The sequence below is a fragment of the Physella acuta genome, unplaced genomic scaffold (genome assembly GCF_028476545.2).
Source record: "Physella acuta isolate Inbredline_101_S28 unplaced genomic scaffold, ASM2847654v3 ptg001251l, whole genome shotgun sequence".
In the NCBI taxonomy this organism is placed as follows: domain Eukaryota; kingdom Metazoa; phylum Mollusca; class Gastropoda; family Physidae; genus Physella; species Physella acuta.
In genome coordinates this window covers 299,660-371,748 of record NW_026732767.1, presented here as the reverse complement: position 1 = coordinate 371,748, position 72,089 = coordinate 299,660, and the positions used below count along the sequence as shown (strand labels likewise).

General features: G+C 36.2%; 1 protein-coding gene across 1 annotated transcript; it reads left to right on the top strand.

The window, feature by feature from the left end:
• Positions 1–15,988: 15,988 nt before the first annotated feature.
• Positions 15,989–52,051, top strand: LOC131957637 (glutamate receptor 2-like). Its single transcript, XM_059322371.1, has 18 exons — positions 15,989–16,148; positions 20,958–21,137; positions 22,551–22,673; positions 26,876–27,046; positions 28,058–28,254; positions 31,303–31,359; positions 35,953–36,201; positions 37,371–37,478; positions 38,343–38,474; positions 38,909–39,106; positions 39,618–39,752; positions 40,624–40,743; positions 41,632–41,790; positions 47,752–47,854; positions 48,563–48,753; positions 49,469–49,572; positions 50,223–50,308; positions 51,231–52,051. Exons 1-18 carry the CDS (start codon positions 16,004–16,006, stop codon positions 51,440–51,442), a joined length of 2,670 nt encoding a protein of 889 aa, XP_059178354.1. The 5' UTR covers positions 15,989–16,003; the 3' UTR covers positions 51,443–52,051.
• Positions 52,052–72,089: the final 20,038 nt, after the last annotated feature.

Below are 72,089 nucleotides of genomic sequence, written 5' to 3'. Positions count from 1 at the left end.
CCTGAGTCCACCCAACTCTGATGGGTACCTAACTCATGTTAAGGAAAGTAAAGGCGGCTGGGCATAGTGCTGACCACACTATCTCTTCATATGCCGAGGTCACAGAAACAAGTGAACTCTACTTCACTTGCCCCATAGACCGTCAGGTTTGAAAGGGAAACTTTATATATTTGATTACATGAGATTTAAAGTATCCAAATTTTCCAAAGTAAGACCGATGGCTACATAATACGTCCTTTCATAACTTTGTCTTTTAAGAATTCATTGCTTGACCTAAAACTCCAAGAAATACCAAAACAACGATGCCTTACAAGTAACCTACTCTACCTACCTTTCTATCCCATCTTTGTTCAACATAAACTGGAAAAAAGATTGCATTTTGTTTTAAGGTGCAGGTACTTAAAAACGGATTTCTTCTCTTTCATCCTCAACGTAATTTCTCCCACCCTGCCCTGCATAAAATATAATTTGAATCTTAATGTGGCGTGACTTAACCAACACCAGCCTCTGCATATCTCCTCACCCTAGGTTGTGGCAGGTAATGTTGACGTCTTGAGACGCAGTAAGTCTTCTACAGCAACTTGATTGTATTAATTTAGTAGGTTTTTTGTTTTAGGATAATGTAACAGAGGTAAAAAAATCAATAATGTTGAGCTTGCTTTGGACTGAAGTAGGATTGTCTATAATAATATTAAATCTTGTTTCTATTATGGCTAATAAAGTATGGATTTCATTAATGGTTCGGAACATCTTTGTTAAATGTTAATGCATGTTTGTAATAGGGCTTAGGAAGTATCGTTTTCATTAATAATTTGAGGGATATTTATTTTGGGGCAGTAAATTTGGGAATGGCAAACTATCTAGAGGTCAAATTGAGTTGTTTTTAGTCTTAAAAAATTTATTACATAGGATTTAAAGTACACATGTTTCCCAAAGTAAAATCAATGGCTATTTAATACGTCATTTCCTTTTAAATATAAATGCTTCTTTGTATTTAGGGCTAATGAAATTTGGTTTTCGTGAAAAATTTGAGGTATATATGTTTAGGTTCTAATAAAATAGTTCACGTTTTGGCTAATTAAACAGGATGAAAGATAACGTCTGATGGTATGTAGCCAGTTTAATATTTAAACATCTGTATGTAGCTGAACATACGAGAGAGTTTTTTTTTAGATGCATGCATTAAAATAATTTTTAAATGTTATGTTTTTTCCTCTATTCGCTCAATGCATTATTTTGTCTAGCCTTTCCCTCCTCTCAACAACGTGAAAGCTAATGCTAAGTTTAGGCTTAGGTTCAGACCAGGGCTACAGCTAAAAACAGTGTTTAGGCTAGGATTTGGGATAGGGCCAGGGATAAGTGTTACATAGTCTACACAACTGTTTAGGAGCTAAACGATGCACTTAATTTTTGAAGGAAAAACTTAAAAATGTGTGTATTAGTTTATGAGTAAACAACAAATTATATTTATAGAACACCAATATGGTTTAAAAAAAATATGTATTTCAAAAGTATCCGTTTATTCAATGTTTATTATTTTGAATTTATTTCCAATATATTTACTGCGACCGACGCTCTTTAAAAATATTATTCCAAAGGAAAATGTGTATAGATCTACATAAAATATTTACACCAGTGTAATTGAAAAGATTTAAACCGGAAGTCAGGTTATTCAACTCTATTTTTAAAGACCGGTTATTTAATTTATAGAATATGTTACTTTATTTAAAACTGAATCGACTCATTTCATTAATTTATTTAATATAATAAGTAAAAGTAAGTAAAGTTTCCCTTTCAACCCTGACGGTCTATGGGGCAAGTGAAGTTGAGTTTACTTGTTTCTGTGACCTCGGCATATGAAGAGATAGTGTGGTCAGCACTATGCCCAGCCGCCTTTACTTTCCCTAACGTGAGTTGGGTACCCATGAGAGTTGGGTGGACTCAGGGACGGTCTACTGACTTGAACCTGGATTCGAACTCGAGACTTACGGGTTAGCAGTCCAGCTCTCTACCGCTTGATCACTCCGTCGCCTTATTTATTTAAAAAAACACGTTAAATGAAGCACATATTTTGTCAATCGTATTTTTCGTCAGGCTCTTTCGCACTTTTGTGATTTCTGTTCAAGAACGGCATTTTACCCTTATATTTATAGTCCAGACGCCAATGATAATACTGGAACTGGGTTATAAATAAAAACATTTAATGTTTTTACTCCTTAAAGAACAACACTGATACCACTATATATATATATATATATATATATATATATATATCTCCCCCGTGTTAAAGTGTACAAAAAAGTAATAAAACGAAAAATTTATTGTATTTACAAGTTTGATTTTTTTTTTTTAAACTTGGTTTCCATTCTCCGATTTTCTTTGAAATGACGGCTGACGACATGTTTACATCGCCCTTACAGCCAGCAAGTGTGAGCGCTCTGAGACTCACGCGTAGGTAAATTTTTAAATCACGCTCCAACCTGTGCACTTTACTCGGCTGACAAGTCTGGAGTGAGTACCGCACGTGGGTCGCGTCTTACGACATAGAGCTCACGGCTATAGCTGTGTGTCTGTGTGTCTGTGTGTGTGTATTAATATGTTTGATTCTTTTTATGTGTGTCTGTGTGTGTCACTATGTTTGTTTCTGTGTGTCTGTGTGTCTGTGTGTATGTGTGTCTATGTGTCTATGTGTCTGTGTGTCTGTGTGTCTGTGTGTCTGTATCAATATGTTTGTTTCTTTGCATGTGTGTCTGTGTCTGTCACTATGTTTGTTTCTGTGTTTTTGTGTGTCCGTGTACCTGTGTACCTGTGTATATGTGTGTCTGTGTGTCTGTGTGTCGGTATGTGTGAATCTGTATGCATATGGGTGTGATTGTCGGTCTGTCTATCTGTCATTGTGTGGGTCTTTCTGCGTGTGTCTGTGAGTGTATCTGTGTCTGTGTGTTGGTATGTTTGTTTCTTTGTGTGTTTGTTTGTGTGTTTGTCGGTTTGTCTGTGTCATTGTGTGATGATTATTTCTGTTTGCGCCTATGTAGGCCTATCAGTGTGTGTCGATCTGTCTGTATATGCGTCTATGTGTGTTTGTATGTGTGGGTCTGTTCGTGTGTGATTTGTTTGTTTGTCTTTGTGTGAGTGTGAGTGTGTGTGTCTATGTGTGTGTCGGTGTGCCTCTAGGAGTGAGTGTTTAACTGTTTAAAGTTTCTGTCTGTGTGTCTGTCTGTGTGCCTGTCTGCTTGCCTGTTTACACTTTTTTTTTACTCTGGGTATTTTTGGGGTGGAGGTAAATAATGGTGTTAACGATGGTAGTCGAACATGCAGCGAATGTGTCATGCTAACCTAAAAGTTCCTAGTTCAAGTAATTGCAAGGTCACGATAATGTTACCAAATCGATCTGATGGTTGATCTGATGGTTAAGGATTGTTCCTGACTCACGATAACCTTATGTGTAATAATATGACAAAACCCGTGTATTCGTGAAATACCAAAAAAACCATACACGATTAAGTTAAGTCGAAGAACCCTTGCCCGTTTTGAAACCGTGTAGATGATGGCCCGTTGTTCCTGAAATTATTTAGGTGATGGCCCTTTACTTTCCAAAACGTTATGATAATCCCCCTTGCCCTTAAACTCGTGTAGATTATGGCCCCTTGTTCAAGAAACGGTTAATATGCTGGCCCTTTGCTAGTTTTGAAAACGTTTTGATGATTCCCCTTCGCTCCTAACATCGTTTATATGATGGCTCCGTTGCTCTTGACATCGTTTAATGATGGCCCCGTTGCTCTTGACATCGTTTATATGATGGCCCCTTGTTCCTGAAAGCGTGTAGATGATGACCCTTTGCTCCTAAAATCGTTGAGCCGATTGCTCCTTTGTTTATCTTGATTCTGTGATTGCCCGTTGTGATAATGACCCTTGCCCTTGAAATCGTTAAGATACTAACCCCCATGATAATGACCCTTGCCAGTGAAATCGTTAAGATACTAACCCCCATGATAATGACCCTTGCCCTTGAAATCGTTAAGATACTAACCCCCATGATAATGACCCTTGCCCTTGAAATCGTTAAGATACTAACCCCCATGATAATGACCCTTGCCCTTGAAATCGTTAAGATACTAACCCCCATGATAATGACCCTTGCCCATGAAATCATTAAGATACTAACCCCCATGATAATGACCCTTGCCCATGAAATCATTAAGATACTAACCCCCATGATAATGACCCTTGCCCATGAAATCATTAAGATACTAACCCCCATGATAATGACCCTTGCCCATGAAATCATTAAGATACTAACCCCCATGATAATGACCCTTGCCCATGAAATCATTAAGATACTAACCCCCATGATAATGACCCTTGCCCATGAAATCGTTAAGATACTAACCCCATGCTCCTGGAATCGTGTAAATGAAGGCCCCTTGATATTGAAAAATGTATACTTTAACCAGTAACGTCCCCTTTCTGCCGTCCCCCCCCCCCCCCCCCCCCCCGCCCCCTACCGGAATTTTTTTACAAATGCCTCCTCAATAGAAATATTTCTGAAAGAAGCACTTTACATCTGAAAAAGTTCACAAAGTGCAGAAGCAACCACAGTTTGATGTAGACAATCGAGTACTTTCAGCTCAGCTGTCTTCATATTTCCCTCTAAATTCAGTTCGGCGCTTCATTTGGGCGTTACCGACAAATACAAATCTTTCCGATAATCTGAGAACGTTATTGTTTACATATTTCTCCATAACGTATTTCCCCTTAATTTTTTCTTGACTGTACTCCACATTGGCGCAACATTGAGCAACTAGATATCAAAGATGAGATGTTTGTTTGTACGTCTTATATCCTCTGGTGTAGCAAAACTACGCCCCGCATTAGCTGTGGTGTGTGTTTACACGTGCGCTAATAGCGGGCAGACGATCGCACGACGCGTGCAGGTAAGTGTGAGTACTGCAGAGTTCCGGAAACCCCGGATACGTTGAGCATGGTGTTGAAATGGATGTATTTTTAAAAAAAAAAAGGTGTGAGGTTAATTCATTATGGCATGTGTGTGTGTGGATAGTGCGTAGTTGTAGGGTGGATAACGTAAGCTGTATGGAGAAATGTAGGGATATGGCTGGATGTGGATGAAATATGGATATGGCATAGCTGGGATATGGCTGGGTTATGACTAGAGTGTGGGTTGGATATTGTTGGAAAATGGAATAATAATTACTGAGGTATAGCTAAAAAGTGTTTAAGATATGCATGTAGTTTAGCTTGGAAACGACCAGATGCGTAGCGAGGGGGGGGGGGGGTGGGGGCGGACCGCACCGGGTGACACCATTTAGGGAGGTGACACCAAGGCAAAAAATAGCAAAATATATAGAGAAAAAATTGAGGGGGGTGCAAATCGAAAATTTGAAAGTTTGTCCCCGGGAAGGGTCGCTGCGCCTCTGGGGGGGGGGTGACACCATTAAGTGCCGCACCGGGTGACACCCGACCTCGCTACGCCACTGGAAACGATTATAGAATAAGTAGGTATAGCAGATCTGTAGACTTTCTAGATTTGTTGTAAGATACCTTTTTTATGGGCGTCTCAGTATTCATCAGTGTTCTATAGGTAGTAGTCATCACTAAGAAGACGATTTGAAAATAGCATTAAGAACCTTACGGTTCAAGAAGCAGGTGAAGTAGAATTCACCAGTTTCAGTGACTTCTGCATATAAATGGATTAACTGGTCAACACTATGCCCAGCCACCTTTACTTTTCCTAACTTGAGTCAGGTACCCATCACAGCTGGACTGACTCAATAGAGTTCTTCGAACTCGAACCCGGGGTTTGAACTATAACCTTTTCTGGTTCAGTCGAACGCTCTACCATTTGACCACGCGAAGACTTTTAATATATTTTATAACTAACACCCTGAAGCTGACCAACCCGCTTCTCCTCACACTTTCCAACCACACAACCCGTTCTTCTTCAACCCCTGCGTCACTTTACAAACCGCATAGCAATACAACACAACTATTCTAAACGTTAGTCCCAAACCTTTACATTTCGGTTACTTCCATGTCGTAGAGAAGCAGAAGAATGTTGTGTATGACGTCAGCACTAGACTTTCAGAATGGTGGAGATACCGGAAGTTGTTAAAACCATGTCAGACACAATTCGTCACATTTCGTTTCGCACAATTTAGAAGGTACATTTTTTACGACTTCCTGTTCTTAAGAGAAAACTGTCTATTATTCATTCACATGCGTGTTACTATTTATGTTTATACACCTACACAGATATATATATATATATATATATATATATATATATATATATATATATATATATATATATATATATATATATATATATATATATATATATATATATATATATATATACATATATATATATATATATATATATATATATATAATTACACACACATAGAAGGACAGGTTTGAAAAAAAATAGGTTTAAATGGCACCTGTAGGTTGTAAAACGTCAAAATTGTCAAAATGTAGATAAAAATGTTCACGATTACAATACTTCCTTTATATTCCGTATCCGTTAAAGTAAAGATGTGTAAAACGGTGAAAGCTGTCAAATTATAATTTTTGTGCATGATTACAATACTTTCTCTATACTCTGTATATGAGAAAGTAAAAACAGCAATTATTCTTAAATTTAACGATACACTTGCCAAACTTTAACAAACTCGAGTGGCGCAGTTAGGATTTATGTTCTCTGTTTTATTTTCTACTGATTTAACAAGAAGTAGTTTATCTAAAAATAGAACTCACAACTACCGCGGAAAACATTTTAGCGGATTTAGTGTTTGGATGTTCTTAAAACTATTCTATCAACGTTAAGTTAACTAATGAGATGCTAATGCTTCTACATCATTTTTTTTTTCTCAGGTAGGTCTGCTTTTTTTGTACAACATAACTTGGGAAGAACTTACCTTACAATTTACTACACCCATAATGTTAATGCGTCCTTGGGAGTTACGTTAGAAAAAAAAAACGGGGATAAAATTTCAGGAAATGGCGTAGTCGTTAAACAAATACGTGTACAGGGAGGTAAAATATTCACAGATGACTTTTCGAGATAGCACTGCCCTACGGTAGACGGTGCAGCTTTTTATCGTGAGCTGGGGCGGCCTGAGACAGGTGTTTGGGTTGTTAGGGTGTTAGATTAATGTCGTGGTGCTGATGTTTAGAGATTGTTGCCTGTCGTTTGTTAATTTAGTCATAGGACGCTAGGTCAGTAAAGTTCGATGGGAAACATGATAAAATAATGTATACCCTAATCTGTATATACTTACACGCTATATATATGTAGGTATATATGTACATATATCTATATATGTATATATATATATATATACATATATATATAAATAAATATATATAACTATATATATATATATATATATATATATATATATATATATATATATATATAACTATATATATATATATAAAATTAGTTTTGTATTTTCATTGTTACTGTACACATGTCAATTTTGTGATTTCACCTCCTGTGATGTGAGACGGAAAGTCAAATGGTAGAGCGTTAGGCTTCTAGTCCGATTGTATCGAATTTGGACTTGTGATAGTTGGACGTCCCTGAGTCAATCCAGCTCTAAAGGGTACCTGACTTACGTTGGGGAACTTAAGGGCGGCCTGGCATAGTACTGAACACACCATCCTTTTGAGTGTCTTTGTTAAGAAACACATAAACTCTACTTCATCTACCCAATGGCTCTTTATATCTAAAGAGTAATCTTTACCTTCTCTCGTAAGCAAAACATAATGATATTTCGTCCTGTCATTAAAGATGAAACAAACATGTCTATTAGTATTAAGAACAAAAGTCATTTCACTATACGTGATAAGTAATAAAGTTTATTTAGTCCTACTGAAATAGGAGAAACAAAAAGGTCATTTCGTCCAACTTTAAAATTAAATCTACTAGTCATTTCATCCCGTACGGTGTACGGAGGGTCTTGAGTAAACGTCTATATGATAAGAACTAATGTCTGACTTGTGCACTGGTTCACTGCGTACAGTTCTGTTAGCGTTATCGTAAATTAGGCAATAAAAAACACACTCATAATATAAACATTTCTAGAACTGTAAACATCAATTTAGCATTCACGAACTGACTTAATTTTTTTTTTCATTTTATTAGAGAATCATGTTTTAATTTGCTCTTGAAACTTGAATGCGTCGATGCCTCTACAGACATCGTTTACTTAGAGGTGGCTGTCTCACAAAGAACTTATTAGTCTTATTTTTAGTTAGAGGTGGCTGTCTCACAAAGAACTTATTAGTCTTATTTTTAGTTAGAGAAAGTTGTCTCACAATGAACTTATTAGTCTTATTTTTAGTTAGAGGTGGCTGTCTCACAAAGAACTTATTAGTCTTATTTTTAGTTAGAGAAAGTTGTCTCACAATGAACTTATTAGTCTTATTTTTAGTTAGAGAAAGTTGTCTCACAATGAACTTATTAGTCTTATTTTTAGTTAGAGAAAGTTGTCTCACAATGAACTTATTAGTCTTATTTTAGAGAAAGTTGTCTCCCATTGAACTTGTTAGTGTTATCTTTAGTTAGAGAAAGTTGTCGGCCTTTGAACTTCTTCGTCTTATCTTTAGAGGGTTGTAAAGTCTTCCTTGAGGGATGTGTGCTACTAGAATAGATAGGCTCATAGCAGTAGAGTCACAATTTGGGGGCGGGAATTGCAGTTCGCACCATGGACGTACTGACAGCAGATCGAAAAGGCGTAAAAATTACTATCCAAAGTATGTTGTATTTATATTCTATTAAACGAATAACATGGTAGAGAGAAGAGGCGTGGCACTGAAAAAAAATGTTCAAATCAGTATAGGGGGGGGGGGGGGGGCACCATCATTTAACGCAGACGGTGACAGTTTATTTGTGTAGTGTTAATTTCTCTTAAGTTTTCATAAAGCGCTATATTGCTAAACTGAAAGTCTCGAGTTCGAATCAAGGTTCAAATCAATTGAACGTCCCTGAGTATAAATATAAATTACGTCGGTGAGTATAGTGCTGACCACACTATTCATTCATATGCCGAGGTCACAGAAACAGGTGAACTCTACTTGCTCTGCCACATGGACCGTCATGTTCTAAAGTCAAATGTCACTCGGTTGATAAAGGTTTAAATACGACGTAGGTAACTAAAATGAGGTCATGATATAAAACACTGTATAGATTTTTCAGACTCCGGTTAAAGACATGAATCAGAGCTAACCTTTGCGTGTGTAACTTAAAATGGCTAACTGTAACCGTATACTATACAATTAACCAGAGAACGTTCGTTTGATGGCGTCCCCAGGGATAGGTCATTAAATGGACATGTCTGTTGTGGTGGTGATTGGGGTGGGGGCTGTGAGGACGGTGGGGGGGGGGGGGGGAGGCACATGTTCCTGGTCTGTTAGTAATGAAAATTACACATTGTCTGAGATAATTAAGACATTGATATTGTCTAGACATGCAATGACCCAAGGATGTATTGAGTAACATTAATTCCTGCTATTTTTTTCTTTTGTCTCCCTTTTCTTTAAGTTTGTTGTTTATCCTTTACCATGTAGCTTATACATGTTTTGTTGATTGTGTTTTTATTTCATTTTAGGAGCTCAATTTCTTTTTATAGGTTTTTTAAATCTTTTTTTTAATATATGTAACGTATTAGTTTTCTTCCGGAAACTTATACTTTTGAAAATACTAACATTTAGACATTTTTATTTTTTTATTTTTGTGTAATGAATAAGACAATATCCAGGTAAAGTTAATTTTATTTTTGGTTAGATGTAATTGACAGGCTTAACTTAGTTGTTTTTTAATGTAAATATTCTCAAAAAGTAGAAATTGCATGTACACAAAAAATACGTCTTATATTATCCTTATTATTTTTTCCATAACACACCACCCTTCACCTATTCCGTCCGTTACCCCCCCCCCCCCCCCCCCCCATCCAACAATTGCAAGCTATAGGAAAAATGGATAAACCGTAAAGATAAAATCAGGAGAAAACAAAACTGTTGATCTACATGTCTACAGCTGACGTCACAAACGTCATATTTGATCTACCTAACTACAGCTGACGTCACAAACGTCATATTTGATCTACCTAACTACAGCTGACGTCACAAACGTCATATTTGATCTACCTAACTACAGTTGACGTCACATACGTCTAACTTGATCTACCTAACTACAGTTGACGTCACATACGTCTAACTTGATCTACCTAACTACAGCTGACGTCACAAACGTCATATTTGATCTACCTAACTACAGTTGACGTCACATACGTCTAACTTGATCTACCTAACTACCGTTGACGTCACATACGTCTAACTTGATCTACCTAACTACAGTTGACGTCACATACGTCTAACTTGATCTACCTAACTACAGTTGACGTCACATACGTCTAACTTGATCTACCTGTCTACAGTTGACGTCACATACGTCTAACTTGATCTACCTGTCTACAGCTGACGTCACAAACGTCATATTTGATCTACCTAACTACAGTTGACGTCACATACGTCTAACTTGATCTACCTAACTACCGTTGACGTCACATACGTCTAACTTGATCTACCTAACTACAGTTGACGTCACATACGTCTAACTTGATCTACCTAACTACAGTTGACGTCACATACGTCTAACTTGATCTACCTAACTACCGTTGACGTCACATACGTCTAACTTGATCTACCTAACTACAGTTGACGTCACATACGTCTAACTTGATCTACCTAACTACAGTTGACGTCACATACGTCTAACTTGATCTACCTAACTACAGTTGACGTCACATACGTCTAACTTGATCTACCTAACTACCGTTGACGTCACATACGTCTAACTTGATCTACCTGTCTACAGTTGACGTCACATACGTCTAACTTGATCTACCTAACTACAGTTGACGTCACATACGTCTAACTTGATCTACCTGTCTACAGTTGACGTCACATACGTCTAACTTGATCTACCTGTCTACAGCTGACGTCACAAACGTCATATTTGATCTACCTAACTACAGTTGACGTCACATACGTCTAACTTGATCTACCTAACTACCGTTGACGTCACATACGTCTAACTTGATCTACCTAACTACAGTTGACGTCACATACGTCTAACTTGATCTACCTAACTACAGTTGACGTCACATACGTCTAACTTGATCTACCTAACTACCGTTGACGTCACATACGTCTAACTTGATCTACCTAACTACAGTTGACGTCACATACGTCTAACTTGATCTACCTAACTACAGTTGACGTCACATACGTCTAACTTGATCTACCTAACTACAGTTGACGTCACATACGTCTAACTTGATCTACCTAACTACCGTTGACGTCACATACGTCTAACTTGATCTACCTGTCTACAGTTGACGTCACATACGTCTAACTTGATCTACCTAACTACAGTTGACGTCACATACGTCTAACTTGATCTACCTAACTACCGTTGACGTCACATACGTCTAACTTGATCTACCTGTCTACAGTTGACGTCACATACGTCTAACTTGATCTACCTAACTACAGTTGACGTCACATACGTCTAACTTGATCTACCTAACTACAGTTGACGTCACATACGTCTAACTTGATCTCCCTAACTACAGTTGACGTCACATACGTCTAACTTGATCTACCTAACTACAGTTGACGTCACATACGTCTAACTTGATCTACCTAACTACAGTTGACGTCACATACGTCTAACTTGATCAACCTGTCTACAGTTGACGTCACATACGTCTAACTTGATCTACCTGTCTACAGTTGACGTCACATACGTCTAACTTGATCTACCTGTCTACAGTTGACGTCACATACGTCTAACTTGATCTACCTGTCTACAGTTGACGTCACATACGTCTAACTTGATCTACCTGTCTACAGTTGACGTCACATACGTCTAACTTGATCTACCTGTCTACAGTTGACGTCGCATACGTCTAACTTGATCTACCTGTCAACAAATAAGAGGCATATTGGCAGGTTCTACATCTAGTAAATTATGAATTATTTTCTTACACTTAAGCTTCACTCACTGTTTTCTTAGTTATCTTACCATGTATATCTCACTGCTACTATCTCACTCATATCTCACTATTGCTATCTCATGGTTACTACCTTACCGTTATCTCAATATGTACATCTCACTGCTGATACTTCACTCATATCTCACTTTCGCTATCTCACCGTTACTATCTAACCGTTATCTCCCCCATGTGTATCTCACTGCTGCTATCTCATAATTATCTCACTATTGTTACCTCACTTTTTCTATCTTACGGTTATCAAACCTGTGTAATCTCATTGCGGTGCCTCATCGCTTTCTCTCCATTGTTACCTCATCGCGCCTATTTCATAATTATCTCACCCTTGTAATCTTGCAGCTACTACATTACAGCTATCTCACCATATTTACCTCACAGTTTCCACTTCATATTCACCTCAATATTGCTATCTAAAAGTGTGTATATCACAATTGTCTCATTATTTATATCTTAACGCTGTTGCCTTATAGTTATCTCACCATTGCTATCTCACGTTTACAACCTTACATTTATCTCACCTCTCTGTTGCTATCTCACACATCTCACTATCGCTATCTCATTGCTACTTTCATACAGTTATCTTATTATTTTTAGCTCACCAGTACTAACTTACCAATATACCTCACCATTGTTATCTCCCCATTTGCTACCTTACGGTTATCTAACCGTGTACATCTAATTGTAGCTAACTAAACCTCACCAATGTTATCTCACCGTAATTTCCAAATTTAATCTCTCAAGTTCTGGATCATAAAATTAAATGCAGTCCTACTGAGGTCACGTAACAGCAAATTATGAAGGTCTACAAATTACCATTTTAAACTGAGTAAAGTCATAATAACATTTACAATGTAGATAAGATTTGAACATGAACTTTTCTATCATATCAACCACTCCCAACCACTCTCAACCACATCAACATAAATCTAGACGATGTAACTATGACTACCGTATAAAGTATACTCTTGTTTCGTTTTTTTTCTATATGCATCTGATTGTAAACATACTAAAGCGAACCTGTGGAGACATATTTTGTCTGCCTGTCAGAAAGATTTATCAAACGATGAACAGATATTGTATTAGAGAACTACGTAGGATGTTCGTGTTTACAAATAACTTGTCGAAAGGTAGAAAGAATGTGCGGCTATCTCTTTGTGGGTGGTGTTGTTGGTCGTATTGTTCAAGTTTTGTTTTGTTCGTCGGTGTTAACAAAAATGATTTAGTAAGAAAAAAATATGGTTGCTTTGTTTCTTTCAGTTGTATTAGTTTTCAAACTCAAAATCACACACACACACGCGCATACACACACACATATATATATGTATGAATATATATATATATATATATATATATATATATATATATATATATATATATATATATATATATATATATATATATATATGTTTATATATACATATATATTTATATATACATTCATATATGACGTGGGCCAAACTTTGAGGAATCGCCCAAAACCAAGTACAAGAGAGAGGTGAGGTCACTATACTTCATAAGGGGTGCACAGGAATGATAATATCTAGATTTAAATGTATATATATATATATATATATATATATATATATATATATATATATATATATATATATATATATATATATATATATATATATATACATACATATATGTATATGTGCGTTTAATATATATATATATATATATATATATATATATATATATATATATATATATATATATATATATATATATATATTATATACATACATATATATGTATATATATATATATATATATATATATATATATTATATACATACATATATATATATATATATATATATATATATATATATATATATATATATATATATATATATATACATATTTGTGTGTGTTTATGTCTATGTGTGTGTGTGTATGTCTGTGTGTGTGTGTGCGTGTGTCTAATGATTCAATAAATCCCAGAATTCCACATTTCTCAGCGTCTAGGATTGCTCAGCGTAAACCAAAACATTACTTTAAAATAATTGACAGGAAAATTTAATAAACCCTTCATGCGTGGGTGAGTGGTATCTCGGTCAAGGCCGTGCACACCTCGGCTCAACAATCGAAAGGTAGCTCTCTCTATCTTTCTCTCTCACTCTCTTTACTTCTCTCTCTCTACGCTCTCTCTTCTCTTTCTCTTTCTACTCCCTCATAATCTCTCCACTCTCTCTCTACTCTCTCTCTCTACTCTCTGCTCTCTACCCTCACTCTCTCTACACTCTCACTTTACTCTCGCACTCTCTCCACTCTCTCTCTACTCCCTCTCTCTACTTTCTCTCTCTCTACTCTCACACTCTCTCTACTCTCTCTCTCTCTACTCTCTCTCTACTCACTCTCTCTACTCTCTCTCTCTACTCTCTCACACTCTCTCCACTCTCTCTCTACTCTGTCCTTTTTCACTCTCCTCTCTCACTCTCTCTACTCTCTCTCCACTATACTCGCTCACACACTCTATCTACTCTCATTACTCTCACACTCTCTCTACTCTCTCTCTCTTATCTCTCACTCTACTCTCTACTCTCTCACACTCTCTCTACTCTCTCTCTACTTTCTCTCTCTACTCTCTCTACTCTCTCTCTCTACTCTCTCTCTCTACTCTCTCTCTCTCTCTACTCTCTCCACTCTCTCTCTACTCTGTCCTTTTTCACTCTCCTCTCTCAATCTCTCTACTCTCTCTCCTGTATACTCGCTCACACTCTCTTTCTCTACTCCCTCTCCCTCTCTCCCTCCTGTCTCTCTCTACTCTCCCACTCTCTCTACTCACGATACTTGATGGTTGCAGTTGTGTAAGGTAAGTTCACGTGATAAAGCATCACGTGATTATATCCTTACATCAATACTATGTTAAGTGGGACGGCTAATTGTTACAAGTGCAAGAATATGTCGCGGCAGAAACTCAAATGTTTGAAGTGAGAAAGAAATGTTGGCATTAGGCAACACTCTATATATATATACATTTATATATATATATATATATATATATATATATATATATATATATATATATATATAACAATATATCTCAAATGTTTGAAGTGAGAAAGAAATGTTGGCATTAGGCAATATATATATATATATATATATATATATATATATATATATATATATATATATATATATATATAACAATATATTATATTTACGTTAGGATTATTTATGGACTGCATTTGATATAGGTTTTTAATTGATCAACATTAAAACAAGAAAGCATTCAGAACTACCAATGCATTAACAAATGCTTGTTTTTTTTTTCCTTTTATTTCAGATTTTACAAGTTTATGACAGTTTCGTTTCAACGGCTGATTTTATTCAAGGAATATTTTCTTAAATAAACATAAGCAATTCAAGATAAAAACATATTTCCACATAGAAATGTGAATACCATCGTAAATACTTATTTACCATTTATGTTGACTGGATTCAAGTGATTGGTTATCTGTAATAAGTGGTAACTTATGTTACAAAGTGATGACCCTCAAGAGTTATATGATGGTGATTTATAACATCAAGTAGTGACCATTGTGTTTAACCAAGTAGGATAGTAGAGTGTGGTGACTTAACTGATCAATAGGAAACTTTGATTCTCAGATATTCTCGATGGTTTTTTTCAACTTCTATTAAAACCTGTCCTGGATTACCAAATGATGACTTTTGTCTATATCATATGACACATATTGTTACTAATAAAATAAATAGAACTCTAAGAATGTGATTATCAACTCGTGAATTCGATTATCAAAAGGTGATTTCTATTTACAAGAGCTAACTTCTAAACTGCTAATGACGTATAAACATAACGTGTTGAATTCCAATATCGATTGGTGATTTTAAATAATCGATTATCTGAACCGAGGTGAGCTAGTCTACCCCCCATGCTGTACTGCAGATCACTCAAGTGTGGAGATATGCTGGTGGTCTGGCTGCTGTTGTTGTTGGTGTCTTGGAGGAGGGTGATGGCGCAGTCGGCAGAAGGCTGCAGTAAGACGAAGGGCGGGATCAAGTACAAGCTGATTATAGGTGGGTAAACTTGATTATAGGTGGGTAAAGTTGATTATAGGAGAGTAAAATTGATTATACGTAACGTAACTGGATTATATGTGAGTAAAGTTGATTATAGGTGGGTAAAGTTGATCGTAGCAGAGTAAATGTGATTATTGGTGAGTAAAATTGATTATAGGAGAGTAAAAATTGATTATAGGTTGGTAAAATTGATTATAGGTGAGTAAAATTGATTATTCGTAAATTGATTATTGGTGAATAAAGTTGATTATATGTGAGTAAAGTTGATTATAGGTGAGCTAATTTGATAATATATTAGCAGAGTTGGTTATTCGTAACTTGACTATATGTGAGTTAATTAAATTATAGGTGAGTGAATTTGATTGTAGGTAAATAAAGTTGATTGTATGAGAGAAAAATTGATTAAATGTGAGTAAAATTTATTATTATGTAACGTTGGTTATAAGAGAATAAACTGGATTAATGGTGGGTTAGAGTGATAAATTATTTGCGAATAAAGTTAACTAATGGCTAGTTGAATACATATGAATACACGTTAGAGCAAAATATTATACTTGACTGCTTCTGATTATAGAAGAGTGAAAAAGATTATTTCACGAGTATAAGTAACTTACAACTGAGTGCAATGGGTCATACGAGTGGTAAGAAGGCCAATACTCTTATTATAAGCTTGAACTTACTATTAATAATAGACCTAGTGTAGGTCCATTGTTTATAAATAGGCTTCTATAATCCCTTTGTAATGTCGCATGATATGGAATGGTTTTGATGTTTTTCTTGAAGAGGTTGCGCGATGTTCTTTTGGATATCTACAACATAACTTTATTTCTATAAGCAGCGTATAAATATGTGATGAGGTGTTACTCTATAGTTAATTAATTAGCATGTAGAATGTATAAATGAGGGGTTACGTACTAATTACCCACAGTTATTGACTACGGTTGATTACAGTTAATAGTAACTTTATAGGCTACACACAAGACAATTCGTCATATAAAAACATGAACTATCTAACAGACGCTTTGGGTAAATGAAATGAAATATATTTCTGTACGGTGTGCAGTTTTAGACATGAGAATCCCAAATGCACCAGTGGAATTTAGCACGATTACTAGATGTAAAAAAAATCGATGAGAAATTACGCACTCACACGGGGCAAAAACCTGCAATTTCGTCAGATATTTTTTTTATTTAGATGTGATAAGGGTGTATTGCACTGAAACAGTTATCAGTGGGAGGGATTGATGATTCGCTGTGTTCGCACGCTCATACTTTGGCATCTGTATATATATATATATATATATATATATATATATATATATATATATATATATATATAATGTTTTTATTTTTCAATCACAGTATATTTGTTTGTCGATTTTCTTGCATCTTCATGCCCGACAGAAATTTTAATTTAATGTACGTTTTATCATGATATTGAAATAGCATAACATACGAAAGCGATGTATTATCTAGACGGAACTGTACAAAAATAAAAGGTGGTCAAAGTATTTTTTCATCCATTTTTTCATCCCCTCCCCTTTTTAGTACCATCTACCATCAACCCCACAACAGTCTTTTCATCTTAAGAGACGATCTCTTACATGACGTCACAGCCATATCTCTATATCATTTACCACCCCCCCCCCCCTCTACACACACACACACTCACACACTCCCAACCCCTTTTAAAAAAACGACAAAATAGGTTAGACATAAGTCAACAAGTTTTTTTATTTTAAATATGGACTGATGAAATAACACGACGACGACAGGCTTTCCTTAATCCGCTCTCATCACACTTTTTCACAAAAAAATGAAAGCTCGCCCCCCCCTCTCTCTTCCATCCACAATGTTTATGACGCCATTTCTGGCTAAAACCCCAAGCTAATCTAATTGGTTGAGCAAATACTTTCACTTTTCTAAACAAATCAATATATAATTATGAAATTCAGTCCAACAAATATATGAATATTTGTGTCAGAACTTTAAGGGGGGGGGGGGCTAATTAAGCTGAGTTTGTTGTTGTTCAGTTTAAAATTTTACTTGATATTTAAAAAGAAATTGTTAAACCTTTATTTCTAAATTTGTAAAATAGATAACTATTGTATACACATAAAACAATAAAACACTTGTGATCTTGTCAACTATCCATCACTTTCTATTATCCAAAGTTATCATTTATCCTAAACTAAACCCACAATTACTTACAATTAACATCTAAAACTAGCCATCACTTTCTATTATCCATCACTTATCATTTATCCTAAACTCCGACCCACAATTACTCACACTCAACCTACTATTTCGTCTACCTGTCACACACTATATATCATCTCTTCAGTGTTTGAAAACTCCCGACTAATTTTTTGTTTTTGTTTTATATCTTTTAAACACACAAAAATTATTATCGCGCATGCACGTGCGAACATTAACGCTCATCAGCTCACCTATGTTTCTCACCCCCCCCCCCCCCCCAGCCAATAAAACGAATTGTTTCCCTTTAAATTTGTAATTACCTCCCCTTGAACTTAAAAAAATCGTAATTACCTCCCTTTACTATCTTTCACACATCACACCAGCCCTGTTCCAAATTCTATTTTTAGCCCAGCACACATACATTTTCGCGTTCCATTCTGTCCGAGGTTTCTAGTTTAGTAAACAAAGCCGTGACGTCAGTCGGTGGTTTCAGAGTTTTGTTTTATTTAAATTTTTTTATGTCCCCAAATATTTGTACGTAATTAATTGGTGCTGTACTTGAAGGGAAAAAAATGTGTGTACTTTCTTATAATTAATTGCTCAATTGAGTATAAACTGTACAATCAAGGCTACCATGTGCTAGGTTGTATTTTTTTTTAAATTACCATCTTTTGTGCCGGTAAAAGGACATATATATATATATATATATATATATATATATATATATATATATATATATATATATATATATATATATATGTATATCAGGGGTGGAACTACAGTGCCGCCAGACTACAATGCAGGGCGGCCCACTCCATTTAGGGGCCCATAGCCGACCATATTACATTTTTTATAGTTAAAAAAAAATTTCTTGCATTTTTTTATTTGACGGTAATAGCTTTTGTAAATAACAAACACATCCACAACAGTAGTGATGTTATACAGTAGCTAACACATGCTGTTGCGTAAAAAAATATTTGCCTTAGCTGTAGTGTGAATATAGGCAAACGTTCAAAACACTTCCATGACTTATTTCCCTTTTTTAAATGGTTAATTATGTGAGCTCTTTTTTCTAGTTCCGCCACAGATATATATATATATATATATATATATATATATATATATATATATATATATATATATATATATAGATATATATATATATACTGAATCGTTCGGGTTAGCAGTCTAGTGCTCTACCACTAGATCCACATCATCCCACTGCGTTGAGTTTTTTACAATTTAAGTATTGGACATCGGTCATATTTGAACTACAACATGATTACAAACCCACACACAAACAAACAAACATACAGACGACAACCTATATTAACACTCAGTACAAGCTTAAAATAAAAACACTTAAAGCAAATCAAACTTTTTAATGCAGTAAATTTTGGAACACCAGAATCGTTGGGCATGGAAGTCTAGACAACTTGTTAGCGTGAAATGACAGTAGAGATATTAATCAGACAGCACGTTTTTTTTTACTCATGTTATTTAAAAATCTTGCATTAGAGAGAGATATAAAATATCTAGGTGAATCAGAATGTGTGGGTGTAGGTGTGTGGGTTAGTTGGTGTGTATTTAGGTGTAAGGTGTGTAGGCGAGAAGGTGTGTTAGAAGGTGTGTATTTAGGTGTAAGGTTTTAGGGCGAGAGCGTGTGTTAGAAGGTGTTTATTTGGGTGTAATGAGTGTAGGCGAAAGAGTATGTAAGCGATGTATTTTATTTGCCCGAAAATATATCAATGTAGTTGAAACGAACTTAATGTATACCAAACATGTGACAAGCCACTGAGGCTGAACTAAAATGTTACTTTACAAATAATGTCACTGTGAATGTAACGTTTATTCTAATGTTAATGTTTTTTTAGTTTTTATTATTAGAAATGGTGTAGCCACATAACAGACGAACAAAAGTAAAATCACATATTTCCAAACATGTGCTGAGTGCGCCTCATGAAAACACACTACAATATCACATTTCTTCCACAGGTCTGTTTGGTGCCCCTCCCCCCCCCATGAAAATATCCTAAAGAAAATCACATCTCCCCACAGGTTATATAACCACACTAATAATTCACCTCTCCCCCATCCAGGTCTGCTGAGTGCCCCCCCCCCATAAAACCACACTAAAAATTCAACTCTCCCCCACAGGTCTGTTGAGTGCCCACCCCCCACATAAAACCACACTAAACAAATCACCTCTCCCTCACAAGTCTTATGACTGCCCCCCCCCCACATAAAACCACACTGAAAAATTCACATCTCCCCCACAGGTCAACTGAGTGCCCCCCCACCCCCCCCCCACATAAAACCACACTAAAAAATTCACCTCTCCCTCACATGTCTTATGAGTGCCCCCCACATAAAACCACACTAAAAAATTCACATCTCCCCTCCAGGTCAACTGAGTTCCCTCCCCCCACCCGTTCCCCACATAAAACCACACTAAAAAATTCACATCTCCCCCACAGGCCAACTGAGTGCCCCCCCCCCCCCACATAAAACCACACTAAAAAAAATTCACATCTCCCCCACAGGCCAACTGAGTGCCCCCCCCCCCCACATAAAACCACACTAAAAAAATTCTCATCTCCCCCACAGGTCAACTGAGTGCCACTACTAGCGAGTTCGAGGATCAGGCATCTCTCCAGGCGGAGATGACGCGCGAGAGTCTGGTGGATAGATGTTTCCAGAACACTCAGTACGTCTTCTTCGCTGTCAACGGGGTGCTCAACATATCCACTAAAGGCTGGACGGGCATAGAACACGGGATCTTTACACGTGAGTTAGGATATATCGGATATTGGGATATTGGGATGTGTGGCGTTTTGGGATTTTGGGATATTGGGATGTGTGGTGTTTTGGGATTTGGGGATATTGGGATTTGTGGCATTTAGGATTTTAGGATTTTGGGATATTAGGATGTATGGCGTTTTGAGATTTTGGGATATTGGAGAGTGTGGCCTTTTGAGATTTGGGGATATTGGGATATGTGTGGAGTTTTGGGATTTGGGGATATTGGGATGGGTGGCGTTTGGGATTTTGGGATATTCGGATGTGTGTGGCGTTTGGGATTAGGGGATATTGGGATGTGAGGCGTTTTGGGATTTGGAGATATTGGGGATATTGGGATTTGTGGCGTTTTGGGATATTGGGATGTGTGGCGTTTTGGGATTTTGGGATTTTGGGATGTGTGGCGTTTTGGAATTTGGGGATATTGGAATGTGAGTGGCGTTTTGGGACATTGGGGTATAGGTGATTTTTGAGATCATTCGTTAAATCAAGGAGTGAAATTGTCAATAGGTTTGAAAAGATGGTTCCTAATGATTGTTGCCAGAAAGCATATTTTTCAACCAAAAGTGAATATTTTATGACATGTGTGAAATAAGTACAAAATTATTTCCGGTTTTATTAAGATTAGAAATATTCAAACAAATAATTACTAGTAATTATATTACTAGGAATATAATAGTAATTTAGCGAACACTTTTATTTTTAATTTGGATCAATAGAGTCAGGGTGTTGTGGTGAAGTGGGATGTTATATTATTTAATATAAAAACAAAACTAGGCTATTCACCATTGTTGTGTTTTTTATCGTGTAAAACAATTGTTGTGACTTTCATTGTTTTACTCTCCCTGGCCATTCCTGTTGACTTCAAGGCGAGGCTGAGTTCGGTTTAAAAAAAAATTAATTGATAAAATAATTCAAAACGGCTTTTCAACTGTTTTTATTAACTCAAAAATATAAAAATGAGTGTAATCAATGATTTCCAAATGGCTTATTTTAAAAAAAAAATGTAACTATAATTTTATCGCTTGCCATATTTTTTAAAGATTTTTTTTTTAATTTACTATGACTACATAGTCTATTGAAGCCTATTTTACCTTGAAGTTGTTTTTACGAAACAAACAAAATTAACTAAAGCAAAGTAACGCTGTCTATGTGTTACTGCAAGGGAGGCTACTGTGCAGTTCTCTCGACCATGCCTTGCCTCCCTTTCCCGTCACAACACCTATAAACAAATCATGCATCAAATAATTCCTGTGTTCAAATCCTCTACAGACCCAACCAAAACACGATTGATATTGACTTGAGTTTTTTCCCCTGAATGCCAATGCGTTCGCCCATGACAATAATGAGGGAATATTTACTCGGATGTTTCAGCTCCATGATGATTTTTTTTTCTCACAGAGCTAAACAAAGATGGCGTCGATGATAACTCCCTTCCTAATATCATCATCGGTCCGTTCTACACGAACCTGGCTATGATGTTGCAGCGAATGGGAATTCCCTATTTGGTTACATCCAATAAAGGTAATGCTCGGTGCTCTTATTTTGGCAAATAGTTTGTGGGTTTTATGAGTAGTTAGTAATGGTTTGTAATAGTAATAGTGTGTAGCTATACTAGGACAGTAATAGTAGTTGTCTTTCGACAGGGATAGTAGTAGCAGCAGTGGCGTAGCGAGGTCGGGTGTCACTTAATGGTGTCACCCCCCCCCCCCCCAGAGGCGTAGCGACCCTTCCCGGGGACAAACTTTCATTTTTCGATTTGCACCCCCCCCCCTCAAACTTTACATCTGCACCCCCCTCACACTTTCGATTTGCACCCCCCCCCCCCTTAAACTTTCGATTTGCACCCCCCCCCCCCCCCTCAAATTATTTTTCTCTATATATTTTGCTATTTTTTGCCTTGGTGTCACCCCACTAAATTGTGTCACCCGGTTTGGTCCGCACCCCCCCGCCCCCACCCCCTCGCTACGCCTCTGAGTAGTTGTCTTTCGACAGGGATAGTAGTAGTAGCTAGCCTGTCTATCCACATGGATAGTTGAAGAAGGTAGCCTGCAATTCTATGAAGATAGTATTAGTACCTAGCCTTTCCACGGAGATAGTAGTATAAGCTAGCTTGAATTGCTACAGGGATAGTAGTAGTAGCTAGCCTATTCTATTGGGTATAGTATTAGCAGTTAGCAGTGTTTCTTCGAGACTTTTTTCTCCTTGGGGGGGGGGGGGGGGGGGACCTGAAATTTTCGTGAGGGGGGGGGGAGCGACTAAAATTTCCGATGAGCGGACACTGTTAAAAGGATATAATTTCTATATAAATTCATTTTAAAACTAATTATAATCAAAAACTAAAAATATTTTGGTCTGTAATTACACTTATTTTTACCTCATGATTGAATGTTGATCACAAATTTTTGCATACAAGAGCAAAATGTGTAGTATACTCTCTATAACCTGCTTTACAAAAACCTACGCAAGATTAAAGATGCCATAACTAATTTATCAAAGAGTTTAAGCAAATCTGTACCAAGTAACCTGCATAGTTTTTAGCTCTATTTGGTTTTTAAATAATTGCCAATTTTATTTCAATTAAATATCTTTTTATTCTTTCAATCAACGTTCTAATTAACCTAATTAATTAAATCTGTGGAAAAGCTTAATTGATATAAATCAGGGAAAAAATGCAGTTAAATTTAACGTGAACTTTGTTGTTTGTTAAAAACCAATTTATCAAAGACGAGCCTCTCCGTTTCTGAAGTAAACCATGATGTAAAAAAAAAACCATCCAGTGATTAGAGCATAACTTTATTAATGTTATCATTCTGCTTTCATCGGGAGATTCCTGTTGCAGAGAGGGAGGTAACTCTCACCACTGAGCAAAGCATTTCTTGAATACCTTACCTGTCTTAGATGGGTTATCATTATAAAACATCAAGCTGTTCAACGATTTTTAACATCATCGACCTTTATCTGCCCCCCCCCCCCACTACACACAAATTTCTGCTTTTCGTCACAAAAAGTCAGACCCCCCCTCCCTCCCCATTAAACTGACGGCACATTAAACAGATTACTAATTTTTTTTTTTAAAAGCAGCGATTACCTTTCTAAATTTAAAGTTTGATTAGCGTTATGGATATTGATATATTCGTGATACAAACCGTGACAAAAAAAGCACAATTTAAAATTTAGATTTAATGCTAAAGGATGACATCACATTTTGTAGACCATTCACCTGCCTCCCGCACCTAGGTCCAACAAAACCCTACCCCTAGGATTTGACGTTCTTCAGGAAAGACCGCTACTCATGTATTGTATATTGGCACGTGCCTATATGTATGTATGTATATATATATATATATATATATATATATATATATATATATATATATATATATATATATATATATATATATATATATATATATAAACACACAAGTATATGTTTGTGTGTATAAAAATGTGTTTATGTAAGTGTATATACATGTATATATATATATATATATATATATATATATATATATATATATATATATATATATATATATATATATATATATATATGTGTGTGTGTGTGTGTGTGTGTTTATATATATGTGTGTATATAATATGCAATCTATATAGATATATACCACTATATGTTTATATATATATATATATATATATATATATATATATATATATATATATATATATATATATAAATATATATATAAAGAGATAGATGCGAGGGAAGAGGCGTTAGAGAAACGACTAACTTAAAGAGTGAGGGTCACATTGACCTTCCATTTCCAAGTGAAGCAGACAGACAGCAAGTTGGCGTGAAATGACGTCATAACAAGTTTTATTTGTAGGGGGGGGGCGGAGCTAGAGTCTTTATTTACAGGTAGAGATAGGAACACTTGAGGGGGGGGGGGGGGAGTTGAAATAAAGAAAAATGTCTTATGTTGATATTAGAAATACAGGCTTAAGTCAATGCCACAGGTTTATTTTTCTTTAAAATCCCACAACTTCCAACACCTATGTGTGTCTACTTCATAAAGCCATAGACAAAAATCTAACACGATTTTTTTTTTATTTACTAGTTTTATAAAAGTATAGACGTTATACAATTGTCCCAGATATTTGTTCCCGATATTGACATGTTTCCATACATTTGTCTCATAGATTTACATGTTCCCATACATTTGTCCCAAACATTAACAAATTCACATACATTTGTCCCATAGATTGACATTTTCCCATACATGTGTCCCTAACATTGACATATTCACATACATTTGTCCCACAGATTGACTTGTTCCAAGACATTTGTCCCCAATATTGACATGTTCCCTTACATGTGTCTCAGACATGTTAACATACATTTGTCTCACACATGTTTTCATACATTTGTCTCAGACATGTTTCCCTACATTTGTCCCCAATATTGGCATGTTTCTATACATTTGTCTCAGACATTTTCCCATAGATTTACATGTTCCCATACATTCGTCCCAAACATTAACAAATTCACATACATTTGTCACAGACATGTTCCCATACCTTTGGCCCCCAACACTGACATGTTCCCATAGATTTGTCCTCAACGTTAATATGTTTCCAAACATTTGTCTCAGACATGTTCGCACACATTTATCCCCAAAATTGACGTATTCCCATACATTTGTCTCAGGCATGTTCCCATACATTTGTCCCCAATATTAATATGTTTCCAAACATTTGTCCCACACATTGAGATGTTCCCATACATTTGTCCCCAATACTGGCATGTTTCCAGACATTTGTCCCCAACACTGAAATGTTCCCATACATTTGTCCCCAACATTGACATGTTCTATACATTTGTCTCAGAAATGTTCCCATACATTTATCTCAGACATGTTCCATACATTCGTCCCCAACACTGACATGTTCCATACATTTGTCCCCCAACACTGACATGTTCCCATACATTTGTCTCAGACATGTTCCCATACATTTGTCTCAGACATGTTCCCATACATTTGTCCCCAACATTGACATGTTCCCATACATTTGTCTCATACATGTTCCCATACATTTGTCTCAGACATGTTCCCATACATTTGTCCCCAACATTGACATGTTCCCATACATTTGTCCCCAACATTGACATGTTCCCATACATTTGTCTCAGACATGTTCCCATACATTTGTCTCAGACATGTTCCCATACATTTGTCTCAGACATGTTCCCATACATTTGTCTCAGACATGTTCCCATACATTTGTCTCAGGCATGTTCCCATTCATTTGTCTCCGGCATGTTCCCATATATTTGTCCCCAACACTGACATGTTCCCATTCATTTGTCTCAGACATGTTCCCATACATTTGTCCCCAACATTGACATGTTCCCATACATTTGTCTCAGACATGTTCCCATACATTTGTCTCAGACATGTTCCCATACATTTGTCTCAGACATGTTCCCATACATTTGTCTCAGACATGTTCCCATACATTTGTCTCAGGCATGTTCCCATTCATTTGTCTCCGGCATGTTCCCATATATTTGTCCCCAACACTGACATGTTCCCATACATTTGTCTCAGACATGTTCCCATACATTTGTCTCAGACATGTTCCCATACATTTGTCCTCAACATAGACATGTTCCCATACATTTGTCTCAGGCATGTTCCCATTCATTTGTCTCAGGCATGTTCCCATATATTTGTCCCCAACACTGACATGTTCCCATACATTTGTCCCAGGTTTTGAGTGGATTGACATGAGCCGTGTCCAGGACAGAATCAAGTGGAAGACTGTGGTGGAGATTCGACCCCCGGCCCAGGCCATGAACCTAGCTGTGGTGGATTTCTTTTTGCACCGGAAGTGGATGAGCGCCATCATGGTTATGCCGGAGAGTGCCGCAGACAATCAAGGTAACCTTGACCCAAATGGCCTAACCTTGACCTTGTTTTTTTTTACAGGAAAATACCTCTGTCAACAAGTGCCACTCTATATTAACACCTACAATTAAAAGATAAACGCTAATTTAGAAAACGAGTATGTATGTAATTCAATGTCTTTGCTGCACCTATCTTATTTTTACTTGCTTCATTAATGACGTCCAACTCTTTACTGTGCATGAGGCAAGTGAAGTAGAGTTTACCTGTTTCTGTGAAATTGGTATATGAGGGGATAGTGTGGTCTACTATGTCCAGCCGCCATTAGCTGGGTAGATTCAGTGGCATTCTACTGACTTAAACCCGGATTCGAACTCGAGACTTTTGGATTAGCATTCAACCGCAATACGGTCACGCCATCCTATTTAACTTCACGACATCACCCTCCATTCTAGACCACACCCCCTCCAAGTAGTAACACACAACCTCTCAAATTAATCCTCGACCGTTATAATTCGTTACGTCATCTACCACCTTACACCAGACTACTCTTCCTATCAAGTAAGTCCTACGCAGCCTCCCATTCCGCTTCCTCCATTACAATATGACCCCAGCCTCCTCCCTACACCCCACTAACCCCCTCCTCCCTACACGTCCCCACCTCCCTACACCCCACTAACCCCCTCCTCCCTACACGTCCCCACCTCCCTACACCCCACTAACCCCCTCCTCCCTAAACCTCCCCACCTGCCCTCCTCCCTACACCTCCCCACCTCCCTACACCCCACTAACCCCCTCCTCCCTAAACCTCCCTACACCTCCCCACCTCCCTACACCCCACTAGCCCCCTCCTCCCTAAACCTCCCCACCTCCCTACACCCCACTAACCCCCTCCTCCCTAAACCTCCCCTCCTCCCTACACCCCACTAACCCCCTCCTCCCTAAACCTCCCCACCTCCCCACCTCCCTACACCCCACTAACCCCCTCCTCCCTACACCTCCCCACCTTCCTTCACCCCAATAACCCCTCCTCCCAATCCTCCCCAGAATGCCAGAACCTAGCCGGACAGATGCTCAACCGTGGCCTCTCCCTCATCCCCTTCACCGTCAACCCCCGGGGGAGGAACTACAACGCCTCCGTGGTGGAGCTCCTGAGGAACGCCCGTCTCTCCCGCCAGACCCGGATCATCGTCTGCAGCCCACGTGACTCCCGTGATCACCTGATCGAGAGCGTGCTGTATCGGGTGAGGAAATGTTACGCTTGAGTGGAATCAGTTGCAGTCTTGTCGTTTTGTGCTTACTCTTTCTTGCTCTATGTCAACATTCTTACACATTTTATCCCTCTTTATCTGAATCTCTTTCTTTCTGATTCTCAATTTCCCATCTCTGTCTCTCTCTGTCTCTCTCTCTCTCTCTCTTTCGCTCTCTCTCTATCTCACTTTCTAACGCAACCCCTGTCTCTGTCACATAATTTGCCTTTCTCAGAGGCTTAGCGAGGGCGGGGCGGGGGTGCGGACCGCACCTGGTGACTCCCCACATAGCCACGCCAATGGCCTTTCTGTTTCCATCACTCTTTCTAATTTTATCTCAGCACACTTACATATATATATATATATATATATATATATATATATATATATATATATATATATATATGTCTTTCTCTCTCTCTCTATATATATATATATATATATATATATAAATATATCTTTCGTTCCTTCCCTCTAAATATCGTTTTACCCCATTTCTCTCTTACTCTATATCCCTCTCTCTCTCTATATATATATATATATATATGTATATCTTTCTCTCTCCCTTTCTTCTAATCACTTTACCATCTCCATCTGCTGAACGATTTTTGTCTATCCAAGTCTCTGACGTCACACAATATTTTTATGTCTTCACGTAAAATTCCTCTTGTATAGATAATTTACTACAGAAACTTTGCTGGATGTAATACGTAATGCACAGCTTGAATTAATATAATTAGGGAATGCTTGAATGATTTTAGGCTTCCATTAATAACGTGTGGGGGGGGGGGGGGGGGTTCTGGCGTTTGTTGGGAACGGGTGAAGGTGGGGGTGGTTGCTTGAGGTATGTATAGTTCTGTAAGCTTTGTTTCCTTAAACCACAGAGGAAACATTTTGTTCAAATTAAGGAGAAGGCATGGGGAATGGAACATGTAACGTCTTTAGAAGGAATGGAAAATATTGGTCTGACCTATTATCATATAAGTTATATATACACACATACATGCACACACTGATTATGTATATATGTATTTTATATATGTATATAAATAAATAAATATATATATATATATACATAAATATATGTTTAAATATTTATATATACATGTTTATATACATATACATACATATATACATATATATATATATATATATATATATATATATATATATATATATATATATATATATATATATATATATATATATATATATATATATTTATATATATTTATATATATATATATATATATATATATATATATATATATATATATATATATATATATATATATATATATATATATATATATATATATATATATATATATATATATATATATATATATATATATATATATATAATGATTAAACCGGCTACCTGGCGAGTCGTCATATATGGACCACCCCCTTTATTACAATAGTAGTACAGGTCTAGTTCATCTAGCCTTGACCTTAGCTTGGATAACGTTGTTTACGGTATGCTGACATGCGCAGTAGCCTGCATTTTCTCCAGGTTGTTGAAACAATGATGTGAGTTCACACGTGATCAAAGAGATATACAACAACAATGTACAGCCTTTATGTTGTCTAAGCTAATGTCATTTGATGGACTAGGAAGGCAGATTGCCTTGATATCTTAGTTGTATAAATAAGCTGAGGTATTTGGTGGAATAAGAAAATATACAACCTTTATATCTTAGTTGTATAAATAAGCTCAGGTATTTTGTGTACCTGAATCACTAGTCAGTTAATTAGTTCATTTTTACGTACTTTATAGTTGATATTATTTACCTACTGATTACAGTTATGAATGCAAACATTAAAAACACTTATATTAATTGTTTTTAATTGACTTTACAGTTATAAACATATTTTACTTTTATTTTCACAACCATTCTGTTTGTTAAAGAAATAATATGAAAACTTTCATACTTACATTATTAGCTAATTGCATAAATGATAAAAGAGCATGCATGATTGTGTTCTCGTTAACGTACATTTATAAGTGTTATTATTTTCAACTGAAAGTGTTTGTAAGTGGTAGTTTACGCAGACCTAACACCACAAAAACAGATACGTATTTGTATAGCTGTAAATATTGTTCAAACACCACATTCAATCAATGTGTGTGTATGTTGCTGTTTATGTTAGCAGAGAACCACATTAAAATTAATCTTCATGTATGCAGCTGTTTATATTTTTTCAACACTATATTAGATAACCTGTATGCGTGGCTGTTTATGTTTTCACACAACATCACGTAACTTGTATGTGTGTGGCTGTTTATGTTTTCACACTACATAACGTAACTTGTATGTGTGTGGCTGTTTATGTTTTCACACCACATAACGTAACTTGTATGTGTGTGGCTGTTTATGTTTTAACACCACATAATGTAACTTGTATGTGTGTGGCTGTTTATGTTTTCACACCACATAATGTAACTTGTATGTGTGTTGCTGTTTATGTTTTCACACCACATAATGTAACTTGTATGTGTGTGGCTGTTTGTGTTTTCACACTACATAACGTAACTTGTATGTGTGTGGCTGTTTATGTTTTCACACCACATAACGTAACTTGTATGTGTGTGGCTGTTTATGTTTTAACACCACATAATGTAACTTGTATGTGTGTGGCTGTTTGTTTTCACACCACATAATGTAACTTGTATGTGTGTTGCTGTTTATGTTTTCACACCACATAATGTAACTTGTATGTGTGTGGCTGTTTGTGTTTTAACACCACATAACGTAACTGGTATGTGTGTGGCTGTTTATGTTTTCACACAACATAACGTAACTTGTATGTGTGTGGCTGTTTATGTTTTCACACCACATAACGTAACGTAACTTGTATGTATGTGGCTGTTTATGTTTTCACACAACATAACTTGTATGTATGTGGCTGTTTATGTTTTCACACCACATAACGTAACTTGTATGCATGTGGCTGTTTATGTTTTCACACAACATAACTTGTATGTATGTGGCTGTTTATGTTTTCACACCACATAACGTGTATGTGTGTAATCTCCAGGCTCGTCTGCTAGACATCTTACAGAACAAAGATTTCTCCTTCATCTTCGTCGACCCGGTAAGTTGTGAAACACGTCTTGAGTACGTCACAAAAATTACTTGTGTATCTCACCAGTATATGTCTTGTCTTTGTCCTTTAAAAAAAATATTTCATGTCCTCCCCCCCAGCAACTCTATAAATCTTTCATCCCAAATGTGTACATCGCCCCTAGAATTTACATATATATAAATTTTGTCCTAATCCTCCCACCTGTATAAATTTTGTCTTAATCCTCCAACCTGTATAAATTTTGTCCGAATCCTCCCACCTGTATAAATTTTGTCCTAATCCTCCCACCTGTATAAATTTTGTCTTAATCCTCCCACCTGTATAAATTTTGTCCTAATCCTCCCACCTGTATAAATTTTGTCCTAATCCTCCCACCTGTATAAATTTTGTCCTAATTCTCCCACGTGTATAAATTTTGTCCCAATCCTTCCACCTGTATAAATTTTGTCATCTCTATCCTTCTCCCCCGGTCCTACCAGCTGTATCCAGCTGTATAAATCTTGTTTTACCCCCTGTATAAAAATTGAGATATCACCTGTACTCCTCTCCCCCAGTCCTTACACCTGTATGAATCTTGTCATCTCACCTGTATAAATCTTGTCTTCTCACCTGAATAAATCTTGTCATCTCACTTGTATGAATCTTGTCACCTCACGTGTATAAATCGTGTCCTCCCACCTGTATAAATCTTGTCATCTCACTTGTATAAATCTTGTCACCTCACCTGTATAAATCTTGTCCTCCCACCTGTATAAATCTTGTCATCTCACCTGTATAAATCGTGTCCTCCCACCTGTATAAATTATGTCATGTCACCTGTACACCTGTATAAATCTTGTAATCTCACCTGTATAAATCTTGTCATCTCACCTGTACACCTGTATAAATCTTGTCACCTAACCTGTATAAATCTTGTCATCTCACCTGTATAAATCTTGTCACCTCACCTGTATACCTTCTACCCCCAGTCCTCCCACCTGTATAAATCTTGTCATCTCACCTGTATAAATCTTGTCCTCTCAACTGTATACCTTCTACCCCCAGTCCTCCCACCTATATAAATCTTGTCACCTCACCTGTATAAATCTTGTCACCTCACCTGTATAAATCTTGTCCTCCCACCTGTATAAATCTTGTCCTCCCACCTGTATAAATCTTGTCATCTCACCTGTATAAATCTTGTCCTCTCAACTGTATACCTTCTACCCCCAGTCCTCCCACCTATATAAATCTTGTCACCTCACCTGTATAAATCTTGTCACCTCACCTGTATAAATCTTGTCCTCCCACCTGTATAAATCTTGTCATCTCACCTGTATAAATCTTGTCACCTCACCTGTATAAATCTTGTCCTCCCACCTGTATAAATCTTGTCCTCCCACCTGTATAAATCTTGTCATCTCACCTGTATAAATCTTGTCCTCTCAACTGTATACCTTCTACCCCCAGTCCTCCCACCTATATAAATCTTGTCACCTCACCTGTATAAATCTTGTCACCTCACCTGTATAAATCTTGTCCTCCCACCTATAGAAATCTTGTCATCTCACCTGTATAAATCTTGTCATCTCACCTGTATAAATCTTGTCACCTCACCTGTATAAATCTTGTCATCCCACCTGTATAAATCTTGTCACCTCACCTGTACACCTGTATAAATCTTGTCCTCCCACCTATATAAATCTTGTCATCTCACCTGTACACCTGTATAAATCTTGTCATCTCACCTGTATAAATCTTGTCATCTCACCTGTACACCTGTATAAATCTTGTAATCTCACCTGTATAAATCTTGTCATCTCACCTGTATAAATCTTGTCATCTCACCTGTATAAATCTTGTCATCTCACCTGTATACCTTCTCCCCCTAGTCCTCCCACCTGTATAAATCTTGTCACCTAACCTGTATAAATCTTGTCATCTTACCTGTATAAATCTTGTCATCTCACCTGTATACCTTCTCCCCCTAGTCCTCCCACCTGTATAAATCTTGTCACCTCACCTGTATAAATCTTGTCACCTAACCTGTATAAATCTTGTCATCTCACCTGTATAAATCTTTTCATCTCACCTGTATACCTTCTCCCCCTAGTCCTCCCACCTGTATAAATCTTGTCAACTCACCTGTATAAATATTGTCATCTCACCTGTATAAATCTTGTCATTTCACCTGTATAAATCTTGTAATCTCACCTGTATACCTTCTCCCCCTAGTCCTCCCACCTGTATAAATCTTGTCACCTAACCTGTATAACTCATGTCATCTCACCTGTATAAATATTGTCATCTCACCTGTACACCTGTATAAATCTTGTCATCTCACCTGTATAAATCTTGTCACCTCACCTGTACACCTGTATAAATCTTGTCATCTCACCTGTATAAATCTTGTCACCTCACCTGTACACCTGTATAAATCTTGTCACCTCACCTGTATAAATATTGTCATCTCACCTGTACACCTGTATAAATCTTGTCACCTCACCTGTATAAATCTTGTCACCTCACATGTACACCTGTATAAATCTTGTCACCTCACCTGTATAAATATTGTCATCTCACCTGTACACCTGTATAAATCTTGTCACCTCACCTGTATAAATCTTGTCACCTCACATGTACACCTGTATAAATCTTGTCATCTCACCTGTATAAATCTTGTCACCTCACCTGTACATCTGTATAAATCTTGTCCTCCCACCTATATAAAACTTGTCATCTCACCTGTACACCTGTATAAATCTTGTCATCTCACCTGTATAAATCTTGTCATCTCACCTGTATAAATCTTGTAATCTCACCTGTATAAATCTTGTCCTCCCACCTGTATACATCTTGTCCTCTCACCTGTATAAATCTTGTCATCTCACCTGTATAAATATTGTCATCTCACCTGTACACCTGTATAAATCTTGTCATCTCACCTGTATAAATCTTGTCACCTCACCTGTATAAATCTTGTCATCCAACCTGTATAAATCTTGTCACCTCACCTGTACACCTGTATAAATCTTGTCCTCCCACCTATATAAATCTTGTCATCTCACCTGTACACCTGTATAAATCTTGTCATCTCACCTGTATAAATCTTGTCATCTCACCTGTACACCTGTATAAATCTTGTAATCTCACCTGTATAAATCTTGTCATCTCACCTGTATAAATCTTGTCATCTCACCTGTATAAATCTTGTCATCTCACCTGTATACCTTCTCCCCCTAGTCCTCCCACCTGTATAAATCTTGTCACCTAACCTGTATAAATCTTGTCATCTTACCTGTATAAATCTTGTCATCTCACCTGTATACCTTCTCCCCCTAGTCCTCCCACCTGTATAAATCTTGTCAACTCACCTGTATAAATATTGTCATCTCACCTGTACACCTGTATAAATCTTGTATTCCCACCTGTATAAATCTTGTCATCCCACCTATATAAATCTTGTCACCTCACCTGTATAAATCTTGTCACCTAACCTGTATAAATCTTGTCATCTCACCTGTATAAATCTTTTCATCTCACCTGTATACCTTCTCCCCCTAGTCCTCCCACCTGTATAAATCTTGTCAACTCACCTGTATAAATATTGTCATCTCACCTGTATAAATCTTGTCATTTCACCTGTATAAATCTTGTAATCTCACCTGTATACCTTCTCCCCCTAGTCCTCCCACCTGTATAAATCTTGTCACCTAACCTGTATAACTCATGTCATCTCACCTGTATAAATATTGTCATCTCACCTGTACACCTGTATAAATCTTGTCATCTCACCTGTATAAATCTTGTCACCTCACCTGTATAAATCTTGTCCTCCCACCTGTATAAATCTTGTCATCTCACCTGTATAAATCTTGTCATCTCACCTGTATAAATCTTGTCATCTCACCTGTATGAACCTTGTCATCTCACCTGTATAAATCTTGTCATCTCACCTGTACACCTGTATAAATCTTGTCATCTCACCTGTATAAATCTTGTCACCTCACCTGTATAAATATTGTCATCTCACCTGTACACCTGTATAAATCTTGTCATCTTACCTGTATAAATCTTGTCACCTCACCTGTACACCTGTATAAATCTTGTCATCTCACCTGTATAAATCTTGTCACCTCACCTGTACACCTGTATAAATCTTGTCCTCCCACCTATATAAAACTTGTCATCTCACCTGTACACCTGTATAAATCTTGTCATCTCACCTGTATAAATCTTGTCCTCTCACCTGTATAAATCTTGTCACCTCACCTGTATAAATCTTGTCCTCCCACCTATATAAAACTTGTCATCTCACCTGTACACCTGTATAAATCTTGTCATCTCACCTGTATAAATCTTGTATTCCCACCTGTATAAATCTTGTCCTCTCACCTGTATAAATCTTGCCATCTTACCTGTATAAATCTTGTCCTCCCACCTGTATAAATCTTGTCCTCTCACCTGTATAAATCTTGTCCTCCCACCTGTATACATCTTGTCCTCTCACCTGTATAAATCTTGTCCTCTCACTTGTATAAATCTTGTCCTCCCACCTGTATAAATCTTGTCACCTCACTTGTATAAATCTTGTCAACTCACCTGTATACCTTCTCCCCCCAGTCGTCCCACCTGAAGCCATTCTCTGGTGCCAGTGAGATGTACCGCCTAGGCCTGTTCTCTGCACGCTGTGAGCTACTAGCGTTCCGCTACATCAAGCCCAACGCTGACGGCTTCAACGGTGACGAGGATAAGGCCGCTGCCCGGGACGCGGCCCGCATTACGTCATACGCTCTGGAACATTACCTCAGGGATCAAATGATCGTCAGCAACGATTTTGATCCGAAAAGATTTCTAAAAGCTCTTAAATCTGTGCGTTAATTTTTTTTTAATTGCTACAAATTATCAAGATTAATACAATTGATTTTTTTTTCTTTTACTTATCTTTATTATTATTCAACTAATACAAATTATCAAGATTAATACAATCGATTTTTTTTCTTTTACTTATCTTTATTATTAATCAACTAATACAAATTATCAAGATATAGCCAACACTTTTCTTTTCTGATCATTATTATCAATTAACATTAACGTTAGGCATCTATTAATTAACATTAACGTTACGCATCTATATATCTGTTAAAAATGTGGTCTATAACATAAATATACATAAATAATGATCAATTATCATAAATAAACCCTACAAAAATTAATGGGTGTTCCCGTCCCCCCCCCCCCCCCCCCAGTGGTTCTTAACCTTTTTTGAGGTGCCGAACCCACCAGTTTTAAATGCGTGTTCACCAAACCCTTCTTAATAGTTTTATGGTCCAAACTGACAAATTCCGATCGTAAATCATTTATAAGTCGGGTGTGTCTTGACCTCCGTCTAACCCCTGAGATTGAATCTTCCTGGGGTTCGATCGAACAGGTTAACCACTGGACTATGCATTGCACATTAGCTGTATTGTAAATACAGCTAATATTCCTCTATGTTGCACATTAGCTGTATTGTAAACAGTGGCGTAGGCAGGGGGGGGTTAGGGGGGGTCATAACCCCCCCCATAGACCCCTCGGTATATATAAAAAGTATGAGGGGGGGTGCAAATCGAAAGTTTGAGGGGGGGGGGGTGCAAATCGAAAGTTTGAGGGGGGGGGGGTGCAAATCAAAAGTTTGAGGGGGGGGGGGTGCAAATCGAAAGTTTGAGGGGGGGGTGCAAATCGAAAGTTTGAGGGGGGGGTGCAAATCGAAAGTTTGAGGGGGGAAGTGCAAATCGAAAGTTTGTCCCCGGGTAAAAATTGGAACCCCCCCCCTTGAGACGATCCTGGCTACGCCACTGATTGTAAACACCACTCTATGTTGTATATTAGCTGTATTGTAAACACCACTCTATGTTGCAGATTAGCTGTATTGTAAACACCACTCTATGTTGCAGATTAGCTGTATTGTAAACACCACTCTATGTTGCAGATTAGCTGTATTGTAAATATCACTCTATGTTGTAGATTAGCTGTATTGTAAACACCACTCTATGTTGCAGATTAAAACGATTGGTCGAACAGGTAACATAGAGTTCGACCAGAATGGTCAAAGAGTCAACTACACCTTAGCTCTGTACAACCATGGAGGAGAGATAATGAACAAAGAGGTGGGTTTTGTGTACTTTAAATGGTGGGTAGTGGTAGAGGTGGGTTTTTGCTTTATTTGTAGAGTAAAAGAAGGCTAATGGTAGAGGTGGTTATTTGTTTTATTCGTAGAGTAGCCTAAATGGTGGATAATGGTAGAGGTGGGTTTTTGTTTTATTTGTTGGGTAAGAGTTGGGTTTTTTGTTCTATTTGAAGGGTAGCCTAAATGGTGGGTAATGGTAGAGGTAGTTTTTTTTTTATTGAAAGTGTCTATAGGTATATTATTTGTCGTATATAAAAGTGTTATGGGGCGAGATGAATTTTCTTTGTAAATAATTCTGTTTATTTAAAGTTATTTTTTTATGTTTTTTTGTAAACTTAGAATGTTGGTGACCAACGAAAAAATAAATTGGAAAAAGATTTAATTTAATTTCTTGTTTTGCAAATTGCAGCTGTTTTTTTAATAGTCGATTTAACAGTATAGTATCTATACAATTATTAATTACCATTTTTTAATCAACATTTGATTCCACTTTTATTCTTAAACACGAGGTTGGGCAAAAATACTGCCAACTGCAAAACATAATGATTTATACGAAATTAGCTATTTCAAAATTCATTTAACTTTTCATCGTCATTTCGGTTTTAAATATTAATAAGTTGTTGTGTGTTAAAACACCAATTATTTTGTTTATTTAACGCAGTAATTAGTGGGCTAATAATATAACACTGTCCTGCATTCAAACGCTTCTTTCAATAAGGCGTTATTATTTGGCACTCATCTTTCTCTATATATGTTGAACACACACAGATTGTATTACAATAGTATTTATATTTTTAAACTATATTGTGTACGTATTAATACCCTACTATCAAACACCAATTAGATCGCCAAGTGGAATCCACACAAGTCAACACCTGAAGCGAGGCTTACACTGACAGGTGAAGTAGAGTCAAACAACGGGACTCAGCAACATATTGGTATCTTTCCTGATTTGGTTCGCATCGTTGTGGTTGAGGTAGGTGGATGTATATATATATATATATATATATATATATATATATATATATATATATATATATATATATATATATATAGGTTTTAGGAAATTAGTTTATGCGGCAAACATTTCGTACAATAATTATTTAGGTCTATAAACATTACTAAATATAATAAACAAAACCGTATGACACTCAATAAAAAATGTTCAAATCAATTTAAGTATTTTGTCTGAGATATTTTGTCTGAGATATTTTGTCTGAGATATTTTGTCTGAGATATTTTGTCTGAGATCACGTGTTTTTTTCCGTGAGATAGTTTGTCTTTGAGATATATTTACATATATATATATATATATATATATATATATATATATATATATATATATATATATATATATATATATAATACATGTATTTCTATATTTAAACCTGACCTTCACCACCAATGTAGGAGTATCCGTTCGTGGTCAAGCGAGACAATCCACTGGACGATGACCTCTATGAAGGGTTCACCATTGACCTGATCAAGAAACTAGCTCAGGAGCTAAAGTTTCAGTATGAGATCTACCGTAGTCCTGGCAACGTCTACGGCGCGTACAGCTCAGCCCGGGGCACCTGGGATGGTATGGTCAACGAGGTCATGCAAGGGGTAGGTCAAGGTCATTTGTTGGATTTTTTTTTACACTTTGCTGCCTAGTAAGATGTGCATTTTTTGTTCATAATAGTTAAATTTGTGTTGTTTAATTAATTTGCAAATCTTGTTTTAGCTTTACGTTCATTGGCGAGTTTATGTTTGGTCTCTTTTTGTTAATTGGCAAGGTTCTTCTCTGTCGTTTTGTTGAATTTCTGCATTGTCGTTTAGATATATGTGAAATTTCTGCTTCGTCGTTTTGTTAAATGTCTCATTTCTGTTCTGTCGTTTTGTAAAATCTTTGCCCCCTTTTTTTGTCAAATTTCTGCAGCTTCGTTTTTATAAATGTCAAGTATCTACTGTGTTGTTTTGTCAAATTTCTGTTTCATGGTTTTGTTAAATGTCGAATTTGTTCTCTGTTGTTTTGTTAATGTCAATTTCTGCATTGTCGGTTTGTCGAATTTCTGCGACGTCGATTTGTCAAACGTCCAATTCCTGTGAGTTTCAACATCTGCACCACTTTCTCCAGAACGCGACTCTGGCGTGTGGTGCCATCTCCATCACCTCCACGCGCGAGTCTGCCATAGACTTCAGCCTGGGTGTGCTTAGCACAGGTGTCAACCTGCTGGTCAAGAGGCCGGACGAAAGCTTTACCATTTTTCAGGTAGGTTTGCGTTAAAGATTCCTGTCTGTTTTCGGGAATTTCCTTTGGGTGTTTTAAAGTATACAGCTGCTAAATTGATCTTTCGGAAATTGCCAAAGCTGTTATAGTTGTCATTGCGTTCTGCTGTAACGATTTCAGAAGCAATTATTATTATTAGATTGTGAATTCAATACGGCATAGTTTTATTTGAATTACACAATTCTAAGGCAACCATATTTAACTATTTTAATGCCACAGTTATGTCATATCCTCATCTTATCCCATCTAATTTAATTACCTTAACTGCCATAGTTTATGACGTCATACTCTCGTATCTAATTACACTAATTAACTGCCACAGTTTATGACGTTATTCTCCCGTCTCTAATTACACTAATTACCTACCAAAGTTTATGATGTCAAACTCTCGTCTTAAATTACACTCATTAACTGCCACAATTTATGACGTCATTCTCCCGTCTCTAATTACACTAATTAACTGCCACAGTTTATGATGACAAACTCTCGTCTTTAATTACACTAATTAACTGCCACAGTTTATGACGTCATTCTCCTGTCTCTAATTACACTAATTAACTGCCACAGTTTATGACGCCATACTCTCGTCTCTAATTACACTAATTAACTGCCACAGTTTATGATGTCATACCCGTCTCTAATTACACTAATTAACTGCCACAGTTTATGACGTCATACCCATCTCTAATTACACTAATTAACTACCACAGTTTATGACGTCATACTCTCATCTCTAATTACACGAATTAACTGCCACAGTTTATGACGTCATACTCTCGTCTAATTACACTAATTAACTGCCACAGTTTATGACGTCATACCCGTCTCTAATTACACTAATTAACTGCCACAGTTTATGATGCCGTTTTCCCTGGAACTCTGGATGGCGATAGTGGGCGCCTCGGCCCTTGTGACTATAGTTTTTTACTGCATGGACTACTGCAGTGTTGAAGACAGACGTTTCACCTTTAAGGTAAGCTTTGGGATCTATCGGGGTTCTCCTAAAGTACTTGTGGTAATCTGTACGGTAATCTGGGGAGATTCCTTCGTCCTGTTAACAATAGGAGGGGACGGAGTGGTCTAGCGGTATAGAGCTGGACTGCTAACCAGTAAGTTTCGAGTTCGAATCCGGGTTCAAGTCAGTAGACCCTTCCTTGAGTCCACCTAACTCTGATGGGTAACTCGCGATAGGGAAAGTAAAGGCGGCTGGGCATAGTGCTGACCACACTATCTCTTCATATGCCGAGGTCACAGAAACAGGTGAATTCTTCTTCGCTTGCCCTATAGACCATCAGGTTTGAAAAGAGACTAAAAGTAAAAAATAAGTTATCAATAGGACTATTAAAGATACGCCTTAAGAAAGGTTATCAGTAATAGAACAGTATGATAAAAGTAAAGTAGTAAAGTGCCCATTCCCAACATGACGGTCTATTGGGAAAGTGAATTACGGTTCACCTGTTTCTGTGACCTCGTCATTTGAAGAGATAGTATGGTAAGCACTATTCCCAGCCGTCTTTACTCTCCCTTACGTGAGTTAGGTACCCATCAACTGAACTCAGGATCGGTCTACTAACTTGATCCCCAATTCGAACTCAAGACTAACAGGTTAGCATTCTAGCACTCTGCCGCTAGGCCACTCCGTCCCTTAGACAGTATCATAACTTTCATGTAAGATCAGTGTTCTGTTTTACCAAAGACTTAGACTAGCTTTAACATTACTCTTAACCTAAGTCCTAATCTTAACTGTAAAAAGCAATCGTAACCTGGACCTTAATCACTGACAGCGATATTGGCAAAACAGAAACTGGATATAATACGAACAAATTAAATATACGTCACATTTTTTTATAAAATTTCGCAGGAGACCATCTGGTTCACTATTGGCACTCTTCTAAAACGAGGCTCGGATTTCGCACCGGTGCCAGTGTCTCAGAGAATTCTAACGGCTGGTTTCCTGTTCTTTGTCCTGATCACTGTGTCCACCTATACAGCCAACATGGCTGCCTTCTTGACCATTAAGGTAATTTTTTTTGTTTACTCATAGGTAACTAATGTGTTGTGGTAACCTTCATTGTTAAGAGACCGTTACCCCGACCATTAAGGGAATTTATTTTACCTTCAATTACCCTTATCATAGCTAACATTACCGTTATTTTGACCGTTTAGATAATTCCTTGTGTCTACCGTCATTGTTAACTAACGTTTTGTGTTTACTATCATAATTCATTATATCGCCATCTCGTCCATTTATGATAAATCCTAATCCTCATAACAAACACTACAGCAATCTCGACCTTTTAGGTAATTCCTTGTGTCTACCTTTATAGCTATCTAGCTTATTGTGTCCACTTTGGGAAAACATTGGTAAGGGATAGAGTTCGAGCTGACATATGATTAGCAAGATATATATATGTGTCTATTTAGTTTACTACCAGTAAAATAAAATCCAATAATTGTGGAGGTATCTGATAGCAGTATAAGCACCCCCTCCCCCCCCCCCCCCCTCTCCCATCCCCGATTGTGGATTCTACCGTTTCCTTTAACTCTAGAAGTCAATAGTTAAAGATAGAGTAAAAGTAAAGTTTCCTTTTCGAGCCAGATGGTCCATAAGGCAAATAAATTAGAGTTATCCTTTTTACTTTCTCGTATATACGTAGTATAGAGAAAGTATTGTAATCGTGCAAAAAAAGAATCGAGATTTTTACAAATCTCGACGTTTTACACCTCACTGATACGGAAAAACATAATTTTGCAATCTTGTCCGTATGTCTGTGTGTGTGTGTGTGTCTGTGTGTCTGTGTGTGTGTAAACACGATAACTTGAGTACCGTTACAGCTAGGTTAATGAAATTTCATAAATAAGTATTTTATGAAAATCGTAGATCCGTATCAACTTTTGAGCGATTTCCGATAACCGGAAGTGGTACTTTTTCTACTTTGAATTTTTCAAAAGCCTATAACTTGAGTACTATTTCAGATAGATAAATGAAATTTCACATGTAAGTAAAAGATCTAATTCTCTTCGTTCTGTCAAATTTTGAGTAATTTCCGTTGACGGGAAGTACTAATTTACGCTATTTCCGATTTCTCAAAATCGCATCTAAATTTATAAAGTACTAATAATATTGCGCACCATTATGAACATCTGTATTCGGCGTTCGCTTGGTGTGCAATACTTTCTTCTATGAGATTCTATTTTATTTTAAAAAGTTTAAGTATTTAAAATGGATTAAAAATCATAACTATATCCCGAGTTCCCATCCCCTGTTGTTTTATATAAGAATATTCGAGAAAGTTTAGGGGAGATCACTCCCGGTTTATTCTGTGAAGGAATTGCACTCAAGTACATTTTACGAATTTGAACCCAGATTCGAACTGGAGACTTTCTGGTTAGCAGTCTAGCTAATTAGAATAAGTAGATTAGGGTAACCAATTTTTACCTAAAGGTGTTGAGTTTCAACTGTTATGTTAAAAGATTTTTTCCAGGTTTCTAGACTAAATCATATTTATTTAACTCGCTTCACTTCTATCTTCAAACTCACCTACTTTCATTTTAAACATGAACTAGTTAAACTGTGTTTTAATTAGCGACAGGTAAATAACGTGGTCAAATTAGTGGTCGCTCAGATTCGTGTTTCAGGTAAGTATAAGCAGGTGTAGGATCAAAGCCTTGGGGCTCCCATAAATGTTGGTTTAAAACCCACTAGACATTAACTTGGTACTTACAAGTCTCTTTGGTTTAGAATTGCTAAACTTCTAACAGCTGATACGGGGTTTCTTTCTAAAACTGTTGAAACGAATATTAAACAAACTCTAAGTTTCCTAAGTAGACTCTATGATCTGATATAATGTAAAGATCCTCTTTAGACCAAGCGATCTATTGAGCAGATGAAGTAGAGTTTATATTTTTCTTGACTTCGGCATATGAAGGGATAATATCACACGCCTTTATGTCCCTAACGTGAGTTTGTTAACCATCAGAGTTGGGTAGAATCAGGGATATTGTTCTGACTTGATCTGGATTCGAACTCGAAACTTTCGGGGAAGCATTCTAGCGCTCTACCACTAGGCCACGCTGCCCCATGCAATGTGATACATCATCGCTTTAGAACATGAGTAAAAAAAATCGTTTAATCGAAAACTATATAAGAAATACTAAAAAAATAATTGTAGAATACCGTTTTGTAATGTTAGTGTAAAAAAAAAATTCATAAAAAACGTTTTAATAACAAGCTTTTATGTAATGATGCACTAAAAAGTAGAAAATAAATTATACACTACTATTTAAATTACTATAAAGAAAAGCGTGGGTCACTTTAGTACTTTAATACCTATTGGATACCTTTACTAATATTTGAGAAGAGACCCACGCTTTTCTTTATAGTAATTTAAATAGTAGTGTATAATTTATTTTCTACTTTTTAGTGCATCATTACATAAAAGCTTGTTATTAAAACGTTTTTATGAAATTTTTTTTCAGTATTTTACATGTTTTATTTACAATAGAGTTACATGACTAAAAACCATTGCGCGCCTACTGAACATCACGTTCTGAACATCACGTTCAGTAGGCGCGCAATGGTCTTTGAACGCATCCATTGAACGTGATGGCGCAGCTATTGAATGAAGGGGATGACGCGTGTGGTGTGGTTGGATAGACATGCCTACTAATTCGGTCCAAATTTTAATAAATTCATAAAAAATTAATTAGGCATCCAATTAAGTCAAATTTAGTTTCAGATTGCATTGTCTTCATGTCTTGACCCACGTGCCAACTGTGAATCGTATCGGTCTAGTAGAACTGTCCGAATTTTCACTCCTGCGTTTCTATCTAGACTGACGACAGAGGAAGTGAGTTAAATAAAAGCTTGTAATAATTACAAAATGTTGCACGTATAAGTTACAATATCAGGTTTAAAGTAACACCTACCGTAACTCATTACCTCGTAAAGTGGCCAATTATTAGCTGCTACTTGTGTGTTTTACACCACAAGAACCTTAGTTCAAATCATCAATGGCTTTTCCCTTAATGAAGATTTCAGCGGCTCTAAAGCTGTCGCTTTTAATTATTAACACGTTTTTTAACACGTTTTTAACACGTTTTTATTAACTCAGCTTCGCGTGGATGTGTTTGTTGTTAAAATTGACATCGAAAATTAGCCCACTTCTGATTGCTCTATAGATCTGAAATTTGGCATGCAGGTTACTTTCGCCTAACAATTTCAGATGCAATCATAAAAACTAGCAATTAGAGACCGTAATTAGCTTAATTTAATTACGCCCAAAGGACCATAAAATTGAGGACATGATTTCTAAAGATACCGACAAGACTGGAGGCTTGTTGACACAGTTACTTCGGCCCCAATCGATGTGAGCGCGCTGGCCGTGATCGTATAGTGGTTAGTACTTCGCGTTGTGGCCGCGACAACCCAGGTTCGAATCCTGGTCGCTCAAGATTTTTTTAGTCCGTGTATTTATAAACACTTAGTCAATTCATACTTAATCAAGTCATTAGATAAAGTAGAAAATAAACTATATAAAAAACTTTTTTAAAAACCACGTTTTTCATGTGTAGCAACGGACTAAAAAGGAGAAAATAAAATACTTAAAAAAAACTTTTTAAAAAACCACGTTTTTCTTGTGGACTAAAAAGTAGAAAATAACTATTTACATACATTTGATGACAAAAAACGTGGGTCGGGCAGATGGGTCGGGAAATTTGATGGTGAACGTACCCACGTTTTTTGTCATCAAATGTATGTAAATAGTTATTTTCTACTTTTTAGTCCACAAGAAAAACGTGGTTTTTTAAAAAGTTTTTTTTAAGTATTTTATTATTAACTCAGCTTCGCGTTTGTGTGTTTGTTGTTAAAATTGACATCGAAAATTAGCCCACTTCTGATTGCTCTAGAGACCTGAAATTTGGCATGCATGCTACTTTCGCCTAACAATTTCAGATGCAATCATAAAAACTAGCAATTAGTGACCGTAATTAGCTTAATTTAATTACGCCCCAAGGACCATAAAATTGAGGACATGATTTCTAAAGATACCGACAAGACTGGAGCCTTATTGACACAGTTACTTCGGCCCCAATCGATATGAGCGCGCTGGCCGTGATCGTATAGTGGTTAGTACTTCGCGTTGTGGCCGCGACAACCCAGGTTCGAATCCTGGTCGCTCAAGATTTTTAGTCCGTGTATTTATAAACACTTTTTAAAAAACCACGTTTTTCTTGTGGACTAAAAAGTAGAAAATAACTATTTACATACATTTGATGACAAAAAACGTGGGTCGGGCAGATGGGTCGGGAAATTTGATGGTGAACGTACCCACGTTTTTTGTCATCAAATGTATGAAAATTTATTTTCTACTTTTTAGTCCACAAGAAAAACGTGGTTTTTTAAAAAGTTTTTTTTAAGTATTTTATTTTAACGTTGAGAATTGTGAAACTTTTTGGTGAGGTTCATTTACAAGTAGGGGCAGATCACTCTAAACACTTTCACAACTTCTTCCAGCTGGTTACTTCATAGCCCTATTTTAAGCTGTCAATTCGATCAGGAATGTGAACGTAAACATTAACCGCATATTAAGGGGAGATAAATAGGTTTTAATTACGTAAAGGAATGTTATACTTCAATACTTTGATTAGAGAATTTTTTTTAAACTCATGTTAGCTAGATCTATAAGAGGTTAGCACAGCTCCATAGGTGCATTGTTGTGATTTTAATTTTTTTTTTTTTTTATGCATAAAATTTGGATGACAATTTTTTACTTATACTATTGAAATAAATGTAATTAATTTTCTGCTCAAAACGTTACGGGCCAGGATATAATTATGATGGCCAACCGCTACGGGTCAGAAGATAAACTGACCAACTGTTACAAACGTAGTGGCAATAAGATTATGTAATTTACCCGGATACTATTAAATAGGAATGCGTGCTTAGCACCGTGAATTTTGAACACAAAATGTAATTAACAAAACCACAGGCAACGACAAAATCACCAATAATTTATTAGACGTTCCTTCTATAAATCTTTATTGAATACTCTTAGAGTATAAAACCCCTACGAAAATTTTTAACCGTCAGACATTTTCATTCTAACCGTATTAATGACACTTGCTATGAATATACTTATACTCTTCATAAGAAATATATACCTAACACTGTTTTATGTTGAGCAGATAATGTAGCGAACAAAATCACAGGCAACGACAAAATGACACCATTATTAAGTAACAAATAAATCAGGCGCACGAAGTTTGTTCATCTTCTTTCTATAGGGCTTGTAAGTAGGTCATAACTTCTCGTTCTCGTACTTGCCAGCTAGTAGATTTCGAGAACGTAGACTTACAAGCCCTATTATTTTAAATAGAGTATAAAATCCCTACGAGAGATTTTAATTACCAGACATTATCATTCTAACCGCATTACTGACACTTGCTATGAATATACTTATACTCTTCAGAAGAAATATGTACTGAACACTGTTTTATGTTGAGCACATAATGTAGCGAACAAAACCACTATCAACGACAAAATCACCACATTATTATCAGGCGCTCGCACTTTGTACATCTTTCTAGTATCTATATATATAATTCTCTTCTGGGAGACGCTAGAAAACAAGCTGTAAGCGCGCTCCCTACCACCCCCACCCCTACATGGTCTGGTGAGCTGTGGTTCACGCTAAATGTTTACAAGCAGAGCCGTGTTTAGTGTCGACTATTAGGTGCAGATAATTTAGTTTGAAACTATTTTAAACGTAGGGGGGGGGGGGATAAAGAAATATTTTCAGTGCCAGTGTCGAATTCACAAATTATGAATTACTGAAAAGTAGAAAAAAACAACAACTAAATAGCGGCGTATGATATGCTGCGGGTCGGCTCGTTTTAAATAAAATCTCTACGGGAAATTTAACTAACAGATATGTTTATTCTAACCACATTAACTGACACTTGCCGTTTATCCCAACAGAACTTTGGCGAGAGCGTGGATTCCTTTGAAGCCTTGTCAAAGTCTAAGACCCTCGGAGTCAGTACGGTGATTAACTCTGCCACGATGTCTTTTCTGAGAAATGGTATGGGTGGCAGCACTTTGACTGACTGCCATATTTAAACATAATAGTTTCGTTTCTTATAAAAGACTTAATCTTTATATTTAGCATCTTTACATCTTGAAATATCTTTGCTAGTTTTAAAGAAAAAAAAATACTTTTATCAAGCTTTTTTATAATAAGAAATGTTTTTGCTACTTGTAAAAGACAAAATTCTTTTATCTAGCATTTTTATAATAAGGAATGTATTTGCTACTTTTAAAACACAAAATACTTGTATTAAGTATTTTTATAATATGCAATGTTTTTGCTCCTTGTAAAAGACAAAATATTTTTATCTAGCATATTTACATTATTTAAAAGACAAAATACTTTAATCTAGCATTTTTATACCATAAACTATTTTCCTCCTTTTGAAAGACAATGTAAATACGTCTAAATTTTTCTTTAAATACTAACTTCCTTACCTGATTGTAGACATTTTTAAGCAATAATTCAAGATAATAAAACAGATATTTTATACCCCTTGCCCCTCATATTTTCGTCTCTTGTTTTACAATTCGTGCAAATGCATAATTAGGTCGTGGCGTTTCAGAAAATGCTTTTTTTTTATTTTTCTTAAAATAGTTTTTTTAATCGTATTAAGGGAAGTAAGCGATTAAATTTTATTTCATTATATCAAAAAGTTGTTTCCCTTTAAATGTAAATCTTGAGTGTGTTTACTGTTTACAGACACAAAGAAGGTGTACCGAGACATCTGGAGCAAGGTCGAGTCGTCCAAGGGTCAGGTCAAGAACGCCACGGAGGGTCAAAAGCTCGTCAAGGCTGGCACTCATGCCTTCATCTTTGATTATTTAATTAACGAGGCGGCGCAGAATATCAACTGTGAGCTCATGGCGGCCGCTTCACCAATTTTATTACAGGTAAGTCGGTGAAGTATTATATCAGATTTTATTACAGGTAAGTTGGTGAAGCATTATATCAGATTTTATTACAGGTAAGTCGTATTGTAGAGTTCATTTTTGTCAGATTTTATTACAGGTAAGTCGGTGAAGCAATATATCAGATTTTATTACAGGTAAGTCGGTGAAGTATTATATCAGATTTTATTACAGGTAAGTCGGTGAAGTATTCATAATATCAGATTTTATTGCAGGTAAGTCGGTGAAGTATTATATCAGATTTTATTACAGGTAAGTCGGTGAAGTATTCATAATATCAGATTTTATTACAGGTAAGTCGGTAAAGTATTCATTATATCAGATTTTATTACAGGTAAGTCGGTGAAATATTCATAATATCATAGTTTATTACAGGTAAGTTTTTTGGTAGAGTTCAATTTGGTCAGATTTTATTACAGGTAAGTTGTTTGGTAGAGTTCAATTTTGTCAGATTTTATTACAGGTAAGTTGGTGAAGTATTCATAATATCAGATTTTATTACAGGTAAGTCATTTGGTAGAGTTCAATATAGTCAGAAATAAGTAGTACTTACTTTTTTAAAAATATCTTTTAAATAAATTAAATATTTATTAAATAAAATATTTATGATCTTTTAAAAATATCTTCATTAATTTAATTACTCTCAACACCAAGTTAAAGTACAAGAAAAAAAACAACCACTTTCATCTTATTTAAGGAACACGGTATAGGCATGAAAGCTGGGGCGCCGTTTAAAACTTTGATCAACATCGCCCTGCTCAAGCTTAAAGAGGACGGCTTTATAGCTAAGATGAAGAAAAAGTAAGTCACTCGTCTCTTTTACGTTCGCGCTGTGCAATGGTGGGACAATCAGTGAAACTGTTGGTATACTGACGGAGCTGGCTCATGGTTTTAGCCTTGTAATATGTCACGGTGGAACTGCGGAACTACATTCACTGCTGAGATATTCCTTCACCACCCCCCCCCCCCAGTTTTCTAGCTCTGATCCCCCCTCCCCCATCTTTCCCAGCCCAGGATAATAGTCTGTTAGACAGGATAGAGTGACCAGTCCAGTTGTACTGATGTTGTGTTAGTGACGCCTCTAGTAATAATGTGGTAGTGACGCCTCTAGTAATAGTGTGTTGGTGACGCCTCTGGTAAAGTGTGCTAGTGACGCCTCTGGTGTTTTGGTAGTAACGTTGCTGATGTTTTGGCAGTGTCAATGCCTCTAATGCTGTTGTGTTTAAGACGCCTCTGATACTGTTTTTTGTGACGCCTCTGATAATGTTGTGTTTGTGACGCCTATTGACACCTCTGAATGTTGTTGCGCTCTTGACTCAATGATGTTGTTGTACTAGTGACGCCTCTGATTTTGTTGTACTAGTGACGCCTCTTATGTTGTTATACTAGTGACGCCTCTGATAATTTTGTTGAGTTTGCGACGCCTCTGATGTTGTTGTCTGTGTGTGCAGGTGGTGGGATGACAAGCGAAGCTGTGACCTGGCCAGTGACAGCCAGAGGACAGGAGAGGTCAAGTTTGGACTGGACCACACGGCAGGTAAGGACATCGTGATCATGTTTGGTTGTCAAGACTTAACTGGTCTGCCAATACTTTCGCGAGTGGTCAACGTTTAGTAGGGGTGTCAATGTTAAGTAGGGGTGTCGATGTTTAGTAGGGGTGTCAATGTAAAGTAGGGGTGTCAATGTTTAGTAGGGGTGTCAATATTTACTTGGGGTGCCTAAGTTTGGTAGAGGTGTCAACGTTTAGTGGGGGTGTCAATATTTACTTGGGGTGCCTAAGTTTGGTAGAGGTGTCAACGTTTAGTGGGGGTGTCAATATTTACTTGGGGTGCCTAAGTTTGGTAGAGGTGTCAACGTTTAGTGGGGGTGTCAATATTTACTTGGGGTGCCTAAGTTTGGTAGAGGTGTCAACGTTTAGTGGGGGTGTCAATATTTACTTAGGTTGCCTATGTTTAGTAGGGGTGTCAACGTTTAGTGGGGGGTTTCAACGTTTTATAGGGGTGTAAACTTTTTGTAAGATGCAAATAATTAACATGACACTTACTAGTATATAGTGCTATTGTTTTTGTAGTGCATACGTTTTTTTTTCACTTTATGGCTAATGTTGGAATACTTTAGCAATTTTTTTTTCATGTTGTTTGTAGTCTAGTGGTCAGTATATAATTAGAAACCAATAGTGGACTTTGCATAATTTAATCAGATACAACGCAATTGCTTATACGTTTTGTGATTATATACATTAATCCACCATGCAAAGTTATTACGTTAAAAGTAAATTTAAAAATATATTTCATAAAAAAATGATAAAATATAAGAATAAATTATATCATTATGAAAAGTACTTAGAAAAATTTAATTTTATTCTTTCGATTTCATTTAATAAGCTTCTGAAAAAATGATTTTTTTTTCAAGGGACATCACTCTCAATTTAACTAATTTTAAAAATCTCGATCCAACAGGTGTTTTTATAGTTGGCCTGTTTGGCGTGTGTGTGGCCGCCATGTTGTTCATCAGCAAAAAGCTGTACCTGGTCATTCTCAACGCCATCCAGAAACACCGGTCTCGCCGCAAGAAGGCACCGGAACCAGAGAATTACGTCAATAACGGGCTGGACGACGCTAAGCGGGAACGACTACGTTTGTATTACGGTGACAAGGGCGAAGCGGTGTGAGAGTTATCGGACTTTATGAGGTAGAAGAGATATGATATGTTGTGTTGGATGTAAGTTACAGAACTTATGGTAATGGAAGAGTTGTGGGACTTGGTGGAATGTACGAGTTATCGGACTTTATGGGGTAGAAGAGTTATGATATGTTGTGTAGGATGTAAGTTACAGAACTTATGGTAATGGAAGAGTTGTGGGACTTGGTGGAATGTACGAGTTATGGGACATGAGTGTTTGGGTGATGGAGTTATGGAACTTTATTAAGAAAGAGTTATTGGACTTTGGATTATGTAAGGGTTATGGAACTAAGGTAAATAGTGAACTATAACATCATTGTTTTCTTTGTGATAAATTAATTTTTGGATATTTGGTCTAATCTTGCAAAGTTAAAGACATTTTTCTTCTAAACGCTGGAAGAATGACTGTACAGACAGGAGGTAAATAACACACAACTAAAAATAGAAAAAAAAGTTTGCTTTAAATGTCCTAAAGTATTTCCCGAACACGGAGTTGTACTTTAAAACTGAATTGAGAATAAATATTTATATTTTAATACAACAATAATAACCATTGCACTGTAAAGTATTGTCGTAAATCACATATACATCTGTCTTTTTGAAAGTACACTTTATATATATATATATATATATATATATATATATATATATATATATATATATATATATATATATATATATATATAACATGAAAACTACAAGCACAAAATTATGTCAGGTTAATTATTATGTGATCGACGTTCTAAATTATTTTTGAAAATTGACTTCAAATTGAAAGTCGTTTGTATTTTATTTCATTCGTGTTATGTTTCATTGTTTCATATTCCCATGACCACGCATTATGTTCTTAAACGATGAATATAATCCTAAATGTTATTTTAACCAATTTGAACTTGTTATGCTAGTACTTGCAAGGTATGTTATATATCAAAGGTGATAACCCCATAGTAATTGATGCGTATGCTGGTAACAATGTTATATACTATTATTATGTTACATATATATATATATATATATATATATATATATATATATATATATATATATATATATATATATATATATATATATATATATATATATATATATACATATACATATATATATATATATATATATATATATATATATATATATATATATATACGTAATCATGTGAATATGTATATATATCATATACATATATATATTGATATATATATATATTACATATATGTTATATATATATGGGCGTGTGTGTGTTTATTTATTTTCTATCAATGCATTGTTTAATGTCGAAATGTAATATCTCATACAAGGTGAAAACTGTAAAGTAAATTTTGTTACTTTGAATGACCAACGACTTTGACCAAAAACAAGTAATGTAGTGTCCATCTGTTTCTGGCCCGAGGTATTCGACCACACTGGGATCAATAACAACGCTAGCCAGTACTCACGTTGTTATGGTTTGTTATGATCTGTCATCGTCTTAGTGGCTAAACTGTGTGTATTTGTTAAGTTGATATCACGATGATTTTTAAATTTTCTACTAGATGTGTGTTGTGTGATAATATATTTTTATTTTGTGTGAGATAAATAATTGTTATCGAGGATTTTTTTTATAAACAGGCGTTGGGCTAAAATCAAAATTTTCCAAAGACGTCCGCACTGTATTGGATTATGTTGTACCTATTTTCGTGATTAAATATACCAGCATTGACTATTTTAATGTATACTTTTCATTAACGTTGTTTCTATTTGAAAAACAAAGCACAGCGTATGTTTTAAATATATGATGGAGATGTTATATAGAGAAATTGTGAAACAAATTTTAATCGACCAAGTAATCTTTACATAGTGTAGGGTTTTAACAAAAATCAAAGAAAAACAATCTCAATATGTATTGCTTGTTACTTTATAAGACGTTTTATTTTTTTTTATAAAATGCGGTAGCTAGGGAAAAAATAAAATCAACTTTTAAGATTATTTTTTTTGTTTTTCTGTAAATAAACTTTATATTCTAAATAATCATAAAAAATACGAGATCATCCATTAGGTTATTAGACCTGAATATCTAAAGTATTGTTCTCGGGCTTGATTAATTGAGACAACCCAGCTATAATGGGTACCTGAATCAAGTTGGGGGACATAAATGTTGTTGGGAATAATTCAATTTTAAAGAAACTCTGTATGTTGTATACATAAGTTTAATTTATTGAAATGTTATCCTTTTAGCTGTAGATATGTAACAGTGACTGCCCTCGTAATTCCTGACTTCCTATTTATCCTGACACAGAAATCAGGTGTTGTAATAACGTGTTTTGTGGTTTCTGCTTCATAGAATAGAAGAGACAGAACCAGAGTTTCTTCCAGGCATCTCTTCATTTTTACCGCCCCCCCCCCCCCCCGAACGAAATGAAATTTATATAATTTATATAGAAAATATATCCTTTTAACAGTGTCCGCCCCCCGAAGAAAGTCTACCGCCCCCACCCCCCCCCCCCCCCAAAAAATTTCAAGTGCTCCCCCCCCCCGGAGAAAAACGTCTGGAAGAAACACTGGACAAAACTACAGAGTACCATGTAGTTTAGGAGCCCCCTGCTGTGGTGTGGTATGGTTTCGATCCAACGTATTTTGTGTGTGTAGAAATTCTAATTACTATGTCATTTTTTTTCTGTTTTTTCGTATTTCAATTCCATTTTCATAACACTCCAATTTATAATTTGTGTGTGTACTCAACTATCTATTGAACATAATGATGTCTATATTTTTAACTCGAGGATGATATATTTCTGTATTTTAATCAAATAAAACAAGTCGGGTTTTTGAAATTTATTTTGTAGTCAAATTCACATTTGGAAAAATATTTTACAAAAAAAAAATAATAGCAGTCGTATAATGATAAAAATGATGATAGTAATATTACAACAGTTTTTCAATATTTTTTATGACTTTTAAAGTTGTATTACTTTTGTTGTTTCAGTTATTAATATTTTTATTTTTATTTTTATTATTATTATTATTATTATTATTATTATTATTATTATTATTATTATTATTATTATTATTATTATTATTATTATTATTATTGTAACTGTTGTTATAATTATACTGTATTATAATTATTATTACTATTTTATTAATATCATTTGTACTCTTATTATAAATATTTTTCTTTTTCTGCTTCTTTTTCTTCTTATTAATATTATTACTCTTAATATTGCTATCATTATTATTATTATACACCTGTTAGATATTAAATTAGATAGAGAACTGAATCAAACCCATGAAATAATTATAATTTAATAATTCGTTTTATGCTGAGTTATAGTGATGTATTATACAATTTTAAAAATACAAAATTGCATTTTTTTCATAATTCGTGTTGTTGTTTTTTTTTATTTCAAATTCCTTTTACTTTGTTCTTTTGTTCTGTTTTTATACATTGATGAAGATAGTTTTATGTTAATTTTTTTGTACCAAGACAACTTTAGACAACACAACAGCAAAAAAGATTTTCTCAAAGTGTTAAGTCTTAGTACATTTATTCCTATTTTTGCACTGGGGAAAAAAGGGAAGTAACGTTTGAAAGATCAGCAAATACAATTATTGTTAAAAATATCTGGCTTAATTGTTACACGAACTGTGTTTCTTTCAGGCATTTCCCCGGGTAGGGTGAGAGCATTTCACCCTCTCCCAAGGCTCACGTCAACTACAGTCCTGGTACCCCGGGAGAAAATATAAGTAAATTATCCTCTTTAGACCTAGCGATCCAATGGGAAAATGAAGTAGAGTTCATTTTTCTTGACCTCGGAATATGAAGAGAAGCTGTGGTCAGCACTTTGTCCAATATGAGTTAGGTACTCATCAGAGCTGAGTGGACTCAGCTACTCGAGGTTTAGACGGGAGAGAATATATTATACTTTAAACATTGTTATAATTTACTCAATTTTAAAACCCCACCCCATCCGCCCTGACTTAGCAAAATGTCTGAAAGAAATAATACACCAGTTGGTTTAATGAAATCAAACCATCAATCAAAAACTTTAACGTAGGCCTGTTCAATCTTGTTTAAGAAAAAAAAATGATTAAAACCCCATTAATAATTTTAATTGAACGTAACATCACTTTAAAACAAGTTAATAAACAGTCTAGTGACAATTTAAGCGCAATTTCCTTAAATAATTTTTTGTGACCGAACGAAAGGATATTTTTGAAAACTTTCTTCGGCAATATTGTTTTAAATTATGGCAGGAATCGATTGGTACGTGTTTCAAGTCGCTAAGTGGTCTGGTTGCTGAGATATGGGCCAAAAACTGCATTTTTTCGAGGTTTTTTTGGCTTTTCCGGGAAATCCAGGAAGGAATTCCGGGAATTTTTTTGGCCCACAATCATCCTCGGAACTTGCTTAACATATTTGCTTTTGGAACTAGTCCTCGATATTGCTTCGTTGAGGAGGAGATACGACTTAAAGCTGCGGACACACATAAGACACACATCCTTCCAGAACGAGTTAATAATCGCAATTGTCCGTATGGAAATTGCGCTAAAAAGTCTAAAATAATAAGCAGTTCCATTATTTCCAACTTCTTGTTCCCCCTCAAAAACAGTAGAAAGGGAGGCTATAATGAAATATACGGCTCAATATTTTAAACTTTGGGTTGCGTCCCTTTGATAAACTTTTTTAATTAAGAAAATAAATTATTTTGTTTTAATTGAATACTCAATATACATTTTCCTTTCACACCAACTATTTATGAGAGTATTTAGTTTTTATTTATATAATAATAATAATAATAATAATAATAATAATAATAATAATAATAATAATAATAATAATAATAATAATAATAATAATAATAATAATAATAATTGTTTTTATATAGTTATCATTTTCTCAAATAAAAATATAAAGTATTTTACACCAATCATTCAGAATAGCCAAGACAGTTTTAAGTTTGTTTTTACCCTTGTACTGTTAAAAATAAGGGTAGAATAAGGGTTAAGGGTCGTCCATAAACGAATTCAAGCTTTTTAAAACATGTTTACCTCCCTCCTCCCAACCTCACCAGGCCAAGAACATAAAATAACGTCACATCCAAGCATACAGTAACAACCCCCCCCCCCCCCACATCCCCCTCCCCCAATGCAGTTACTGCTTATGAACAGAGTGATATCTCTATTCAAACAGACTGAGCTCGGTCTACAATCACCATAATGATATATCGGGTTTAAATAAAATGTTAAATATGAATATATATATATATATATATATATATATATATATATATATATATATATATATATATATATATATATATATATACATATATATATATATATGTATGTATATGTATATATATATATATATAATTTTTTTTTAAATATTCTTTAAAATACGAAAAAAGGCTAGAAATACATTCCTAAAGTTAGTTTTTAATTCAAAACACTATCTGAAAATCCCCCCCCCCCCCCCCTCCTATGCACCTTATTACACATTGACAAAAACTTGAAACCCTAAGCTTTCCGCGTGTAGCGTCCCCTTAGATACTGGGCTAAGATCATGGAAGTAGTTAGGGTTATGGATCAGGCTATGGTTATAAAAATATTCAGAATTGTGGAATAGTGCTTTTAAAATACGTCAATTTTTTTAGGGGGTGGCTTCTTTAGTTAAGTTAATCCTTTTTACCGACGTCTAAACTCCAGGGTTCGTCAGTCTGAACTCAAGGGTCCGTCTGTGTCTTCAGTTTCCTGAAGAAAACAACCGGAACCCGTGCCGGAAAACGTCCATCCAGCTAGAACCGATGACATCATCTTAACGAGAAAATCGATGAAGGTTGAGAAATACGGCAATATGATTTGACATCGTTTTTTGTAGAAATCCGATTTTTTTATGTTAACGCTTAAAAACATGAATTGATTGTGTTGACGTTTAAATTTTAATAAAACTTGTATTGTATAATCAAGCAGTAAGGCTGGGTGAACTCTCCAGCGATGAAAAACAATCGGAAATAAACGAAACTTTTTAACAGGAGATGTTCGTTTGAAGGGAGAGTATAAAAAATTGCATTTCAATAAAGATTTTGAGGTTGTTTTTGTTTTGTTTTAATTAAGTCAGTTATTTATTTAGTGTTTTTATGATGAACTTGCCTATAAAAAGCTTTGTTAGGCTACGATTAGAAGAGTATGTATTATTTCTAAACCAAACCTAAGTCGTGTAAAAGAAAAAAGAAAGTAATGTTTTAGAACTTTTTATTTTGTCCGGGACCGTGCGGGGGAGGGGGTAGACTAGCCCCGAAAGTGATTTCCCCCTTCCCCACCGAAGAAATAACCAATAGAATCACTGCCTTTAAACTTCATCCTAACACTGTAAACCTACCTTCTGTTAAACCAAGCAACTAAACACCCACGTTTCTCGGAAGAAAAGTGAGTAATTCTCCTATTTTTTTTTTCTTTTATAATGTTGTACTTGATCACAAATTATGTTTTAAATAGAATCCTCTTCTTCTTCGTTCTTAATTTTTTTTAGCGTTGGAAGGGATCACCTCCAACACAATGAAGTATACGTGTCAACTGGTTATGCGCCATTTCAGCCTGCTTTTCTTTTTTAATATGCTTCCATAGCCTTTGTCCAACCAAGAACAAACTAAGACTACAAGACAGCAGTTGTTTGATTTTGGAGTTGTCTCTCCTAGAAGAGTGGCTGTCACCAGCTAACGAGACTCATCAGCCCGAATCAACTTCGTAGTATTTTTATAATATTGTCTAAATAATACAGTCTCTCCCATGAAATAGCAAATTCATATGAAACAGTTTTTATATTTATAATTTTATCGTAACAGTTCAACCCTACAAAATCACTTCATCTTTTTTTAATGTAACCTACAGATAGAGACTATAACAAAAAGAGGGACTATACTAAACCATCATCTTCATATCGTCATCTTTTCCCGTTCGTGCCCAAGACACACGGGGCAGAAAAATTAGAGCTCATACTGTATAACGTCTCAAAATAATGTTATTGATTTGAAAATTTTAAAAAAAAACGTGTTTCCTTTAATTTGTATTGCTTTTACCCTGTCACTAGAAACAGAAATTCAAGTTACGAACAGCGACTCTAACTCTAAAAGTTTAAAGCAGTTTATTAAGATAGTGAGATCTTAGAACTTGAGCGATGAAGCGAATAATTAATAAACGCCTACATTAATCGTGATTCAGCGTTTAGTTCAAATTATAGTAAACATGTATTGTTCTTTATAAACACATACACCAACACGCACTATTTTACATTATAACATTGCTTATATTGATTGAGTTAATTAAAATATAAAAGCAAAATACGGACAGACTTCACTTTCTAACACTAGTCTCTTTCCCTGTCTCCCTCTCTCTCTCCCTCTCCCTCTCTCTCCCTCTCTCTCTCCCTCTCTCTCCCTCTCTCTCTCCCTCTCTCCCTCTCTCTCCCTCTCTCTCTCCCTCTCCCTCTCTCTCCCTCTCTCTCTCCCTCTCTCTCCCTCTCTCTCTCCCTCTCTCCCTCTCTCCCTCTCTCTCCCTCTCTCTCTCCCTCTCCCTCTCTCTCCCTCTCTCTCTCCCTCTCTCTCCCTCTCTCTCTCCCTCTCACTCTCTCCCTCTCTCTCTCTCTCCCTCTATGTCTCTCTCTCTCCCTCTCTCCCTCTCTCTCCCTCTCTCTCTCCCTCTCTCCCTCTCTCCCTCTCTCCCTCTCTCTCCCTCTCTCTCTCCCTCTCCCTCTCTCTCCCTCTCTCTCTCCCTCTCTCTCCCTCTCTCTCTCCCTCTCACTCTCTCCCTCTCTCTCTCTCTCCCTCTATGTCTCTCTCTCTCTCTCTCTCCCTCTCTCCCTCTCTCTCTCTCTCTCTCTCATACAATTCGACAAGATCACTGGCCCAGTCAGTTATGTCCTGCCTGCACTACTGTGAGGTATCAACCGTCACGGTTGTGATTTTGAGACCCAGGGGTCAGCCGGTCTTACTGGCTGCTATATTAAGGTTGTGCCTTATACTCTACACATGGATTGTATCTGAGGGGCGGAGTGTAATGGCGCTTAAAGCCGACGCCGAGATTTCCAAAAATAGATGTGTCCGCTGTTTGTGGGATATCTAACACATATGCTCTTTAACATATGCACACCACTCACAAGTGTACATTTCCACGCACTCGTGCAACCTACATACAACGCACAACACGTACAGTACATAATATACACATCGCATATATACACAGTTCCGCACACATGTACAATGCACGACACCCAAACAACATAGGACACACACACAACATATGCACATCACACACACATACACACTCCCGCACACAAGTATAACCCATACACAACACGCACACAACATACACATACAATACACAAACACACTTATCGCACATACATACAACGCATGCATCAACGCATGCATCACCACGTACAAAACAAACACTGTAAAACATTATCGCACACACACACGTTCCTTTACACACTCTCATTTTCACAACACACACAACAGCCCGCATTCCTCTAAAGTACACACCACAACCACGACCCCACGCCAACATTCTTAAATAAACAAAGTATACAAAAAAACGTAAATAGAGACAGCTATATGTATCTTTACTATGCATGCATGATATATGTTTACTTTTTAAAACTCCTATTCTATCAGACATAACACTATGTTAGCTTTTTCTTGAGATGCTTTGGGCGATTTGAATGAGCTATTAAGTCCTTAATTAAGTCCTTAGTTAAGTCTGTCCTAAAATAATGACAAGTAATCATGATGGTTCACCTATAGACAAATCGATGAATAACCGTAAAGCTGACTTGACCTAATTACGATGATTAGCGATTATCATTGTTAGTTTGACCTCAGCCGCTATTAATTTAATCATACAATATTGCCAATTAAATTAGAAAACACTGTCAAATTCGCCACTAGTCACTATTTATGTATCCTCTATTCCAGCGGCGTAGCGAGGTTGGGTGTCACCCGGTGAGGCAAAAATTTCAAATTTTCGATTTGCTCCCCCCGCCCCTCAAACGATCGATTTGCACCCCCCCCCCCTCAAGTTTTTCTCTATATATTTTGCTATTTTTTGCCTTGGTGTCACCCCCCCCCCTCCCTAAATGGTGTTACCCGGTGAGGTCCGCACCCCCCGCCCCCCCCCCCCCCCCCCTCGCTACGCCTCTGCTGTATTCAATGTATTGTTAACCTTAGCTAATTTAGCGGCTTGTTAGTTAACCTCTAACCAGAGTTAACTTGTTAACTAAACCACCAACCGGTTTATTAAACCACAAACTATAACTAACTTAACCACTAACTACTATTACTTTTGACAATAACTACAGCTGATTTAACCAAAAACCATAGTTAATTTAACACACACACACAAACAGTTCAATAAATCAACAGCTACCTTAATTAAATCAATAACCAATGTTAATTTAACCGAAAAACAATGTTAAATTAACCAATAATTTATTTAACCAATAACCACCGTTAATTTATCCAGTAACCAATATAATTGTTTTAAAAAAAATACTGCTAATATAACAAATACCTCTTTTTATTTAACCAAACCTATTGCTAATAAATAGCAAAATCACTAAAGAGTTATCTTGACTACTGTCTAATGCTACTTTAACCTATAACCAGAGTTTCTTCCAGGCATCTCTTCGGGGGGGGCTTTGCCCCCCCCCCCCCCCCCGAAAATTTTTTACCGCCCCCCCCCCCCCCCGAACGAAATGAAATTTATATAATTTATATAGAAAATATATACTTTTAGCAGTGTCCGCCCCCCCCCCCCCGAAAAAAGTTTACCGCCCCCCCCCCCCCCCGAAGATTTCAAGTGCCCCCCCGGAGACAAAAGTCTGGAAGAAACACTGCCTATAACCACTACTCCTTTAACCAATAACCTCTCACTACTTAACCGTAATTAATGATATATGAAGCCATGTCGATATCAACCATCTTGATTCATCTTTTTTTTTACCTCTAGCAAAAGAAAATCCTAAACACACGTCATCGATTCTGTGTTATTGATCAGGAGAAGACATCTTGGCTTCAACTACAGAACTCAGTGGGAACTTGCCCATAAAACACCGCAGCGACCGAGGAAGACAGAATGACAACAAAGGGCTAATGGGCTACACAAAGGCTGCTGGTGGGCTTTGTTGTGGGCGTGTAGAAGCTGTGGGGGTTGTCTTAGAATAGCTGATCACGTGGTTGTTAGCTTGTGGCACGTGACTCCACTTTTTAATTTGAAGAAAAAAAAATTGAAAATTGTATTGCTTTTTTTTTTTAAATTTCAAATTATTATTTTTTTTTTTACAAATGATATTTTTTTAGTTATAAGGGATGTCAATAAATAACGTCACTCTCTTAATGCGAAAAGTTTCTATTTTTGTGACGAAGAGAAAATTTGATAGAATGTATGATGTTATACACGTATATACGTTTAAAGTGTTAAAACTATAAGCTGATATTGTTTGCCTTTTTTTTTGCATTTTCGATGCATTTAATTACTAAAAGTATTGATCTATATCCTTATTAATTTCGAGCCCAATCTATATTTAAGAAGAAATCGGTATTTCAAAAAAAAAAGAAAAAACGAAAGCGGGATATTATTTTCGACTGAAAGACTTCTCTCAGAAGGGCCTTAAAATCAGCTGGATTTGGTTTTTTTAGGTGACCTTATTTGGTTTATTTTCATTTGTTTTTAAGTGTGGAACAATAATTTATATATATATATATATATATATATATATATATATATATATATATATATATATATATATATATATGTATGTATGTGTGTGTGTGTGTATATATATATATATATATTTATTTATTTATTTATATATATATATTTTAAGTTTAACAAGTATGGTGTTTGTGACAACTAAATTATTACGACACTGTTGAGCTAATGAAACTACAAAAAAACTGCTGCGTTCCTTTGCTTTTAACCGTATACTTTCTATCTAAAATATTCTAGAACTACATTTCAAATGTCAAGAACTAAAAACCAAACATCAGAATCGTAAACAAGCCGAGCCTATTTTATCACATAGTCGGCCGGAGAATTAGTTTTTGAATAGCCCATGTTAATGTAGTGTTTGAATAGCTAGTGTTTATTTAGTGTGTGAATAGCCGATGTTAATTAACGAACATGTCTCGAGCTCACTAAGCGTGACGATATTTTGAATCGCACTCAGAGAATTTCGTCGTTAAGGAATTGTATCCATTATAATGAAGCTAATTTGTTCTTGGGCTAATTGATTTTATGCTGTCTGATACTGGAGATAATTAGCTATGCATGACTGAGCCGCTAATTATGAGTGAGAAGCTAATTATAATAATGTCAGAGGTGAGTGCAGGAATGACAACTTGGCTCTGTTTTGTTTTGAGTTTGTTTTTGTTTGTTTTTTTTTTGTTGTTTTTTTTCCTTGGTTATTTGGCCTTTTTTAAATATGCTTTTTGCTTTTTTTTAAGCTTTTTTTTGTCTTGTTTTTTTTTTGGTCTTGTTTTATTGGGTTTTTTTTTTATTGTTTTTTATTTAATTTTTTTGGGGCTCTTTTTTGTCTTGTTATTTTTATTTATTAATTTTGGCTTTTGTTTGGCTTGTTTTGTTTTGTTTTTTTCTGTCTTATGTTGTTTTTTTTTTTGGCTTTTTTTTTTGGCTTTTTTTTTGTTATTTATTTAATAATATTTCTGTTTTTCTATAATTTTGAAAAAAAACAACTAATTTTCATTTGTTGAATTAGTGTCAATTAGCTACAAAATGTTCAGCCTTTGTTTAAATAAGGACGCATAAGCCAAAGATTTATTTTAGGTATAATTATAAAGCTCTTCTGTTTGATGGTTAATGAAGAAGATTGCCTAGCTATGTGAGAACTGGTTTCTTATAAAAGTGTAAAAATACTCAGTGTATTCAGCGTAATGTTTTAGAATGTTTGGTTATTTCGTCAGGAATCGGTTTAGGGTAAAGGTTTGCGTTTCGACTTTGTACATTTTATGAAATATTACAAAACCAAAGGCTTAATTTGTAAAAAAAAAAAAAAAAAAAAAAAAAAAAAAAAAAAAAAAAAACTTCTTTTAAAAAACTATCTGCTCATTTTGAAATGTAACATTTGCAAATGAGATTAGGAGCGTAGCAAGTAATTGATCAATGCGAAGGGGGGCGGGAGGAATGTTTATATAGGCCTATATATTGGGTACAATTGTTTATTTGATATTAAAAAATTGACATTATAAACATAAAGCGACATGAGTGCGCATAGAAATTTTATTTATTTTGAGGCCTATAAAGAGAAAAAAATTTAAGACCCCCCCCCCCCACCACCTCCCATCCCCCACCCCCTCCCAATATCTCCCTATTTACGTCACAGGACAGTAACTTGTATAATGCGATTGTTATAACTTACATTGTGCTCAGCAAATAAAAAATAATTAGTTACATTATTTACTTAATGCTAATGAGCCGCTGTTCTGTGTTGTGTCGGCATGCTGACAAGGTAGAGGGGCGACAGGTGTGAGTAAATATTTGATGACCAGTGAGCGCATCTCAGGTAAACACACGCCACAGATGAGACAGGTATTGAGTCTGAGGATTAGCGACGTGGTGCCATATGGTGAGCAAGTGGGGAGGGGGATATTAGTGGTTGTCGTTTTGTCGTTGAACTGTTGAATAATTTTGCGTGTGCTGTAAGGTTACGAATTGAACTAGAGTCCGCCCGTGTAGTTCCATGTATTGAAGGCTATAATATCAGGTTTTATTATCTTTTCCCGTTCGTTCTCAATACACATGGGGCAGATGAAGTAGTGTTTATCTGTTTCAGAGACCTCGGCATATGAAGCCGCCTTTGTTTTCCTTAACGTGTTTATCAAGTTTACCCCCTTCTGCCATGTATCTAAAAAAAATCTGATTATCTGAACACCTCCTCTCACCCCCCCCCCCCCCCCCCCATCCCCCCACCCCTCGATAATAAACGTCCTTATGTTGAAACGTTGTTTTTTTCCTTATTAAAATTCTCATATAAGCTTTTTACATGGAAATATGATCACAGTTTATTGAGGACAAAATTGGATTTTCTACTTGTTTAAAAATAGATTATTTTCGTCATTAATCTTACGTAATTCTTCTTTCTTTTTTTTAAAAAAAATGGCTTTTTGACGAAAGCCATGTTGATACACCTTTCTGATACGATGCGTAGGAGATTAAATTTCAATCTATTTATTAATTTTAAAATACCGTTCATTCTGAGAATATCGGGTAAATGGGTTTGTATAATCTTATGGTCACACTGCAAGAGATGATCGATCCAATTGACATTTCATTCTTTTTAATTTGCCTGTTTAAACAAATTTTGTCAATTCACTAATGTAAACAAAAATGTGTTCCTAATTTAAAAAAAAATACAGCCAGTTATGTAACACGAATAATGTATTCAATCTGGATTTAAGAATGAGATATGCAAACTTATCTGCAGACCCGGGTAAATATTTGAAGAGGGATTTGAACTCGACAATTTCGATGCAGTCAACAAAACATCAAACAGTATGTGTACCTAGAGATTACTACTGTAGCTAGCCTTATCTACAAGATGCAGCTAGCAATATGAATACTAAGTAGCCCTGCAAGCCTACAATTTTTAGCTAGCCATAATTACAATTAGCAGCTAGCCATCCCTCCAAGCCTACAATCTTTAGCTAGCCTTAGTTACAATTAGTAGCTATCCATCCCCACAAACCTACAATCTTTAGCTAGCCATAGTTACAATTAGCAGCTAGCCATCCCTCCAAGCCTACAATCTTTAGCTAGCCTTAGTTACAATTAGTAGCTATCTATCCCCACAAACCTACAATCTTTAGCTAGCCATAGTTACAATTAGCAGCTAGCCATCCCTCCAAGCCTACAATCTTTAGCTAGCCTTAGTTACAATTAGTAGCTATCCATCCCCACAAACCTACAATCTTTAGCTAGCATTAGTTACAATTAGCAGCTAGCCATCCCTCCAAGCCTACAATCTTTAGCTAGCCATAATTACAATTAGCAGCTAGCCATCCCTCCAAGCCTACAATCTTTAGCTAGCCATAATTACAATTAGCAGCTAGCCATCCCTCCAAGCCTACAATCTTTAGCTAGCATTGGTTACAATTAGTAGCTATCTATCCCCACAAACCTACAATCTTTAGCTAGCCATAGTTACAATTAGTAGCTAGCCATCCCTCCAAGCCTACAATCTTCAGCTAGCCTTAGTTACAATTAGTAGCTATCCATCCCCACAAACCTACAATCTTTAGCTAGCCATAATTACAATTAGTAGCTCGCCTTCCTCACAATCAATCACCCGCTATGCATACATAGTTTGTTATGCCCCTAAGCTTATAGATTTTCATGTCCTCCATAAAAAATGAATAATTAACACTGTAATCTCAGGTTCTTCTGGTTTAATGAGTGCACATTTTCAGCAGAGCTGATTAGTGATTAAGAAGGCAGAATGTATTTTTGTCTACTCAACTAGACATCAATATAATTTCAAAGAATAAAAAGTTGCGCTTGACGTTTTGTGTAGTAAATAGGATTTGTTTGTCGAGTTCTATGTGAGTGTGTTATTGGGGTATGGTTGTGAGATAGAATTTGTGAACGGCAACATTAAAGTGATTGGTTCGAATGCAGTAATGGGTGATTACCGGCAACACACACACTAATATACAACACACACAACACTACACAACATACAAATCAATATACAACACACACACACACACCACTACCCAACCCACACTAATACACAACACACACACCGCTACACAACACACACACACCACTACACAACACACACACCACTACACAACACACACACCAATACACAACACACACAAGATTACACAACATACGATACAACACACGACACTACATAACACACACAACACTACACAACAAACAAATCAATATACAAGACACACACACACACACCACTACCCAACACACACACCAATACAGAACAGAACACACACAAGACTACACAACAACCGATACAACACACGAACCACGTCACAGCATACAAGGCCCATTTTATATAAATCCAATATGAAATTGTTTTTAAATTCGAAATTGAATCATTCAAACAAGTAGTTTAACCAAACTGTCCTACTTGCACATTAAAAATACCTTCCATGCCTTATATTGGGTTGTCATAGATGTAGATCATTTGCTTACGCCCTACTGCCTGGGGCATAACTTCTACCAAATAGCGTGTGCAGGTAAAATTAAGGTAGAGTCATGTAGCTACGGCGCGCGACCTTTTTTGTTCAAGATAATATAACTAGTTGTCGTTTATCTACAGTCCAATATTAATATGAACAGCATTGCGGATACTTTAACTGACTGATAATCGAACCCTATTCTTAGGGGGTTTTTACAGTCTTTTTTTTTTCGTTGACAATAAATCATTCCCCTTCTCCGTTACAACAAAAATTGTCACCTGTCATATCAGAAAACTGTCACCTTCCCCGTCCCAAAAAAGCTGTCACCATCCTCGTCACAAAAACTGTCACCTTCCCCATCACAAAAAGACTGTCAACTACCCCATTACAAAAAACTGCCACCTTCCCTATCACAAAAAAACTGCCACCTTCCCCATCACAAAAAGACTGTCAACTACCCCATTACAAAAAACTGCCACCTTCCCCATCACAAAAAAACTGTCACCTTCCTCATCACAAAAAGCTGTCATATTCCCCATCACAACACAAAAAACTGACACATCTAACAAAAAAACTGTCACCTTCCCCATCATAATAAGCATTCCCCATCCAAACAAGATTCCCTTTGTCCTATAGATAACCCCCCCCCCCCCCCCGCCCCTATCCTATAGGGTACCAAACAAAGGTGTCTGGTACACAAGATCACCCCAACAAACATGTTTACCGCACAGATCAAGGATACTGACGGTTGTTGCAATGTCCGCTACATGGATGAAAGAACATTTAGTGCCTGGTCCAGTGGTTCTTAACCTATTTTTAGATACTTAACTCCACCAGTTTTAAATACACATTCACCGTTCCCTTACTTAAATAGTTCTATTGTCCTCTCGGGCAAATCCCGACCGAATCAGATGAGTCGGATGTGGTTTTTGAGTTTTCACCGAACCCCTGAGACTCACATTCCGAACCATTGGGGTTCAACCGAACCCAAGCTGTGAACCACTGTACTAGACGTTTGTGTTTTACCAAAGGATAGCTGTCTGTTATCACAAAGACACACACACACACAGACACACCCATGCACATCCACATCGATGCAACAACACCCAGTGCTTCTTCTAAGCATCTCTTCGGGTCCCCCCCCCCTTCGAAGAAATTATACCCCCCCCCCCCCCTTCGAAGAAAGTATACCGCCCCCCCCCCCCCAAACGAAATGGAAAGTTATATAGAAAATATATACTTTTATCAGTGCCGCCCCCCGATAAATTTGGTCGGCCCCCCACCCCCCCAAAAATCTCAAGTGCCCCCCCCCCCCCCGGAGAAAAAGGTCTGGAAGAAATACTGACCACACCAGCTATGATGTATTGTTTTCCTAAGTAATGAACATCTCTTTTATTATTTTTTCTAATTGTTTCTTAGAATTTCAAATACAGGCTTTGAACTTAGAACATACAAAATGAGGTTGGGGATTTTGGATGCGGTGAAATTTGTGTGAGTTTTAAGAACAGTACCAGTCAAACATTGCGTCGATATCTCTGAAGTATTTTTTAAAAATTTTGTATAACGTAGATAAGTAGTCGACTTGTGACTGTCGTGATGGCAAAGTCGTGTTGTTTCTTTTAATCCCTTCATACTAAGTCAAGCAAAAAAAAATGTTTTTGAATCTGTATGACCAATGTGGATTCACATGTATAACAGAAATTGCAGCCTGTATAATCTTATCACACTTATGTTTATTTATTTTTTTTTATTTATTTTTTTTTTTTTTTTGTTCATGATTAATAAACGAAAAGTAGAACTTCCTCAAAACGAGCGATGAATTAATTTATGAAAGTATAGTTTCAAACGTCTATAAAACACTATGTGATTAGGCTTGCTGTTTCTCGTTATATTTACAGTTAAACAATACTTACAACATGTTTAATTTATAAATCTTAGCCTCAGTATGATAAAGTTTTCTTTATTTTTCTTTCTTTTTTTTTGTTAAACAATCAAGTGTTCTCTTTATTACGTTATAACTATTAAATTTCTCTCAATTTTAATCTTTGTTAAATCTTATATGTGGGTTATTTCCCTTGAACTTTATGAAATATTAAATGGGAAGCAATTAAGAATTATTAACTATTTCCAAAGTATTTATTAATGATATAACATATTTTTGATTTATTACTGAAATTTTCAATTCACTAATATATTATTATGTAATTTTTTACATTTTACATTTTGTTTACGTTCTGTTTTACATTATTCTGTAGTTTCTTACATTTTACATTTTGTTTACGTTAAGTTCGTCCCCAACCCCAAGCCTGCCCTTCCACCGGAGAAACACGCCTCCCTCAGTAAACAACTTCCGCTTATCTCTCATAGACTGTGTTGGCCGATAGGTCGCCATTAGTGTCCTTTTGATCATCTTCCTCCATTCCTCTCCATCTTCCGTCATGCTTGGTGCCTCTCCCCCCTGTGTTAGCCCGCCCTTTCTCTTGCGGTATCTTTCTATTTTTTCTTATAACTTCCAGCTGTTATAAGTTAAAATTACACAATTCTTAACTTGGATTCGATCGAACCCCATGTATTCGGCGAATCAGTCTCAGGGGTTTGGCGGAGGTCAATAATACCAGTGCCGGCGCCAGGTTATTTAGCGCCCTAGGCAAAACTTATTAAAAGCGCCCCCCCCCCCTCCGCAAATTGTTTTCGTGCCCCCGGGGAAAAACTTTCGATTTGCACCCCCCCCCCCTCAAACTTTTGATTTGCACCCCCCTCTCAAGCTTTCAATTTGCACCCCACCCCCCACCCCCACCCTCCCTCAAACTTTCGATTTCCACCCCCCTCAAAATTTCGATTTGCACCCCGCCCCTCAAACTTTCAATTTGTTTTTCCAACCCATTTTGGCGCCCCCCTACGGCCAGCGCCCAAGGCGACCGCCTAGTTCTTTAAATGATTGACTGTTCACATTATATATGATTGGATTTAGTTATTTTAGCAGTTCTGGTATAATATACTTCCTTTGATCACTCATTACCATGCGCTGAATACGAAAATAATTTTTAAAATAAGTTTGAACTATCTTTAAAATTATATAAGGCAGCTTCAGCTAAAGAGCAGCCTTGTTGTTTCTGTGGAGTTTTTTGTCTACATAAAGCCAGCCGTTACCAGCTCTAGTTCCTACAAGACAAACAACCGTACATAGACGGTGTGTCCGACACGACAAACAACCGTACATAGAGTGTGTGTCCGACAAGACAAACAACCGTACATAGAGGGCGTGTATGACAAGACAAACAACCGTACGTAGAGTGCGTGTATGACAAGACAAACAACCGTACCTAGAGTGCGTGAATGACAAGACAAACAATTGTACATAGAGTGCGTGTATAACAAGACAAACAACCGTACATAGAGTGCGTGTATGACAAGACAAACAACCGTACATAGAGGGCGTGTATGACAAGACAAACAACCGTACCTAGAGTGCGTGAATGACAAGACAAACAATTGTACATAGAGTGCGTGTATGACAAGACAAACAACCGTACCGAGAGGGCGTGTATGACAAGACAAACAACCGTACATAGACGGCGTGTATAACAAGACAAACAACCGTACATAGAGTGCGTGTATGACAAGACAAACAACCGTACATAGAGGGCGTGTATGACAAGACAAACAACCGTACATAGAGTGCGTGTATGACAAGACAAACAACCGTACATAGACGCCGTGAATGACAAGACAAACAACCGTACATAGAGGGCGTGTATAACAAGACAAACAACCGTACATAGAGGGCGTGTATGACAAGACAAACAACCGTACATAGAGGGCGTGTATAACAAGACAAACAACCGTACATAGAGGGCGTGTATGACAAGACAAACAACCGTACATAGAGGGCGTGTATGACAAGACAAACAACCGTACATAGACGGTGTGTATGACAAGACAAACAACCGTACATAGAGGGCGTGTATGACAAGACAAACAACCGTACATAGACGGTGTGTATGACAAGACAAACAACCGTACATAGAGGGCGTGTATGACAAGACAAACAACCGTACATAGAGGGCGTGTATGACAAGACAAACAACCGTACATAGAGGGCGTGTATGACAAGACAAACAACCGTACATAGAGAGCGTGTATGACAAGACAAACAACCGTACATAGAGGGCGTGTATGACAAGACAAACAACCGTACCTAGAGAGCGTGTTTACAACGTACGTTCGTGGTCTCCAGACATTCTTATCCAAAAGTATTAGAAGCTTAATGCAAGGGAAATAACTTACATAGGAATAGCTAACATAACCAACTATTGGTTCTACATCATTTAGTTGCAGGTTGCCATGTTTCAAAAAGGCACTAAAGTTTTATTTTTTTATACAGCGAACAAAAAAATTCAGCTAATATCCTTTTTTTTACTATGATCTTGTATGAGATTTTTCAGGGTTTTTTTTTCCTGTCTTTCATTTGACATGTTTTTACTTTTGTTTTCATCAAAAATAAACGTACATGTTACTATTGTTACTCTCAAATAATTTGTATAAGTTATTTATATTTCTGTCTACAAACTCTATGTAAATAATTTTTTTCTTCTTTTGGGAAAAAAAGTGTGACAATTGCGCCTAATGCAGAATTGCCACAACCAAAATTTGTGTGGGTTTTTTAATTATCTATTTAAAAAAATGTTTCCCTATATCTCAAGTTAGTCCATTTGCCCTAGAAATATGAAGTCACAACTAAAATAATAATTCATGCAATATAGGGTTAAATAGCAAAAACAAAGAAACATAAAATGGTCATAATAGCCTTACCCTAGCTACGCCACTTTATCAAGTTTTTAAAGATTGTTTAAATCATTAAAGCTGGCCGCAACGTCTCTAAAGTTCAACTTGACTGAACAGCCTTGAACTTGGCACTAAATGCTCCTTCATCCATGCATCGGATACCGCAACAACCATCGGTAGCCGTGGTCTTTACGATAAATAAGTTTGTTGACTAAATAAGTTTGTTGACTTTATAAGTTTGTTGACTAAATAAGTTTGTTGACTAAATAAGTTTGTTGACTAAATAAGTTTGTTGACTAAATAAGTTTGTTGACTAAATAAGTTTGTTGACTAAATAAGTTTGTTGACTAAATAAGTTTGTTGACTAAATAAGTTTCTTGACTAAATAAGTTTGTTGACTAAGTAAGTTTGTTGACTAACTAAGTTTGTCGACTAAATAAGTTTGTTGACTAAATAAGTTTGTTGACTAAATAAGTTTGTTGACTAAATAAGTTTGTTGACTAAATAAGTTTGTTGACTAAATAAGTTTGTTGACTAAATAAGTTTCTTGACTAAATAAGTTTGTTGACTAAATAAGTTTGTTGACTAAATAAGTTTGTTGACTAAATAAGTTTGTTGACTAAATAAGTTTGTTGACTAAATAAGTTTGTTGACTAA

Bases quoted from the DNA above. Each gene is read 5' to 3' on its own strand.
- LOC131957637 (XM_059322371.1), top strand. From the start codon at position 16,004: ATGCTGTACTGCAGATCACTCAAGTGTGGAGATATGCTGGTGGTCTGG. The intron at 21,138-22,550 runs GTGAGTTAGGAT...TTTTTCTCACAG, and splicing joins AGAACACGGGATCTTTACAC to AGCTAAACAAAGATGGCGTC. The intron at 28,255-31,302 runs GTGAGGAAATGT...TGTAATCTCCAG, and splicing joins TCGAGAGCGTGCTGTATCGG to GCTCGTCTGCTAGACATCTT.